Raw genomic sequence first — 72,089 nt, forward strand, 5'->3', positions numbered from 1 at the left:
TTACTATTTCTTTCACTATTTGGGCACTTTTACACAATTCATGTGAGTCTATGGAACACCTCTGTAATATATATATTTTTTTTATTCATTGTTTTGTATTTCTAATCAAGTCCTCAAAAACAGCATTTTTCTACCTCAAGATTTCGAGCTGTTTTGAGCCTGGGCTCCTAAACCACTGCGCCGGGCCGGCCCCGCCTGAACATTAACATGCAGCGGTGTCTTTATGACATCACATATAGGCACATTTTCAAGCGACTCAGTTCAGTGAGGGTGAATATTGTGAGAGGAGAATTGGAAGAATGCGCCAATATGAGAATTTTGAGACATAGATCATATTAATATAAGTTCACATAGCTAGGAAACAATGCTAAACACTCAAAAAGGCCATTTATAAGATAGTTCCCCTTTAAATAAAGTTTTCATTCATTCATTCATTCATTCTTTTCTTTGCTGGGTTCTTGCCTTATATCCGCTCCAGTTGCCGGGGTGTACAGTAGGTGGCGGTATGCGCCCTTCTGTGGTTGCGACCCGCCATTAACCCCATTGAAGAAGAAGAAGAAGAAGAAGACGAAGAAGAAGAAGAAGAAGAAGAAGAAGAAGAAGAAGAAGAAGAAGAAGAAGAAGAAGAAGAAGAAGAAGAAGAAGAAGAAGAAGAAGAAGAAGAAGAAGAAGAAGAACCCCATTGATTGAAGAAGAAGACACGCTTGGAAGCAGCTATGGACGGCGATGGAGATCTAGAGTTTCTGATAGTTAACGATTTCAGAACGTTGCCTTTTGAACAACAATTGGACATGATAGAAAATGGAAGGCCGACACCGACATTGTCTATTCAACAGTTGAACCCGAAAGCGAAAACGCCACAACACCAACGACGCTCGTTTAATAACGAGCGTCATTACAAACTGACAGAATGGCTAACCGGATCGGCGAAGCGACAGCAGCTCTTCTGCTGGCCGTGCCTCCTGTTCGTCAAGGATTCTTCGAACACATCGAAGACCAACCCATGGCTCCACACTGGGTATGTGGATTTGGCTAATATTGGCAGGTCCATTGCGTTGCACGGCAAGTCAAAAAGCCACATCACTGCGAACGTCAAACTGATCCGTTTCGGTGAAAGACACAAAAAGACACAAAGCCACCACCAGCAGGTGATCAGGAACAGGGGCATGTTGAAGAAGCTAATCACGGCTGTGTCCTACTTGGGCACTGGGCAGGACCAGGCAGCAACCAGCCTCAACAACAGAGGACAGTTTGTGGAACTAGTCAATGCCTTTGCGGAGTTTGACACTGCCATGGCAGAACAACTCGCGTGCTCCACGGTGTTCACGGCGATGTCATCTACCATCCAAGATGAACTCATTCAAAGCATTGCACAGGTCATACAAAGAGAGATAGACAGTGAAATCGGTTCTGCACCGTTTATATCCGTCCAAGTGGATGACGCCACAGACGTTTCATGTAAATGCCAGCTGTCAGTCATAGTGCGATATGTAAACGATAAGGGTGTTACATGCGAGAGGTTCTTGGGGTTTATCGACGTGAGCGCAGAGAGAAACGCAGAGGCGATCACTGCTGTTGTCATGGAAACCATAGGCAGATACAACCCATCAGCCAAACTTATCTGCCAGACATATGATGGGACGAGCTGTATGAGTGGGCAGCGAGGTGGTGTCCAGGCTCTTGTGAAAACCCAGTGTCCATATGCCCTCTTCATTCATTGTTATGCCCATACATTAAATGTGGTTTTAGCTCAGGGGGTGAGCAATATCCAAGAAGCAAAGGTGTTTTTTGCAGCCGTTGACGGCTTTCACAACTTTTTTACCCGGTCATGCAAAAGAACAGCTATGCTGACCGAGGTTGACGACAGCATTCGGGTACCAGGTGGTTGTGCGACACAGTGGAATTTCAAAAGCAAAGCGGTGCATGCTATACATGAAGGCCAGAGATCACTGGATATTGTTTTTGATAGGATCATCGCTGAGCCTGGCTGGGACCACGAGTCAATCTCCCAGAGCGGTGCTCTTAAACAAAAACTGAAGGAGTTTATGTTTGTTTTTTTACTTGGGGTTTTCCAGGCCATCTTTGGCATAACGGAACCACTGTTCCAGGCTCTACAGAGCACCTCTCTGGACAACATGAGGAATGCCTGTGTACGAGTGGAGGATACACAGAATGCTTTGAAGGCAATAAGAAGTACCACACAGTTCCAAACCATATATGACAACACTATCCAGACAGTAGGATGTGAAGACCAAAGACTGAAAAGAGACCATCACGCTGACAATGACCCAGGGCTCCAGGACCATTACAGGAGACTGTACTATGAACTGATCGATGGAATCGCACTTCACATGGGAGAGAGATTTGCAGACATGAAGAGCCTCTGCTTTTTCCGTCTCCTAGACCACAGCCTATTCCCCGCGTACTTCGAGGAGTTTCCCTGCGAGGATTTCACACAGCTGATCAAGGCCTGCCCTTTTTTTGACGAGCAGAGGATCAAAAACGAGTTACAGGTAGTCTATGCTGATGCCTCCTTCCACAAACCACCAGGTGAGCTGCTGCAATCACTTGTTAAAGACGACCTGGTCACCGCCTTACCCGAGTTATGCAAACTCCTGAAACTGGTGCTCACCATTCCCGTTACAAGTACATCAGCTGGAAGGCCATTCTCCTGTCTGAAACGCATCAAAACCTATCTACGCAATAGCTGTGGACAAGAGAGACTCGCACATTTGACGAAAATGTCGATGGAAGCGTCTGTACTGCATGAACTAAAGGCCCGCGGAGTGTTTTATGACCGAGTGATTGACTGTTTTGCCACCTGCCACCATGGAAGAGAGGAGGATTTCATTGCTCTACAAGTAGGATCGGGTGAGTGATTTATTTATTATTATTGAAAACACACACATACACACCTGTTGAGCCATCTTCGCAGTTGGTTTTCAGCAGCCCCTGCGTTGAAAGCCCTCTTCTTGTCGTTCAGCAGGGCTATATATATATATATATATATATATATATGTCTGTCGTACTGTGGACAAGTTGTAATGTCTTCACAAGACAAATTGTCCAGTGAGTCTTTTTGTTTTCCCACATTTTGTATGTATTCTTGTTCTTCCAGACGGAACCCCCAAAACAGCGACTCGGAAGAGAAAAGCGGAGGAGGTAAAGCAAACGGAACACAGATGCAGACTGAGCGCCCCGGGGATGTTGTACCACTGCTACATGTGTCTGGGGACCTTCACTCAGATGGAGGCCTGCAGGAATCACCAGCTGACACACGCACCTGGCGGCGTGACCGGAAAATGGCCCCAATCGATCCAAATGGCACCAACAAACCGGAGCCCTCTCCTCCCCTCAGTGTTACCAGGCTGTCCTGAGTCGTCAGGAACATTACAGAGGAATGGAGTCCAGACGGGTGAGTACCAGTGAGAAGCCCCCCCCTACAGGCAGCGCTTTGGAACAAAATGGCTATGTACAGTTCCAGCAAGAAAATAAAATGTTTACCCTTTTAAAAGTCACAATTCCAGTCTTTTTAAAGCTGCAGTAGGCAACTTCGGAGAAATCAGCAAGAGTGAGTTAACTTGCCCAGCGGAAATAGAGCGAGCTCTGCCTCACTGTTCAAGCCCGTGCAGGTTTCCACAGACTGCCAGAGGCACTAGCAGCCTTGAGCTGAAGGAAAAAGGAAATGCTATCCCTCCGATAGGCAGGTGGTTATGGACGTTGCGTGTATTTTTCGACGAGGAACATAGTGGTGGTCTTAGTTCTTTTTATTTTATTTTTTTAACATGGGAGGTCTATGTGGGGCTTGCATGTTTGTGTTCACATGGATTTCCTCAAACCAATATAGGTACATACTCCCTGCTATTGCCATTGACCAAGGCACTAGCCTAGCATTAGAACTGGAGTTGGTCTTGCTGAGTGTGGAAAATACTTTCACAGACGACAACAATCACAAGAATTATCGCTCGATGAGCCTTTGAAACTCTATGTGCTTTTACGGCTTCCTCCTGGTTTGGTTTAGGAAGTACTCCATGACTCGCTCCATCAGGTCATCTCTGATCTGTAGGCTATATTATTTCATGCCTGTTCTAGCAGCACACGTGTCAGTGTGATGTAAACTAATGCGGTCAGTTATGATACTGTATGTCTAGGCCAGAAATCATATACCGATTATTACAGACATTTCTATGGCAGAAAACACAAAAACATCAGGATGGATAGATAGCACTCTCTGGGTAAGAGGATCATTTTTCTTGTGTATTTTGTGTGAACTTATTTTTAGTACTTACCCGCTGCCGTTTGCCTCTTCACGCTTTGTGTTGTGGTTCAACTTCTCATTATGATCCATGATGGCCAACATTGTGTGCGCCTGCATCGACTCTTAAATGTAACCGCTTGGGACAATACTTGAGAAGGACATTATGGGAGACTTCAAGTTGTCCTGGTAAAACATAGAAAACATAATTTGACAGTAGAAATTACAAAATGTAAACGACGGCTGGAACACAGATTACAATTTGTGTGCATGATCTGTTGAAGACTGGCATTGTGGAATAATGGCTGCTTTTTGGATAATGGATTTAGCTATCAAATATGTGTAGTGGGATTTTCGATGGTTTCTCTGTAAAGGGACAGACTGACTGCATTGGCTCAAATTCACACATTGAAGTTGATTTTCTTTCCTGATATACCGGTAACAATGGAATGGATTGACCAGGCAACAGATTGATTGATTGATTGAAAACTTTATAAAATGTGAATCCCTACCCACCTTCAAAACCGCTCAAAGAGCACCTACAGGAGGCTGCAATTTGAAACTGGCCTCCGTAAATGTCCGAACACCCTCCCATCCACCCCCTCCTAATGTACATTTCCCTCCCCCTCGTATGTATATACTGTTAGGATCTCTGTTTAACAGTACTGTATATCTGTATGTCATAAATGTCATGATTAGATTAGATTTTTATATCTGTATACTAGGGCTGCAACTAATGACTAATTTGGTAGTCGACTAATCTGCCGATTATTTTTTTCGATTAGTCGAAGAATTTTTTTTTTTTTTTTTTTTTTTTTTTTTTTAAATTGCCTATCTTTGTGAAAGTGGCTTCTCAGCTCTGGTCCAGCTGAAGACAGAGCAGAGGAACAGATTGGACATTGAGCAGAGTTGCTTGTCTACCATCACCCCAGACTTTGAGACTCTTGTCAGGACCAAACAACAACATCATAACATGATGATCCCATAGCAAATTAAAATAATGACTCATGAAACATTTGAATTTGGATCTTTAAGCCACTTTAAATGAAAATGTATTTGAAGAACAATACAGCAATCACTCATAACAAGATAAATAAATTAAATAATACAAATTAAAGTGGAAGTGTACTTTAAATAACTTTTGTTTGCTGTGTGTGAGAGGAGTCCGTGTGTGTGTGTATGTGTGTGTGTCTTACTCTGATCGCTGTGTGAGTGAGAGGAGTGTGTGTACTGTGTAATTTGTGTGTGTCTTACTCTGATCGCTGTGTGAGTGAGAGGTGTGTACTGTGTAATTTGTGTATGTGTGTGTGTCTTACTCTGATCGCTGTGTGTGAGTGAGAGGAGTGTGAATGTGTGTGTGTCTTACTCTGATCGCTGTGTGTGAGAGAGAGGAGTGTGAATGTGTGTGTGTCTTACTCTGATCGCTGTGTGTGAGTGAGAGGAGTGTGTATGTGTGTGTGTCTTACTCTGATCGCTGTGTGTGAGTGAGAGGAGTGTGAATGTGTGTGTGTCTTACTCTGATCGCTGTGTGTGAGAGAGAGGAGTGTGAATGTGTGTGTGTCTTACTCTGATCGCTGTGTGTGAGTGAGAGGAGTGAGTGTGTATGTGTGTGTGTCTTACTCTGATCGCTGTGTGTGAGTGAGAGGAGTGTGTATGTGTGTGTCTTACTCTGATCGCTGTGTGTGAGTGAGAGGAGTGCGTGTGTAATGTATTGTGTGTCTAGTCTGATCATCATCTCCTGCAGGGGAACAATGTTTTCAATGTCCAAAATTTGCTATGGGATCATCATGTTATGATGTTGTCTGGAACCCTGAGAAGCCACTCTCACAAAGATAGGTAGTGCACAACATTTTTTTTTTTTTTTTTTTTTTTTTAATAATGACTAATCGACGCAACAATTTCTCGTCGACGATTTTTTATAATCGACGTCGTCGATTATGTCGACTAATCGTTGCAGCCCTACTGTATACCTGTATGTTGTGTATGTCATAAATGTCATTATGAATTGAAAATGGGGGACCCTGATGTAAACAAGACGAAAGTATTTCTCTGGTCTGCATCCCCTTAACAATTGTGTGTATTTAGTTGTACTGTACTGTACCCATTCTGCAATCTGTTAATTAAAGTTTTCAATCAATCAATCAATCAATCAAGCCTATAGAAACGGTGGCTAAACAATGAGGACACTTGTATGCTCTTCTTTGGTCATAGACCTGTTCATATGACCTGAACTACTGAGTATTTGATTTGATTTGATTTTTATTTGGAAATTACAAACGCATTATAAAAACAAATTATCATGACCGATTTGTTTTCCTGATGATATCACCTAAAGGCATGAATTAAAACACTTATTTCCAAGGTGGTCCTCGATGGAAGACATAAAAACTAGTGGTGGGACTCGATTAAAAAAAATTTATCGAATTAATTCGAGACTTTATAGTTAATTAATCTAAATTAATCACATTTGAATCGCATATCAATATTTGATGCGAAAAGCAACATTTTTCAATTCAAATGAATTTTGGTATACGAGTGAATCAATGAATATATATTATACATAAGTTTAAGCAGCAAAATCCTGTATTAGCTACTACTAGGGATGGGCGTGAGCAGGGCTTGACGTTGACACCTGCCCACCTGCCCAATGCGGGTAGAATTCGTCATTGGCGGGTAGATGCGTCATTACAAAGTTACACGTTGCATTCTCTGAGTGATGTCTCTCTCCTCCGCGGTGCAGCTGACTCTGTGGATCAACGAGAAGATGCTCACGGCTCAGGACACGTCGTACGACGAGGCGAGGAACCTGAAGCACCAGGCGTTCATGGCCGAGCTGGCCTCCAACAAGGACTGGCTCGCCAAGACAGACCAGGTCAGTGGGCTGTGTGCGTGTGTGTGTGTGTGTTAACCCTTTCACCACCACACTACAGAAGGTTAACCCTTTCACCACCACACTACAGATTTGTAACCCTTTCACTATCACACTACAGAATGTTAACCCTTTCACTGCCACACTACAGAAGGTTAACCTTTCACTACCACACTACAGAATGTTAACCCTTTCACTACCACACTACAGAAGATTAACCTTTCACTGACACACTACAGAATGTTAACCCTTTCACTACCTATATAATTGTAGTCTATTTACCATTCAGATCAAACATGGCTTGTTTCCTAGCCATTTTATTCTACCGTGTTCTATTCTTCTGTGTTCTGTTCTTCCATTGAATTCCATATGTTCTCTCTGACGTTCGTTCTCTCTCTCTCTCTCTCGCTCTCTCTCTGTATATGTCTCTGATGTCTTGGTATAGTGGGCAGGTTGAAGTATGTCTCTGATGTCTTGGTATAGTGGGCATGTTGTTAAGAAGTGTAGCTCGGTTTTCCACCTCATCTTGTGTGCAGTGGGTGCACAGTCTGTCTTCTCTTGGGAGCCAGGTCTGCCTATGGCGACCTTTCTCAATGGCTAGGCTGTGCTCGATGAGTCTGTACCTAGTCAAGGATCTTCTTAGTTTCTTCTTAGTCTCTATCTCTCTCTCTCTCTCTCTCTCTCTCTCTCTCTCTCATTCATCACGGTGGTGAAAAAAGGAGTCTGGAGCCCATTTTCACATGATCATTTTAATAATCACAATGTTGGGTTATGATCGGCGTGTGTGGGGATTTTTGGCTGGTGAAGATGCTGAGTGGCTAGTGACTTTGGAAAACCACTAGCCACAGTGGCTAGTGAGCCAAAAAGTTAACGTCAAGCCCTGGGCGTGAGTAATCGATTAATGGAAAAAAAATAGATTTTTTTATTTTTATTTTTGTACATATTTGTTTCACATGTATGTGTAAGATTATAACTGTTTGTTGGTTTCCTTAAACATATACGCGAATGAACAAAAATAAGTTAAAAAAAAAATATATATATATATATATATTTTTTTTTCCCGAGTAATACACGATCACTCGAGTATAGCATGCGATCAATCGATCTGGATTTTTCTTAAAAATGCCCATCCCTAGCTACTACACAGACCAACAGATCAATGCAATTTTTAACAAAGTGCAGCAATTTTAGGAATTTATATATATATATAGCGCAACGGACCTTTTGTAAACTCAAGCACTTTCGAGGTAAAAGTAAAACGCAGTACTTTCAAGTACATTCCGGAACAGTTTCCATTAAAAAATGGAGCCGTCCGTGTTTTCCTTTTTACCCCCTTGAATGCCCATCATCCACTTCAATGTTAGCGTTAATATCGCCTAATCTATGTTTTAAATTATGGCTATGCGTCTAATCTACCCGTCGCTTATCAATGACTCATTTTCCAGTCAACATGGTCGAAGCGGATTTTTTTTTTATCGGTTCATTTCCGTTTGATAGCATCTTGAAAAGCCCTTGTTTTCAAGGAAAATAAAAATATTCCATAATAAACGGAATATTCTAGATTAGAATACACAAAAAACATTCAAATTTTTCGGCCTATTTATGAATCGTTTTCAAATAAACGGTAGATTATCGATAGTATATGTGTACGTATGCACGCTATATAGGCGATCTGATATATTTCCTGATCGCTCGCACAGCCAAACAGCCATATCACATATAGGGGAAAAGCTTATATCTCCGTGAAAACAGGTCTGATTATCCTAAGACTGGTCAAATAGATTCCTTACCTGAGATCAGATGGTATCCAAAAAGATTATTCCAATTCCTGATCGCCATTCCAAAAATCGATCCTTTTATTGATCCAATGCTACATACTGTAAACACATATTCCACGCTGTTCTGATGCTCCACAATGAATCCGATCGGCTCGGGGTACATGCGTGAGAAGTAAAATGTCGATTCCGGATTTTTTTTTCATTCATTTTCATTGAGTCCATTCCAAAAGGGTGCATTACCATCTGGGAGACGATAGGGGTCGCTTTTTTCACATCCGAGCTCCTGATGGGGCTGGTTTCCCAACGGTAGACTCGGTTGATGAAATATGAATTCAGATCGCTAATAAAAAAAATAAAACGATAATTGTCGTGCTGGGCATTCAGGGGGTGGGCTGATAACATGTGTTATGTCGTCCGTGGCATCCAAAGTGTTAATAAAAATTGTATGAACAAACCAGACTAAGAAAAAGTTATTTGCGATGTATTATACTTTATACTTATAGCACATGCATGAGTCTGGTCTCCTTTCAAAGGTAACATTCTTACACAATAAAGAAAAATCATGCGATTTAAATGCATCAATTTCTTTTACTTTTAATTCTTTCTGTAGTTAATTAATCAAAATTAATGCGATAAAGTCCCAGCCCTAATAAAAACATAAATACATTGAATCAATGAATGAAGAAATTTATTTTTCTGTCTTGTTTACAGATAAATCAAAAACACACTTGTGTGGATTTACAAAAAGGAAAAAGAAGAAAATCTCAAATGTACCTATTCAAGCCAAAGGTAAGCTCACACACAAAATCCAAAATCAATGACAGAAAAAAAGGAATAGGCTGAAGCACATGCTTATTTTATTTTATTTTTTTACATTAGGATCTAACATCCCAACAGGCCAGCCTGTTTATGGATTGATTCAGTTTTCTTTGGTCCCATCCGACACCTTGAGTACTGCGGAGAGTTGCAACCTTCAACGTCCAGGTGCAGAAGGAGCTGAGGTGGAGGTGGAGGTGGAGACCGGAGCTACAGAGGAAGAATCTTTCACGGAAAGAAAAAGATCAGGTTTGTGCGAAACACATAAGAATTTGGTTTATTTAAAGGAAAACGCCAACGTTTTGGGAAATTAGCTTATTTGCCATCTACCCTGGAGTTAGACAAGAAGATACATACCTTTTTCTTCTCTGTGCATGCAGTAGAACTAGGCTAATGGAGGAACCTACTTCCAGTGACTGACGCTAAGCTAGGCTAACGGTGCGCGTCTTCCTAATCCTACTGCATGCACAGAGAAGAAAAAGGTATGTATCTTAACACTCTTAACATTTTGGGAACCCTGGAGTTAGACAAGAAGATGCATACCTTTTTCTTCTCTGTGCATGCAGTAGGAATAGGAAGACGTTTGGAACTAGGCTAATGGAGGAACCTACTTCCAGTGACTTATGCTAAGCTAGGCTAACGGTGCGTGTCTTCCTACTCCTACTGCATGCACAGAGAAGAAAAAGGTATGCATCTTCTTGTCTAACTCCAGGGTAGATGCCACATAAGCTAATTTCCCAAAATGTTGGAGTTTTCCTTTAACAAATAATATTTTTATTTACTCATTACATTACAAATACCTATGTCTATATTTTCACATTTGTTGCTTATTTCTATTGCAAAATTGGCCTTAATTCTAATTAAAGTCACTCAAACTGTGTGACTGTGGCAATAAAAGGTCTTGCTGATACCTGTAGACATCCTGAATGTTGCGTTTCCCTTGCTGCACGAGGGTCTTGGACAGAGAATCGCAACGGTTTGAAAGCTTGGCGTTGCTAATAAACATTTTTAATAATTTTTATAAACTGGTCAACACTGGTCAACACAGCTTTATTTCCGGCATTGAGTGCCTGATGCCCGCATCAGGTAGCTAAAGCCGTTTTGACCAGTGTTGACTTATTTAAAATGTTTATTAGCAGGCGGCTGGGTGGCGTAGCGGAGATTGCGCTCGTCACCAATGCAAGAGACTCCGGTATCGAATCCCAGTCTCAGCATTGCCTTCGGCTTGGGCCGGTCGTCGTACTGGCTCATTTGGCAGAGTCAGCGGGTGGAAGTCGATGGGTGGGGATTGGACGTTGTGGACAGCGACCCCTACAGGTCGGTTGGGAGACGCCTGCACAGCAGAGACAGGAAATGGCGGGGGTAGTGTGAGCCTCCCACACGTTGCACCTCGCCAATGAGAGTCCGCGCTGGCAGGCGAAAAGATGTGACAGGCTGCCTCCTCATTTGCCGGAGGGAACACGTGATGCAAGGCTTCTATCCTCTCTACAACCAACCAGTGGGGGGCATAGTCGAGCAACGTTCAAGACAGGGGAGGGGAGAATTGGAGGGGAGAATTAGATACACGAAATTGGGATAAAAAAAAAAACTGGATAAAAAAAAATAGAAAAAGTTTATTAGCAACACCGAGCTTTCAAACCATTGCCGTTCTCTGTCCAAGACCCTCGTGCAACTGTGATTACCTTTGAAATTTCTCTGCGATATATAACGAACGGTTCACGTCGGACCAGTTCTTCAGGGTAAATCTAGGTTGGTTTCCTATTGAGGAGCAAGGGACTGTGGATTCACTCGGCCAAACCTTGTTGGCGTGCATCACAGTCACAAAAGGGGCTACGTTTCCCTGTGTCCCAGATAAAAGGAGCACGTTCGGTGTTAGACTAAGACTCCCAAGATGCAACACTGAACGGCACAGGAAGTCCTTCATTCCGACAGCCATCAGACTTTATAACTTATCACTGTGCCTCATTGCATCACAGAGTGACAGTACAATCTGGCATAATCTTCCTGGACTTTTACCTTTTTAAATCGACATTTTACAATTAGACACTTATTACTGTACATTTTACTGTATATTTCTGTATATTTTAGAATATATACATATCGCAATGTATATCTTTTTCATTTCAACCTTTTATTTAAAATCGTAAGCATCTGAGGTTTCCCTCATTTACAGAAACGACGATTGTACAAAATGTAAACGGTACATAATAAAAACAATACTCACAGAAATGTAAACACCAGAGTAAAAAATTTAAAACATTTCAAAATAATTAAAAAAAGATCAACGATCAAAAAAAAAAGATCAAAGGTAGTCACACAATGGTCTGAGATCATACGTTTAAACATTCCAAGGGAAGGGAGAACCTCCAATTTCAGAGAGTTGAAGGAAATTCCATATCCCGGACCATATTTTCTATTGTTTTTATTCTTATTCGTGACTTTTTGTTTTTTTCACTACCTAAATGTTTACTGTTTATTACTGTGAGCGATCTGTAGTCCCGAATTTCCCTCTGGATAAATGAAGTGTTTTCTATTCTATTTATTTTCTATTCTATTCAGATCAACCCGGAGACCTCATGCTTGTCATTCAAAAAGAAGAGGCTCAGGAGGACACACTAGATCCACTAGATCCACCCGTGGAGACGTGCGTTGAGATGAAGGAGGAGCCCACAGACCAGGATGTCCGTAAGTTTCTTTCTCTTTATCTTGGTGATCTTCTCCTTCCTCTGCTCCAGCATGTTTGTCTCCATATTTCTCTCCTCTCATTCTTTCATTTGACCAAACTCTGTTCACATTTAGACTATTTGGAGCACCCCTAACGTGTGCTCTGCCCATTATTATTATTATAACGTGTGGTCTGCCCCTAACGTGTGCTCTGCCCCCTAACATGTGTTCTGCCCCTAACGTGTGGTCTGCCCCCTAACGTGTGGTCTGCCCCCTAACCCGAACCCTACTTTAGCCCAGCCATCTCGTTTGTCCAAAGAGCAAACATTCTAAATACTTCACTTATAAAACACAAGGTTACCCAGCCAATACAATCTTCTAACTTAACAGATTTGCTGGGGGGGGGGGGAATTATGGATTCCATGCATAGATCACTAGATTTATTATCTTATAATACACATTTGACGTGGGGCATTTCCTTATCATAACCTCTGATGTCAGTGTGTGAGTGAATGGGTCAAATGTGAGGAACAAATTGTAAAGCGATTTGGATAAAAGCTGCTATATGCAGCCATTTACCATTGATGGCTGGTGCAGAGACCGATACACAGACAGGAGTGCAGAGACCGACACACGGACAGGAGTGCTTGCAACACCCTCTCACCAGTGCTTTGTGTGCATGGGTGTACTCATTTTTTTTATCCACTTTTTCTCCCATCCCAATTTCGTGTTTCCAATTCTCCCCTCCCCTGTCTTGAGCGTTGCTCGACTATGCCCCCCACTGTCGGTTGTAGGGAGGATAGAAGCCTTGCATCACGTGTCCCCTCCGGTACGCGAGGAGGCAGCCTGTCGCATCTTTTCACCTGCCAGCGCGGACTCTCAGTGGCGAGGAGTAACGCGTGGGAGGCTCACACTACCCCCGCTACTTTCTGTCTCTGCTGTGCAGGCGTCCCCCAACCGACCTGTAGGAGTCGCTGTCCACAACGTCCAAATCCCCACCCATCGACTTTCCACCCTCTAACTCTGCCAATTGAGTTAGTATGACGGCTGGCCCAAGCCAGAGGCAACGCCGACACCCGGATTCGAGACCGGAGTCTCTTGCATCGGTGACGAGCGCAATCTCCGCTGCACCACCCAGCCGCACCCTACATGGGTGTACTCATAAAGTGCACAAATACATTTTAATGCCAATATAAATACTTATTCTCTCTCTCTGCCCCAGATCCGTTGCTGATCATTAAAAAAGAAGAGGCTCAGGAGCGACTAGAGACACTCATGGGTGTTTGGCTGAAGGAGGAGCCTGCAGACCACCAGGGTGTTTCCACTGGGCGTCAGGAGGAGCCTGCAGACCACCAGGGTGTTTCCACTGGGCGTCAGGAGGAGCCTGCAGACCACCAGGGTGTTTCCACTGGGCGTCAGGAGGAGCCTGCAGACCACCAGGGTGTTTCCACTGGGCGTCAGGAGGAGCCTGCAGACCACCAGGGTGTTTCCACTGGGCGTCAGGAGGAGCCTGCAGACCACCAGGGTGTTTCCACTGGGCGTCAGCAGGAGCCTGCAGACCACCAGGGTGTTTCCACTGGGCGTCAGGAGGAGCCTGCAGACCACCAGGGTGTTTCCACTGGGCGTCAGGAGGAGCCTGCAGACCACCAGGGTGTTTCCACTGGGCGTCAGGAGGAGCCTGCAGACCACCAGGGTGTTTCCACTGGGCATCAGGAGGAGCCTGCAGACCACCAGGGTGTTTCCACTGGGCGTCAGGAGGAGCCTGCAGACCACCAGGGTGTTTCCACTGGGCGTCAGGAGGAGCCTGCAGACCACCAGGACATCAGTACGTTTCTCCTTCTTGTCTTCATTCTCTCTCGCAGCACAGCTGTATGTATTTTTTTTTCTTTTTTTTACTTACATTTTTATTTTCTTTTTTTCAACAAGCTGTATGTCTTTAAAGCCCCAATCTGTGATTCTTCTTTTTACCGTAACAAAGTGAGGTATTTTCACATACATTCTTGGGAGAGGGAAAATAATAAGCAAGATGGCCATGGGTTTCATTACTCTTACTTTATAAAGGGAATAGAGTGGACTGTCTTGCACGAGCCGGGCAGACCCTCCTGTATGTGACCCGGTCCAAATACAGTTGGGAATAAATCCATAGTAAATAAAGACACCTGGCACAACAGGGTCGATAGAATAGAATAGAATAGAAGTACTTTATTAATCCCGAGGGAAATTCAGCGCCACAGAACGCTCGCAATGAACATTTAGTTGGTCAGAAATAAGAAGAGGAATAACAATAAGAATAAAATAAAAATACACAGTCAGAGATATACATTCTAAAATATGTATATACATTCTAAAATTCTGAAATATACAGTCTGACAATATACAGTAAAATGTAAATGTCCAGGAAGGTATACCTATAGTAAAATGAATAGCTTACTTGTAGCTGACTTTAGATAAATGACAAAAAAAAACATTTCTTACAAGCATTGACTGGAATATCGTGTTGTTTATATCTCACAGGTCGAACAAACCTCAACACTATTGCCATAAAATACAACGTATATTGTTTCTTTACCTTTCTGTAAACGTCTAGGAAAAAACGCGTCACAATCCGGTGATCTTTGACGCAGCTATCGCCATTGTTAGGATAAGGATTTCAGCTTCTCCTACGTTGCATTCGGAGGAAAGGAATCGATGAGAGATGATGAACTCTTTAACCTCTTGGCTTGGTTTATTTTCAGTTAGACATAGACACCTGTAGCATGCACCTGCTACTGAGAGAGGCAGGGAGGGAAGAGAACTGAACAGGTGGACACAAGTAACACAAGTTACTCGTGAGCAAGATGGCCGACGGCATGAAGTGCTGAGCTGCACTCTGCCCTATACTTCCCTTTACAATTAGTTTGATCATTGTTTGACATTTATTTTTTTCAGAAACGCTGGGAAGTTTGGAAGCATTCATAGATGAATTATTTCATAAAGACGAGATGCCGGGCCAGGCCGACAAACGCCTTCGGTTCCAGATGGGCTCCATCGAGGAAGACTCGCCTGACATCCGTGAGTCTTTATCATCTATAAATCAACAACTCAAGAAGCTTGACTTGCTTGAACAATTAACAACCGATGTTAATGAATTAAAAGCCTCCGTGGAGTTCAACAACTCTTTAATTGAAGTGTTAAAGGCTGACAACGCCTCACTCAGGATCGAGGTTAACAGCCTCACGCGTCTAACAGGTGAACTTCGGAAGGATACTAATATCATGGCAAAGGATATTCTCGATCTACAATGCAGCAGCATGAGGGACAATATCATAATACACAGACTTTCAGAAGTCCCAAATGAAACTTACCAGAAATCAGAGGGTCTTCTAAAGGAGTTCTTAGTCACAAATTTGAAAATGAAGTCGAAGGAAGCCGAAGGGATTCGCTTCTCCAGAGTGCATCGCCTGGGGAAAGCTAGAGGCGACCAGCAGAGGCCCCGTCCGATCGTGGCCAAAGTCACAGACTCCAGGATGAAGTACGCTGTCATGTCCAAGGGTAGAGCTAAAAAACACCAACTACTCCGTCAGTGATCAATTTCCATTTGAGATCATGAGTAGGAGGAGGCTGCTTTACCAGATTCTGACAGAGGCTAGAAAGAACAAGAAGAACGCCTGTCTCATCGTTGATCGACTCTACATCGATGGCAACTTGTATAGAAATCCTCGGATAACATACTGGCTGAGCGGTGGCGACGACAACATCTTCCATGATGCTCAGGAGATTCTACCGAATATCCAGAATGTTTCCCCAGCTGCTGTCAACATTGAAGCAGGAGGATTACACCAGTAGTGCGTTCTGTTTGCAGCATGGCTCCACAACCGTTGTAAACACGGTCGCATGATGATGATGTCATCAAACGTCTGAGCGTCAACATTGCCACCTAGGACGGGATGGGAATGTATGTATGTATAGGTATATACGTGTATATATTGAATGTATATTACTATTAGGGCTGGGCGATATGGAAAAAAATAACGATATGATAATGTTATCATATCACTCGATATCGATAATTATCGAAATTGTTAGAAGTTACATTTTTTATTTATTTTTTAAACAACAGGTGTATGTTTATTTTGCAGCAATTCTTTGTCGTTGCCGCCATCTTTAGTGTTACATCCCCTCACACTCCAGTTCTCAGGCTGCAGCTGGTTTAAAAGCGAAAGTAAACCGGCTTCTCTGCTGGCTGTGGCTCCAGGGGAGTTGAACAGTTCTGGCTCTGCTAGTTTATTTTCTATCTTTTGGCACTCTTTTGGTGGACAAACCACCGCACATGTGCACCGTGACTCGTGACTGGAGTCTAGCTCTGCTACAGACGGTTTCAAACTGTATTTTAAATTAGAAAGCAAAGAAGAGAAAAATAAATCTCAATTTGGTCAGTATTGTCATTTGGACAAGCAAAGCCATTACTTTAAGTTGCAGGCAAGAAAGACAAGGCTGTCCACTGTCTCTGGTTTTAAAACTGCCCTGTTGCAGGTCACGAAAAAAATAAATAAAAAAAAATCGATATTGATTATTTAAATATATCGCGATATTTATCGTTGTCGTTATATCGCCCAGCCCTAATTACTATTATAAATTCTTCTTCTTCTTCTTTTTATTTATTTATTATTATTACTATTTGCTATTTCATTATTATTTTAAACATATTTTTATTATAAACATGGATGCATGGTGATGACGTCAGCAGCACGCTGTCCTTACCAAGACTACCTGGACTGCATTCTGTGATGTTGATACTGAAGACAACTGTAGATAAGTTTCTCAAGACATTATTTTGCCTATTTTTTTTTACTTTCTTTTAATGTTTCTTCTCTTATATTATTTCTTCTCATATATTATTATTTCTATTACTATTAATATTGGTTATATTGATTAACTAATTGATTGGTTGGTTATTGATTAATAATTAATATTATTATGTTAGTTTCCTTTTCTTTCGTTTGGATTTCGTATGTCTTTTGCATTATTTGTATGCACGTATGTCTTTTGCATTATTTGTATGCACGTACTGTAGGTATGTATATGCACATATGTAGGTGTGCATGTTAGTATGTAGGTATGCATGCAGCATGTTGCGTGGGTGTGTGTGTATACTTGTGTGTACATGCATGTTGAATGTTTCTGTGTGCGTATGTGTGTGTGCCTGTGTGTACATATACCTATGTATTTCTGTATGCAACAATGTTATTGTCCATCCGATCTCTCTCTCTCCCCCTCATTTATATTATCATCTTTTGGCTAGGGAGTTGTGTTTATCGTTAGGCTACTCACCCAAAATCCTTGGGCCTATGGGGTTAAGGTTAAATGGGCTGGGTGGTTCTGTGTTGGTGGTTGTTTTGATATTGTCTGTCTGTGTCTTGTCTGTCCATCTTGTCTTGTCCTACTGTATCTTGTTATGTCTTGTCTTGTTATGTCCTGCCATGTTCAGTATAATTGATGTTACTCCTGAGATGTGGTTTATGTTGTCTTGTTCATATATTATTAATATGGGTTCTATTTTCAAGCATAGCACATTTTCTCTGTGGAACGGTGATTGTTGTTGGATTAATGATGGAACAGATTTAAACACTAAATATCAATCTGGATAGCGCAAAAGGAATTAAAATCATACATTTGAATATTAGGAGCCTTGTACATAAAATTGACCTACTTAGGGTATGGGTTGAACTGCACAAACCTCATTATCAGAAACCTGGCTTACCAACAATATATCCAATAATGAAATAAAATGAACTAACTATACTCTATACAGAGCTGACAGGGGCACAAGGGCTGGTGGTGTTGCTCTATATGTCACATCCAATCTTGTCTCTGAGATAACGGTGCCTACAGTTGAGCCTTTACATTTCATTAAGATAATTTTCCATAAGAACAAGTCCTTAACCATTGGAAACATTTATAGACCTCCTTCATCTTCCGCTGAATCATTCAACTGCATTATTTCCACCATAAATTCTATCAAAGAAAAACATGAACTTATAATACTTGGTGATTTCAATAAGAATTGGTTGGACAAATCCTGTAATAATGTTAAAAACATAATCCGAAATGTGAACCTAACTCAGCTAATTGACGAGCCTACTCGGGTCACTCCCACATGTCAAACACTACTTGACTGGATATTGGTCTCACATCCAAATAGGTTTTCTAATTCAGGGACCATGTCAGACTGCTTTAGTGACAACCACATTGTATTTTGCATCTGGAAAATTAAACTACCCAAACTTTCACCCAAATTTATAAAAATTAGGCAATACAAGAAAATGAATACTGATCAATTTATTAATGACCTGCTTTTAGTCAATTGGGACCGGTACCAAATCATTTCAAAACCTCAAGACGCCTGGAATTTCTTGCACTCAGAACTTACAAAAATGATCGATAACCATGCACCTTTCAAAACCATGAAGGTTAAGGGCATTCATCTTCCTTGGGTCACATCTGATTTAATTCATATATTCAAGCAGAGAGATAAGGCCTGGGCCTCATTTCGCAGGACAAAAGATCCTGAGGAATGGGGAAAATATAGATTGTTGAGAAATAAAAGTAAAACTATGACTAGAAATGCCAAATCTAATTACTATAAAGATTCTCTCACTCAGGATTTTAAAAATCCAATTTTTTTTTGGAAAAATATAAAAAAAAATTAACAAATGCACCAGATAAAACTCTTCGTAACAATCAGCTAAAAGTAAATAACATAATACTACACGATCCTCTTTCAGTTGCTCAAGCTTTTAACCATCATTTCTCCTCTGTCTGTACTCCAACAACACCTGATCATTTATCTGTACCATTTAATACACCACCTTGTCAGTAGCGGCGCCAGAGAATTGGCCTCGCGGGAGCTTTGGAGGGGCTGGATTGTTTATAGCAGGGGCTAATGAATTTTAATGCAACAAACAAAATAACGGCTAATATAGGCTAGGGGTCGGCTATTAGGTTTGGCCACGGGCCATATTTTCCACAAGCCGTTTCTTGGCGGGCCAGGATCAAAAACAATGGCTAATTTAATATACTGATATTGGAGAAAAAAAAACTTTTCTCTGGTCTGCATCCCCTTAACAATTGTGTGTATTGCGCCGTACTGTATTGTACCCGTTCTGCAATATGTTTTTCATTCATTCATTCATTCATTCATTCATTCATTCATTCATTCATGAACAGCAGATCAGCTGTTGCAGTCAGATCACCGCGGCGGGTGACGAACAGATCAGAATGCATGCAAACACGACTCACCATACCTTGTTTGTTGTTAAGTCCTCCAAAATCCCTGCTAATGTTTGAAACATGTCACATATCCACTCGCCGCCCTCCAATTCCAGATTGGCGTTGAATGCAGCAGCTACTTTATCTGCCAACTTGCCTCGTTGTTGTTGTTGTTGTTGTTGTCGCCACATATTATGCAGAGAGGACGTCGGCTCGGCACGCAAGAATCACAGACCTGTTGCGATAAACCCGTATTTTATGTATGGCTCCTGTTTATTAAAAGAAGCGTTATATTTCCCCGTTCTATCCAAAGATGTTTGTTTTGTTTTTTTAACTCGCACGCATCTCGAACGCGGAAGTGAAAGTGCGTTAGGGAAATAATATACATGCGGCCCGGTGGGACTATTCCATTGGTTCTCCCAGTCCACGTGACCATTTCTAGCATTTCAATTGGCTATAGTGACAGACATGCTTTTGATGACGTCCGGTAGATAGATACAGCTTCACAATAAAAGAGGTGGAGATACTCATCACGCAAACCCACGATAATGTTGCCGTCTCTCTCTGCCAAATTTCTCAGTTCTTCGCTTGATATAATTAATACAAATGTCCAATATAACGGAATTCGTAATGTATTTTATATATAAATAAAATAAAAAACATAACTGGGAGGGGGGGCTTAGAGGGGGCTAAGCCTTTTTCAGAGGGGGCTTAAGACCCTGCTAGCCCCCGCCGCCCCTGCACCTTGTCACAGCTCCTTCTACTTCAGGAAAATCACACCAATTGAAGTTCTCAATACCACTAATGATCTCAAAGTGAGCAGCAGCCCTGGGTTAGATGGCATTGAAAACAAATTTCTCAAACTAGCTTCACATATTCTGATGTATCCACTCTGTGATTTGTTTAATATGTCTCTATCTACTTATGAAATACCCTCAATTTGGAAATGCTCACGTATCACTCCGTTGCACAAAACCGGCAGTGAACTGGATCCTAACAATTACAGACCCATTTCCTTAATCTACAAACAACTTTCCGACTATCTCACCAAATACAATATTTTATCTCCTTACCAGTCTGGTTTTCGGTGCCGCAAGGCTCAACTTTAGGTCCACTTTTCATTAATGACCTTCCTTTAATTTTTTCTGAATGTAGTGTTCAACTCTACGCAGATGATACAGTTTTTTACACATCACAAACTAACTTGCCAAAAATACAGTAAATTTTACAATCAAACTTTAATGGTCTTCAATTCTGGCTTGCAGCTAACAAATTAATCCTCAATAAAACCAAAACCTATGCAATGCTCTTCGGTACTTCTCAGAATATAAAATCTAAAACAATAAATCTACCTTATAATATTACTTGTCATGATGGTTCATCACTGCGTAGAGTAGAACACTTCAAATACCTTGGTGTATGGCTTGATCAACAACTATCTTTCAAATGTCATATAGATAACATCATGAGGAAAATTTACTTTAGCATGGGTGTTCTTTACCGCAATAGAAATAGTTTTACATTTACGGTCCGAAAAAAACTAATCTCACAACTCATACTACCCATAATGGACTATGCTGATATAGTATATATGATTGCAGCCAAAACTACCCTTGTTCCGCTTAACACCATTTACAATCGTATATGCAGATTTGTTCTTGGCTGTTCATATAACACTCATCACTGTATCATGTATGAAAATCTCAACTTCCCTTCTCCCACAATAAGAAGGCAACAACATTGGTTACAGTTTATTTTTAAATGCATTTACTTTAATTATCCTCATTACCTTAAACAGTATATGGTACCTTTCACTTCTAATTATCAACTTCGTCATTGTACTCAACACTTTTTTTCTTTTCCAAAAACCTTTAAATCGGCTGGTAAAAAATCTTTTATGTTTAAAGCTCCATCCGACTGGAACAATCTACCTGTCCACATCCGTTCAACATCATCTTTTAAATTGTTTCAAAATATGTTGTCCTCTCACGGTGAGACTATCTGCCTATGCTTTGGACCCCAATAGAATAATATGAGATAGATTAACCATTGCTGGTGTTGCAGTTCATGTTCTTGTCATTGTGTTGTTGTTGCTGACATACTGTTGTATGCTTTTTATCTTTGGATTACTTTATTTTCTTGGCTGGCGTTGCTTACTCTGTTGTTTTGTTGCTTTTGTTTCTGTTTTGTTTTGTCTAGTTTTTTTGTTTGTTATTTGTTGTTTGTTGTTTTTGTTATATATTATTGTCAAATAACTCTGTATTGTCTTTGCGGACCCCCTTGAAAACTAGATGGTTTCATCTCAAGGGGTTATTCCCAATAAAGAAATTTCAAACACAGATAGAGGTAAGACTGCTGATTTGATTTCTACTAAAGTGAAATATCCCTTTAAGTTCACTGTTGCTTTTGTCTTTTTCTTTATATTTCACCAAAAAAAGATGTGCAGAGGGGAGTTGGGGTCAATGCAAAGACGGAGACGGACAACATGGAGACGGAGACGGTCAACACAGAGACGGTCAACACAGAGACGGTCAACACAGAGACGGTCAACACAGAGATGGTCAACACAGAGAAGGTCATGAGGGAAAGCGGCCCCGTACTCGAGACAGAGGAAGTTGTTGGTGAGGAGAAGTTATTTTGGCCTCCACTATATCACATATTTGTGTCTGAACCAGGGGCGGATTTAGGATTGTAGGAGATCCGGGGCTTAGCCCAGATGGGCCCCCCCCTTTTTTTTTTTTTTTTTTTTTTTTTAACTTTTTTCTTTTTTTTTGGGCAGGCAAGGGGTGGTTTGGATGGGCTCAGGCACGACCCCCTCCACGACAGATTTTTTTTGAATTTAATGAACCTGTACGTGCAATTTCCTGCAATATAGAGCCTTCAATCTTGACCAATAAAGCTGCTCTTTTCACTATAAAACTCAGTTAACCATAACGTAAAGAACTTGAACTTGAACTTGAACTTGAACTACAAGTTCAAGAACTTGAACTTGTAGTTATGGTTAGATTTATATATTGGGGGGGGATATATCATATTTTTTTATATAATCAAAAAGTGGTTCAATAGTGGGAGAGCAGAGATGCTCCGAATGCTCTTATGGCCAGGCGTCTATGATTCACTGATACAAAGTAAAATAGTGCAGTGCAATAAAATAGTTAGTAAAATAGAATAAAATAATGCAATAGTGCATTGCAATAAAATAGTTATCATCGTATTTAATCGGGAGGCCGGTAAGGAGTGCATTACAGTAGTCGAGTTGGCTTGAGATAAAGGCATGGATCTGGTTTTCAGCGTCCTTTTGATTTATAAATGGCCGTACTTTAGCTATGTTTCTAAGGTGGAAGAATTAAGTTTTTGTCAACTTGTTGATTGTGATTTAAAGCTTAGGTCTGAGTCTACCATAACACCAAGACTTAACTCACTCAAATACAGTTAGCAGCTGGATAGACCACAGATGGAAATTAGCTTCTGCTAAATCTGGTGCAAACATATTTTCATGTAACAATGATGAATTAAAAAAAAAAAAAAAAAATTTAAATAGATTCGGGGCTTTTCAGAATACATCCGGGGCTTGAGCCCAGGTAGCCACCCCCTAGCTCCGCCCCTGGTCTGAACCACTGCTTATCATTAAAAAGTCTGTAAAGTAGTATACTCTGTTGTTCTGCTAGTCAAGAAGATGTGTGCAGTGTCTCTCACCTGATCTAGACCCTCTATACCTGATCTAGACAATAATAATAACAAATTGTATTTGTATTGCACTTTTCGTTCACTAGGATCCCAAAGTGCTACAGGGTTAAAACAGTTAAACATTTTAATAATTATTCACAATAATAAAAATAAAATACAGAATAAAAGTTAAATAAAAATAGAACATAGTTAACACTTTGAGTGCCACGCCGTGTTTTCCTTTTTACCCCCTTGAATGCCACGGTCCACTCCCAATGTTAACGTTAATATCGCCTAATCTATGTTTTAAATTATGGCTATGTGTCTAATCTGCCCGTCGCTTATCAAAGAATCATTTTCCAGTCAGTGTTGTCAAGGCAGATTGGTTTTTTATCGCTTCATTTCCGTTTGAGAGCATTTTGAAAAGCACCCGTTTTCAGGTGAAAAACAACATATTCTATGATAATCGCCTTTTACTGGAATATTCCAGAACGTTGATATTTGTCGGCCTATTTATGAATCGTTTTCAAATAAACGCTAGATGATCAATAGTATACGTGCACACACTCACGTTTGAGCCGCGCGCTGATAATAGCTGCTTTCATTTCCTCATGGATTTTACAGTGAAACAGCTAGAGCACATATCACAAAAAAGCTTATATCTCCTCGAAAACGAGTCTGATTATTCTAACACTGATAACATAGATTCCTTACCTGACATCAGATGGTATCCAAATGGTATATTCCAATTCCTGATCACCATTTGAAAAAATCGATAAGTGTATAGATCTAACGTGTATACAGTAGAACTCATGATCCGCGGGGCTCAGAGGCTCCAGAATGAACTCTGGTAACTCCGGCTACATCAGTGGACTGGAAAATGTGGACTGGAATATTTTCTTTTCCCCATCAATTTTCATTGAGTCCATTCCAAAAGGGTGATTTACCATCTGGGAGACGATAGGGGGCGCTTTTTTCACATCTGATCGCCGGCGGCCCCTGGATTTCCAACAGTAGGCTCGGGTGATGCAATATGATTTCAGATCGCTAAAAAAATTATAATAATAAAATTCCGAGAAAAGCCGTGACGTGACTTTCAATGTCACTATCGTAAACCCGAGAAAAGCCGTGACGTGGCGCTCAAAGTGTTAAAATAAACAGAAAATTAAAGACAACAGCACAAGAAAAAACTAGCAATCAAAGGCCTTTTGAAACAGATAGGTTTTCAGGCCTGCTTTAAAAGACTCCAGGCTCTGTGGTGCCCTCAGCTGGATGGGGAGGCTGTTCCACAGGCGTGGTGCAGCCGAGCAGAAGGCTCGGTCACCCATGGTGCAGAGCCGGGTACTGGGGACCAGAAGGAGCAGGCTACCTGCAGATCTGAGGGTACGGGTCGAGGATTGTGGAGTGATGAGTTCCTGAAGGTAGAGGGGTGCGTGTCCGTTTATGCATTTATGGGTGAGCATCAGGATTTTGTAGTTGAGACGGGGAGCCAATGTAGTGAGTGGAGGATGGGGGTTATGTGCTTGTGTTTACGGACTCAGTATCCTGGCAGCGCTGTTTTGGATGTATTGCAGCTTTTGGATGCTCTTGCCAGGAATCCCGATGAAGAGTCCGTTACAGTAGTCCAGTCTTGAGGAGACAAAGGCATGGACAAGCTTCTCTGTGTCTGAAAGGGTTAAAGTGGGACGGAGTTTGTAGGGGTGGGGGGGGGGAAATCGACACGTAGTAGTATCGCGATACTTTGCGTGGCGATACTGTATCGATACAGGGACGCCAAGTATCGATATTTAATTATTCATTAAAAAATATATAATTTTTTTTTGTATAAGGAAGTTGCATTATTCATTTCAATACCTGTAATAGTACAGTAGTCCACACACACACACATGTGCATTCAGTTAAGTTGGATTATGACTGTAATACAAACGGTTCAGTTTGTCAGGTACATGCAACACAGATTACAGTGTTTACATCTGTCTGCTTGAGAAAATACCATGTTCTGCAATAAAAATTATTGAAGTGAGATGAACAGACTGAACTTTATTTTATTAGATAAAACATGTTGACAAAGTTTTACTTTGCAGTTGAAAAAAGGTAAGAAATAAAATTTGATCAAAAAAAATTGAAAAAAATCCGCAATACTCAGCGTATCGCGATATATTTAGTATCGTGATACTATCGTATCGTGATGCAAGTATCGCGATAGTATCGTATCGTGAGGTCTCTGGCGATTCCCACCCCTAGGAGTTTGGATATATTTTTTAGGTGATAGAATGAGGTCTTGCAGAGGTATGTGGATGTTGAAGGTCAGGTGGGGGTCAAATCGAACCCCCAGATTTGTGACTGAGGGGGGGGGGCATCTATACCATGATCTATTCTAGACTCTATATACCTGATCTAGACTCTATACCTGATCTAGACTCTACCTGATCTAGACCCACCTGATCTAGACTCTTTATACCTGATCTAGACTGTCTATACCTGATCTAGACACGTTATACTGTACCTGATCTAGACTATACCTGATGTACTGGTGTTAATTTTGTCAACTAAATTGATGACGAAAGATGTTCGTCATACAAAATAATTATAACTTTTCTTAATGCCATCGTCCCGACAGAGCAGTGTGACGGGGAGCTCTGTTATTAGCATTAGCTGAAGAGCTATTTGAAAAGCTAGTTTTAGCTTTAACGTTACCTTGGCTAAAGTTGGGACTATTCATAATCCAGCTGCAGACCTGCAAGCAAAGTACAGCAAGTTGGCAATGGAGTATTCCAAGGTAAATCACTTTTTCACCAGTAACGTTACATTCTTTCCATCTAGCTCACGCTAACTGGCTAACCTAGCTCACGCTAATGTGGCTAACTGATCGACCTCTCGCACACAATTAATGACATGTTGCGGACAGCCATACCGGTGACAATGTTTAGCTTTTAGTGCCAAATGATAAGCGTCTGAGGCGGAGTCTCAAAAGAGAATGTTGAATATTTATTGTGCATTAAAAATCACAACAGAGCCTCTGCTACTAACCAACCTAAACGGAGCCTTCTGGAAGCAAGTGCAACAACGTATAATGTCCGTGTGGAACCAATGTGCCAACAACCTTTCCGTGGGTGAAGCATAGTTGTCATTTAATGATACTAATACTAATCTATACAATCACCTGTTGTTGAATAAATACCATTACTTTCTAGTTATTACTAAAACAGTATATATAAAACAGTAGCTGTAAAAAAGAAAAGAAAAAAAAGTTGTATAATTTATATAATTTTTTTAGTACATTAACTATAAATAGACAAATGTCGTCCGTTTTCGTCGACAAAATCTAGACTAAAACAAAAAAGACAAGTTAGACAAAAACTGACTAATACTAAAATGCTCAGACATTTAGTTGACAAACTGACTAAACGAAAAATAAATGAAGATGACTAAATATGATAAACGAAAAAGGAGCACTTGACACATGACTAAGACTAAAACTAAAATGAAAATAGCTGCCAAAATTAACACTGCTGGTAAAAATACAGCGTGATTATCCAAAATGGCCGTCCGCTGCCTTCATTCAGATGCACAAGTCAAAACAATGGACTTCTTCGTCTTCTTGTTTCACCTTCCCCCACTCTCACCCGCCCGTGTGGGATCTCTTTCGGAGTGGACGCTCGTTGGCTACAACAGTGATCAATAATTTTCACCATCAGCAGTTCAGGACCGTTCATTACCGGACGTGGTCATTTGACGGAGAGGCCTGTCAAATGACGCTCGCCGGATATATTGTCATGTAACTTGAGAACCGAAGCATGCAATTGGTCGAGTGTGGTGGCGATCCAAAGGCGGCAAATTCAACTGGGTTCGCACAAGGTCCTTGAAGTGCTTAAAGTGCTTGATTTTTTACCAAAAAAATTCAAGGCCTGGAATTCCTTGAAAACAGCCCATTTTGTAACAAGGTGCTTAAAAAGTCCTTGAAATTCAAATCAACCATTCGCATTGAAAGTTTTGTTCATCCATGATAAAATTGTTCTGACTCAAGAAATAATTTTTTTTTAATTTAAAGGCCAACCTCCAGCTTAAACCCTACTGATCAATTATGGGTAGTTTACGTCATTGGTATATAATTTCATTATTTATTTTTTTCCATTTGACACCGGAAATGCCACTCTGAAAGAGTTAAAAAGGTCCATGCACGAATAACATGCACGCGCGAATCAAAAAAGCTTATCAAACGCCGACGTCACAACAGGACACAGGTGCATATTAATGAGCCGAATCTAATGTTGCTTTTCCACTAAAATAAAGTACTCAGTTTGTCTCCGTGTGGGGAGGCGGGGCTGCTGGTGATCAGCATGAGAGCTCCAGAAATGTCACGTGAAAAACTGCAGACCACTGATTGGTCAGAAGAGAGTCTGAACGAAAACAGAACGCCGCCATCTTTAATGTCTCGCGTAGGATGTCTTATGTATGTTTGCAGCACGAAACAAGTGCAATAAAAAAGGATACAGTCACTGTGTATTCTGCCTCATTTATTGATGAAACAAAACCGACATCAACACAATTTGCCACCGAGCGGAGAGTTTAGTCTGACAAAAAGATCGCTGATTAGGTACGCTTGTTGTTGGGGTTAGGGACGAGTGGTAACGTTAGTTAGCCTAATGCTAACGTTAGCAGATAGACACGAGAGGCTAGGTAACGTTAAAGCTTGTAGAATAGACACAATGAGGTAACGTTAGCGTTAGCATAATAGACACAACGAGAGTCTGGTTAATGTTGTTATTGATTGAATGAAAACTGTGTTTTACTCTGGCTTGCCAAGCTCATCATAGCCCCTTTCGTGACTGATGCACCGAGTGAATCCACAGTCACTTGCTCCTTAATAGGAAACCAACCTAGATTTACCATGAAGGACTGGTTCTGGCCGAACCGTTCGTTATACAAGTATCACAGAGACATTTCAAATGTACTCACAGTTGCACGAGGGTTTCGGACAGAGATACGGGATGGTTTGAAAGCTCTGCGTTGCTAATAAACATTTTAAATATTTTTTATAAACTGCTCAAAACGGCATTATTTCCGGCGTTGGCTGCCTGGTGTGATCACAGCGCATGCGCATCATGCACCCAACGCCGGAAATAATTCTCCGCCTCCTTGCTACTGCCTGTGACTCACAGAGCCCCCTGGTGACCAACACCTGTTGTGACGACATTACACGCGCACGTTATGAACCATTGATTAAAATATGCACGTGCGTGGTGATTGTGTTGGGCAGACAAAATGTTTTGATAAAAACGCTAAAACTGGGTCAATTTCAATACTTTTCTTTCCAATTCTTCATGAAAGTCACTGTTGGCCTAGTCCACATTGTTTATTGAACAAAAATACAACGTGGAGGTTGACCTTTAAAGTAACAAATTGTTGGAAATTGGTTTTAAGCCATACATATTGGATAAATAATTAGCATTTAAAAGTGAATTGTATCCTTTTAAATGCCCTTTTAAAATGAAAAATAGTGCTTAGGAAAGTACTTGAGTCTTTGAATTTCATTTTGCAATGTCTGTGGGAACCCTGATTCAACTTTCGAACGTTGTATTGGATGATCGGCGAAAAATGCAGACGGCAGATGAGCGCAAAGTACCGCGCTGTGAATAAATGTGTGGTGTTAATACGCATTTGTGTTAACACGTTATTTTCACAGCCCTAATAACACTTACCCTCTTCTTCTAGTCGCTGAAACTGCTGCCACCTCACAGGCACTGGCAAGAGTTTCCCGTCCGATCTCAGTGAAATCCCTGCAGAAACGTCCCTTCCTGCAACGGACGTGGGAAGAGAAGGTCTTGGTGAAGATGCTGGGGCCCGAGCGACCCGCCCTGGAGATACGGCAGCCTTCGACAGACGGCAACAAGCACATGATCTTCTCGAAGTGCTCGTACGGTAAAACATCCTGGCTCACCGGCTGCTGCCAGGACCGGGCTCTGTTCTGCTTCCCATGCCTGCTCTTCCAGGCCGTGGGCACAGACCCGGCATGGACCGCGGCGGGGATCACCGATATGCAACATTTAGCGGCAAGAATAGAGGCACATGAACGGCATGAGGGCCACATGATAAATGTGCTCAAGCTGATGCAGTTCGACAAGGGGTTGGCTTCTGCTCAGCAGGGGAAGTCAGTCGGCGTCCAGCAGCACAACGAGGCAGTGACCACGAAGCGCTGCATCTTATCCTGGATGACCGACTGCGTGCTGTTCGGCGGCACCGTCGTGTTCGCTCCGGAGACCGGCAGCAGGACGAACGCGTCTCTGAGCACGGGACCGTTTTCCGGTTTACTAGACTTTGTGGCCAAACTTGACACCATCCTGCACAACATGGAGTGTTTCTTGGGGTTCAGAGGCCGTTCCAAAGCGTCCGTGATCGACGACTGGCTGGACTGCATGCTGTCCGTGACGCGGGAACACGTCCGTGCGGAGATGGGCAGCGCCGACTTCCTGTCGTTCCAGTTTGACGAGAAGTCCGGCATCTCCGCGCGGCGCCAGCGGCTGCTCGCGTTCCGCTACGTCGACCGGTCCGACGAGTTGCAAGAGAGATTTTACGAGTTCATCCCTGTCCAGAACATGATGACGGACGAGATCGCCAAAACACTGTTGGGCCGCCTGGATGGCGTTTTGACCGACGTACGCGAGGGTCGGGGCGTCGCCCAGGCCTGCGACGGCGCTGCTGGTGGAGTGCCGGGTGAAATAAAGCGCGTTTACCCGCACACTCCTGGCGTTTACCAGGTCCACTCCAACACGTACCGGCTGGGTCCAGTAATGCAGCAGGTGACCAGCCGCATCCCATCCGTCGGTGCTTTCTTCTCCAACGTTAGCACCCTCTGCGCTTTCTTCTCCTCTCCCGCGACGGCGAGCGTGCTCCGCGCGGTGATCGCGCAACATTCCACGGGATCCGTCCCCGCACAGTGGGACTTCCAGAGCAGCGGCGTGTACATTGTGTCCGAGCACAGGGAAGATATGGCCCGTTGCCTGGAGCTCATCATGTCCAGCGGTGAGCCGCTCCTTCCTGAGACTGTGCAAGAGGCGGAAGTGTTTCAGAGACTGCTGGAGGACGAGGAGTTCGACTTCCTCCTGGATCTGTTCCACGCCGTCATGCCGCATGTGGACACTCTCTCTGGGCGGCTCCAGGACTCTGTCATGCCATATGTGGACACTCTCTCTGGACGCCTCCAGGACACGATCTCTCCTCAGGCCGTCCTGAAGAGCTTCACAGAAACGATGAGGGGGATTAAAATGTCCGTTCCCTCTCTCTATGCTAAACGCAAGATGTCTCCAGTACAGCAGGACCAAATGGATTACCAGGCTGCAGAGGTGAGTGACGTCACATGTATTGGCTTGTTGTTCATTCATGTTGCTAGTGGTATAGTGGTGGTACAGTATTGGAACATTAGTGTGAAATTGGTTATTTATAATAAAATATATACTTATGATCAAAAAGTACAGACCATCAGCTATTGTATTTGACAATTCATTTGGTAATTGCAATTTTGCTTGCATGTTACATTATATACTTTTGCTGCAGGTAATCCGCCAATTTTCAGTTGAGTAAGCATTTGGACAAATTAAATACAAGACGGCAAAATGGCTACGGTCAAGATTTGGGTATCCAAGTCGTTGTTTTTTGCGGGGCTACCGGTAGCTTGGTGCATCTGGCGAGAGCTTGTATGGAACGTGCAAGAATAAAAAAAAATTTGTCGCTATGTTTTTTTTATTTTAATTTTGTATGGTTGTGAAATTGGTATTCAATTTAGCTCTTAACTCAATCAGCGCAAGACCCGAGGATAGGATATCTTGCCGACCGTTCAGAGTATAGTCTGGTTTTCATTATTTCTTTTATTCGATAATTCTATTCATTTCTCTCACACGGACCTGGGGTTAATATGGGGAATCATCCTGAGATCGCCAAAGTGCAATACCGGCCGCATCCAGCCAGGTGGCAGTATCGAGCACCCTTTGAAACCTTATATCTTGCCCTGTGTTACGCTCAAATGTCTCCGGGCGCAGTTTTCTTTGTCAGACGAGTCGAGCGGTTATCCCGATCGCATTGAGAAGCGTCAAATTCCCCCGATATATCTGTTGTGGTGGATTATGTTGGCAACACGATGGACACCAATACTGGGACTCGCGATCAGACAATTGGAATATTATTTTTGGGGTACCTCCTAGTGAAGGTAAGGACTAAATGATACCAATCCTGCTTTGATCCAACCATGATTTCACATCGATTGCAACGTGTGTGTGTGTAACGTTACTCCACAACGTATACCGTTGGTGACGATCAAAGCATCAAAAAACGCCCCCGCCCCCCCCTTTCATGCATTCATGATGAAACATAATACCTATTATATACATTTGATTTGGAAATAGTAGCGTGTCCAGGCGAGAAATTCACATATTGCTGCATATCGTCGTTTTCTGGGATTAGACAGGATCACTCTAAAACTATACTTATATTCACCACGGTATAACACGTGAACGTATGGATGACATTTTTTATTATTTTTCACATATTGAACGATAGATAGTTGATGTCAAATGGGCCATAGTATTGTATCCATAGCTATAATATAGATATAGCCCTGCAAACACCGCCACTTATTCCTATCTCTTAGACTTAGAGCGTTGGCGTTGTAGGAACAAAATATGCTCAAGTCCGTGGCGTCCAAAGAGTTAAGTGGTATTAAAAAAAAAAGGGCCTTAAAATGTCTTAAATTGAACTTGTTGAAACCTGCACTTACCCTGATTAAGAAGAGCGGTCAGCTAAACCTGAATAACACCTGCATGTGTATCTCAGTCTGACCTAATGAAACACAAGTTCCCATAATCCCCTTTGTAATGCTGCTGTGTTGTCACTCCCCAGGTGTGTGACGTCATCGTGTCCCACGTCAAGGAGCGCTTCTCCTTCAACGGACACGTCCACACCGCCGCGTTGCTGCGCGCCGACATGTTCCCGCAGTACAGAGCGGAGTTCCCCGACGCGTCTCTCTGCGCCGTTGTCGACGCCTACCCGGTGCTGAAAGAGTCCAAGCTGCGGGCGGAACTCTCCCGCATCTACAGCGGCGAGGAGAAGGAGGAGCAGTTGCGGGCCTGCGGTGGTCGGGCCGTAGCTATGCTGAAGCACTTCACCCGAAACAACCTGCAGGGCGCGTTCTCGGAGACTGTGGCTCTGCTGAAGATCCACGTGACCACGCCCATGTGCACAGAGTCCCAGAGGCCCTTGTCCACCCGGGGCAGGATCGAGGCCTTTCTGAAGAGCCCCGCACCCGGGCGGCAGCTGAACGCCATGGTTTCCGTCAAGAGGAAACTGATTTCTGACATTAAGGACTTCACCAAAAAGGTCATAGAGAAATTTGCAGCTCTGCAAGAGAGAAAAGCAGTGTTTATTTACGTAGACCAAAGATGCACCGTTATGCTTTGCAACTGCAGTCGATATTCTCATAAAGTCTGTGTTTAGCCGCTCCTATCTCTGTACTCTCTATTACCTAGCTATTGTCCAAGCGAATGAGTGAATGAATGGGAATCGAAGAGAGAGTGAGACGTAGCCTGCATGAGAGACATTTTGAGAGGAATCGAACAAAAATGGAGAAGTGGCGGAAGTACTGCAATTATTATTTGAATGTAAAGAAATCTACTAGCCTACTCTGGGAAGGCTAATTATTATTATTTGAATGAAAATAAATTACTACTCAGGGAAGTAGCCTACTGTAGGCCTACAACTGCATTTTGTATTATGCCTAATTATTTCACAGTGGCACAGGATCATTTGCCAAGCTTTCGTTCATTTTCAAATAAAACTAATTGTATCTTATGTTAAGTTACCGGTAACCTCTTAACTGGAGCCCCCAAAAGTGGCCATTTTAGTATTCGTTTTTGAGGACTGCATACTTTTTTAGCAAACCAAAATACTATACTTTATACTTATAGCGTCATGCATGAGCCTCGTCTCTTTTGAAAGATAACATTCTGACGTTTCTGATTCAATAAAGAAAATTCACTTTTAGTGCTAATGAAATAGAGTAACATAGGTCTGAACTTGAGTTGAACTTGAACTTGTGTACCCAAGTTTTTCTGTAGTAGTTGCAATATCCAAAAGTATATTTCCAAAAAAAAATGTATGGCTGAGAAAACACCCTATGTCCATAGCCTGAAGTATTGTGTAGTACATGTCCAAATTTCATAAATAATCCATTCAGAAATGAGTGATGGAACGATGTTGGTAAAAAGTGTAAAAAAAAAAAAAAAGTTTGGTAAAAAGTGAGAAAAAAAAGTCTGCCGGTTTCCATTTTCTCATAGACTCCAATGCATTCTGCGCATTTTTTACTTCCTGTTTTTGCTTGTGACTTTTCACCTAGATCCCTGATTCATTCATCCCCATGTTGGGTATCATTGGAAAGCCACACTCATTGGTTACAACCCTGTCCAATAATTTTCGAGATCTCCAAATGATTGACGGGGCGAGAGCCTCTAGAGTGGTATTCGAAAAAATTCAAAGTCTGCTAAAGACTTTGGCGCACGCCTCACATATCGGCATTTAACTCGAACACAAATAAGGCTTTAATTTGATCTACCTATATATTGTATTTAAAAATATGCACACCCGAGCCGCTAGAGGTCGCCAAAGTGGCGTGTCACACCGGTGGGCAAATCGTCCTCAAAATGTCCCGGGCCGGGTCGTGCCAGTTAAGTTAATCTTGTCTTGTTAGAGGAAATGGCATGTTTGTAGCCTAAAATGTATTCTAGCCTACATTTAGGTCAGGACCAGGTTAGGTGGCACTCGAAAATATTTGTAACTACCCAGTACCCAAGTGGGGCCTGATTGAAAAAGTTTGGGAACCAATGATGTAGTATAAGGAGATGGGTAAAAAAGATTATGCGATGCCTTTTGTCGAGATTTAGACAAATACTAATTCCTTTTGGTTTTTATGTATGGTCAATTGTTATTTATCATGAACAATGATATGGGCTTCTAAGTTGTTGTTTACATTTTAAAAGTTTTCATTAACACTTTGAGCGCCACTCACGGCTAATCTCGGGTTTACGATAGTTACGTTGAAAGCCACGTCACGGCTTTTCTCTGATTTTTTATTTTAGCGATCTGAAATCATATTGCATCACCCGAGCCTACCGTTGGAAATACAGGGGCCGCCGGTGATCAGATGTGAAAAAAGCGCCCCTATTGTCTCCCAGATGGTAAATCACCCTTTTGGAATGGACTCAATGAAAATGGATGGGGGGAAAAAAATATTCCAGTCCACATTTTCCAGTCCACTGATGCAGCCGGAGTTACCAGAGTTCATTCTGGAGCCTCTGAGCCGCGGCGAGCATGGGTTATATACTGTACACACGTTGGATCAATATACTTATCGATTTTTTCGAATGGTGATCAGGAATTGGAATATACCATTTGGATACCATCTGATGTCAGGTAAGGAATCTATGTTATCAGTGTTAGGATAATCAGACTCGTTTTCACAGAGATATAAGGTTTTTTGTGATATGTGCTCTAGCTGTTTCACTGTAAAATCCATGAGGAAATGAAAGCAGCTATTATCAGCGCGCGGCTCGAACGTGCGTGCGTGCACATATACTATTGATCATCTAGCGTTTATTTGAAAACGATTCATAAATAGGCCGACAAATATCAACGTTCTGGAATATTCCAGTAAAAGGCGATTATCATAGAATAGGTTGTTTTTCACCTGAAAACGGGTGCTTTTCAAAATGCTCTCAAACGGAAATGAAGCGATAAAAAAACAATCTGCCTTGACAACACTGACTGGAAAATGATTCTTTGATAAGCGACGGGCAGATTAGACACATAGCCATAATTTAAAACATAGATTAGGCGATATTAACGTTAACATTGACGCCGATGGTGGCATTCAAGGGACTAAATGTGAATTAACCCACGGCACTCAAAGTGTTAAAAGAGGTATTATGCCATGTCCCCAGTGCTGTTCATTCAACTTCAATCTAAAGTTTATTTAATGTTCCTGGTCAAACTCTATTTAACACTTTCAGCGGCAGCCGTTTTATCCATCCTTGTTTAACCTTTATTTACCCAGGGTAGGTTCGCTGAGCACAAATGCTCTTTTTCTGCTACGCCCTGCTTCACATTCACACAGTTCCATTCATACCTGTGAGAGAAATCGTGGTTTTTCAATGTATGTGATGTATAGATTGGGGGGAGATGACCGCATCTAAAGGGGCCAGGTCAGAGAGGTCAGAAATGTGCATGCCTTAGCAGACGGTGATAGAAGAAGCGGTTCAGAGGCAGGAGCCAGCAGAATGTTTTGAATTCTGTCAAGAACATCAACAAGATAACGGCGGTCACAGGAGACAGAGAGCAGAGCGATGGGGGGTGGGGGGGGGGGGGGGGTTTGGCACACGGTAATGAAAGCTGTTGTCATGGCAGCGGCACATGACAACCAGAAGAGGGGAGGGCTGTCGTTGCTATGGCGAGAATATAGGAAAGTGAGTTTCTTCCAGGTGTAAGGCAGACTGAGACTAAGAACGACTGAGAAACGAATCCCACGGGAGAGGAGACACCATCAGAGACTTTGAGCTCCCTCCTCATCACGGAGAGGGGGGGGGGGGGGGGGGGGGCACATCATCATTAGCTTCGGCTAACACGAGGAGGGTTTTGGCTAACGACCAGGCCTGACCACTATTAGACTGAATAGCAGAAGGACGATAGCAAGGACGATACAATTTGATAACATCTGATCATGAGGTTCTGTTTATTTAATAAACAACGCTCTCCAAGAAAGGCATCATGCTGTCAAAGTGTTGAATTCTTACGAAGGTGGAGAATACTTATGCTGCGGATTGCACTAACGGGGAATGATAAGGATTGTACAGCCGGTATATGAGACGTCGGAGAGATAAAATTACACAACGCAGAGGGAGTGGATGGAGAGATGATAACACAAGCCAAACAGACGAAGACGTGATACTGGCCGATTGATCAGAATCTAACACCTGGGAGCTGCCCAGTACAACCACAGTCTGACACCATTGGCCACTGAGCAACTCCACTGGAGCAGTTGGGGGTTAAGTGCCTTGCTCAAGGGCACTTCCTGCCGGTTCCGGGGATCAAACCGGCGACCTTCTGGTCACAAACCCGCTTCTCTAACCATTAGGCCACCGCTGCCCCCAAATGGGCCACGCTTTAAAAGATAGGCATTTTCACTGTGCGTCATGATGTTTGGAGGGCTATATCTATATTCTATATTATAGCTATGGAGAAAATACTATACTCATTTGACAGTCACTATCTCTCGTCCAACATGTAAAAAAAAAAAAAAAAGAGTAAATTCTCTCATGTATACGTTCGCGTTTTATCCCATGGTGAATATTGTATAGTTTCAGAGTGATCCTGGCTAATTCCTGGAAGCTGCGTTATAGAGCGATATGTGAATTTTGCTAAAGGCGTTCGCGTTTCTCGCCTGGACATGCTACTGTTTCCAAATCAAAGATATATAATAGGTATTATGTTTCATCATGAATGCATCAAAGGGGGGGGGGGGGGGGGGGGGGCGTTTTTTGATGCTCTGATCGTCAGCAACGGCATTCGATTTCCAGTATTGATGTCCACGGGTCCCTGACATGAACTTGCACAAAATATGCATGCAGTGTGCTGAATGCGTTTCAAAGTGCTCGGATGGAGCGATTAACTTGGCTTGGTCTAAATTCTCCGCCCGGACCATATATAATGTAACACACAGTGTGAAATAAGGATTCAAAGGGTGGGCGATACTGCCACCTAGCAGGATTCGGCCGGTATTGCACTCTCTGGGTCTCAGAATGAGTTCCAATGGTAACACCAAGGTCCGTGAGACTAATGAATAAAAAAAATCTAATAAAAGAAAAAACGATAAATGATCGAAAACCAGACTATACTCTGGTTTTGGCGCTCAACGGTTGGCGAGATAACCCGACTATAGTTGGCCGTGAAAGTGTTAATCAAATGCTATTTTCATTCAAAACAACAAGGTTGTATGTTCGTCTCCAGCGTCACTGTCCACCCTTTTGAGCTGTTTACTGTCCCTTCAATTAAGAAGAAAAAATATTTCTACCTCTTACTATCTGATTTTGACGTTTTAATAAGTGAGTTTTATGTTTTAAAAATAACTGTCCACCCTGTTAAGTATTGAGATCAATCAATTTGAATAAATAAAAAAAAGGGTTTGAAGAATTATAGATTCCTCATCAAATATTGAAGGTCATGCTAGTAAATATGCTAACACAGACAGGCTAAAGGCTAACTTTAGCTGAAAATGTCCACCCTTATTCAACTAACAGGGTGGACATATATATAGTAATGTTGACTTATAACAATATGTGTTGCCATGTATGCAGTGTTTTCCCTATATGCATTCAACAGCAGCATTCTTTCATTTTTTTTTTTTTTTTTTTTTACAACTAGTTTATAACTAATATTTATTTGCCCCTGGTTGTCTTACACTGATAAGTTAACACATAGCAGTGGGATGAGGTGCAAAGCATTGATCCAGGTGCCATGCTGCAAAATAACATCCTGGGGGAAACACTGATATGTATATTATATTGTATATTATGTATAGGTATATTATATATAGGAAATATGTATATTTTATTGTATATTATATATAGGTATATTATATTGTATATTATTATGTATAGAATATAGGTATATTATATTGTATATTATTATATATTCGTATATTATATTGTATATTATTATTATTATGTATAGGATATAGGTTATTGCCTAAAGGAAATGCATGCATTTGTTTAAGAATGGCATCCCCACTAAGTGCAGCTGAATCACTCACAGCAGCGTTACAGAGCATGCTGTGATGCTGTCTGACCCAGAGAGAAGACAATACCTTCAGAAAGAGATCGAAAAGTGGAGAAGGGAAAGGCATAAAGACTGGTATCAATGAAGTTGGTGAGAGAGAAAAGGGCAGGGAGGAAGAACTGGAGGGAGGTAAAGAAAGCCAGAGCCAGAGAATCACAGAACAGAACACTCTCCATGATCAAAACAGCAAAGAAAAAATTCATCAATGACAAAACCGAGGAAAACAAAAACAAACCGCGTGAACTTTGGAAATTACTCAATAACCAACTAGGCTGCAGTAAAAAACTTAAAACCAGATTCTCAAACATAAACATAAAGACGGACAACACGCTCATCACAGAAAAGCTGGATGTAGCCAATTACTTAAATAGTTTCTTCACAAACATAGCCACAACACTGGTAAACAAACTACCCTCCCACTCAGGGCATTATGGGGTAGAACACATAGTAGCTTACTACAAAAACCTAGGGGTCCACAAAGACGACTTCAAACTGGAAATGGTAACAACAGATGAGGTACTCAAAAAACTGAGCGCCCTCCAACCTAACAAGGCCACTGGCCATGACAACATCCCCTCCAAATTCCTCAGAGACTCAGCAGCCGCCATCACCCCAGTCATCACACACATAATAAACCTCTCTATAAAACAGGGACACGTCCCCAAGGACTTCAAAATTGCGAGAGTGACCCCTCTGCACAAAAAAGGCAGTAAATTAGACCCAGGCAACTACCGCCCTGTTTCTATCCTTACCTCCATCTCGAAAGTCATGGAAAAAATTGTATACGAACAGGTCGAAAAATACCTTGCGGAAAAAAATCTAATCTACGAATTCCAATCTGGCTTCAGAACATCCCACTCCACTGACACATGCCTTCTCTATTTAAACGACCACATCAAACAAGAGGTGGACGCGGGCAAATACTGCGGCATGGTCATGCTGGACCTACAAAAGGCCTTCGACACTGTCAATCACACCATTCTGATTGACAAGCTAAAAGCAATTGGTTTTGATAGTCTATCAGTGAGCTGGATACAATCCTACCTGGAGGGGAGAGAGCAGATGGTGGAGGTAAACGGTACCCTATCCCCCCCCCCTCACAGTAAACTGTGGTGTTCCACAAGGAAGCATACTAGGTCCGCTACTGTTCCTAATTTATGCAAATGACATGTCGTCAGCTTGTGACTGCAACTTGTTCCTGTTTGCGGACGACTCAGCCCTGCTGGTCTCTGACAAGAACAAATTACAGGTTGAAAAAACCCTCAGCTCAGAACTAAGCAAAATCTGCATATGGCTCGCTGATAACAAACTATCATTACACATGGGCAAAACAGAGTCCATTCTCTTCGGTTCAAATAACAAACTCAGCAAGACCGACGGCTTCTCAGTTACAGTGGGTGACAATATTGTCACAAGGAAAGAAGATATTACCTACCTGGGTTCCATCCTAGAGGCAAATCTTTCCTGTGACAAAATGGCATCCAATGTAATAAAAAAAGTCAACCAACGAACTCGTTTCTTGTACCGGATCTCCTCACTGGTAAACAAGAATACCCTGAAGACTCTAGCAGGAGCACTCATTCAAGGGTACTACGACTATGCTTGCACCTCATGGTACCAAAGCACCTCAAAGGCGCTAAAAACAAAATTACAAACATCTCAAAACAAACTGGTCAGACTACTGCTTGACCTTACTCCTAGAACCCACCTCACCCCTGCCCACTTTGACAACCTAGGATGGCTTAGAGTAGACGACAGAGTACAGCAACTTGCAATGGGCCTGGTCTACAAGATACACTACACGACCAAGGTACCCATGTACATGACTAAATACTTCCCAAAGGTCAGTGAATACCACGATCACAACACCAGAGGGAGCTCCACAAATCATGTTAAACCCAGATTCGGCTCAAACAAGGGACTAAACACGTTTCGCAATTATGCCACATCAATGTGGAACGCCCTACCCAAAGCTGTAAAGGAATGTGAATCACTACCCACTTTCAAAAACACTCTCAAAAAACACCTAAGGGAGACTGCAACTCGAAACTAGCCCCTGTAAATGTCCGAACACAACCCCCGCCAATGTACAGTAAATTACCAAGTATGGTCTTGTCAATAATCCAATGTACAGTGTTTGTACAGTTGTACAGTGTCCCCCCCCCACCCCTCCTACCCCCCCCCCCCCCCCCCCCCACCACCCACCAACCACCTCCAATGTACAGTCCCCACCCACCCCTCCTACCCACCCCCCCCCCCCCCCCCCCCCCCACTCCTACCCCCCCCCCCCCCCCCCAACCACCTCCAATGTACAGTCCCACCCCCACCTACCCAATCCAATGTACAGTTTCTACGCCTAATGTATATACTCTTTTCTTTCTGGACTCTTTTTTGTATCACAAATACAGTACTGTAATTGCAAATCTGGTATGTCATAAATGTATAGATGTAGCAGTACTGTCTATCTGTATGTCATGTATGTCATATATGTTACGATGAATTGGAAATGGGGGACCCTGGTGTAAACAAGACGAAAGTCTTTCTCTGGTCTGCATCCCCTTAACAATTGTATGTATTGAGCTGTACTGCACTGTACCCATTCTGCAAATCTGTTAATAAAGTTTTCATTCATCATTCATTCACTCCTGCAACTCCAGAGATTCAGCCAGAACTTCAGCCTTCAAGGTTTTTACAAGTGTAGTAGCCCTGAAAGAATAAATGAAGACAAAGAGTGAGTTGGCTGGTCTTCAATTTGTACCCATTCTGCAATATGTTAATAAAGTTTTCAATCAATCAATCAATGATTATTTTTTTTTTAATTGGAGACACAATGCTTCTGGCCAGTTCTCTTGTGATAAACTCATCACATATAACGGCGGAAACTAGGGGTGTAAATATTTGACCCGATTTTCGATTCGATTACGATTCTTCATCAGGCAAAGATTCAATGCATCATGAAATCTCTTCATTTGACCACGACTCACGAAACGCACCAGGGGCACGCGCGCGTTTTGCGCGAGAACAGCGCGCGTGGTCGTCCACACCGGAAGTCCGACTTCCGAGCGGGCGGAAGCACACGGAGGACCGCGTGATTTCGAAACCTAGCCGCATTTCTAGCAGACGCTCTCTGATTGGCACTGTCTGACGCTCTCTGATTGGCCACTGACGCGTTTGCCCAATCGCTGTGACGAGCTGTGTCTTTGCCATTTCCACGTCAAACAGCCTGCAAATTACCTGGCGTTCTATCGCCATGCTCTAAGACAAACTCTAACCTTAACCAACTTCGAAAGAGTGCCTAAGCTTAACCGTCGAAAGAACTTGCCGTCACGCTCTAAGACAAACTCTAACCTTAACCAACTTCAAAAGAGTGCCTAAGCTTAACCTTCTCTATTTGAACGACCACATCAAACAAGAGGTGGACGCAGGCAAATACTGCGGCATGGTCATGCTGGACCTACAAAAAGCCTTCGACACTGTCAATCACTCCATTCTGATTGACAAGCTAAAAGCAATTGGTTTTTGATAGTCTATCAGTGAGCTGGATGAAATCCTACCTGGAGGGTGAGAGAACAGATGGTGGAGGTAAACGGTACCCTATCCCCCCCCCCCTCACAGTGAGCTGTGGTGTTCCACAAGGAAGCATACTAGGACCGCTACTGTTCCTAATTTATGCAAATGACATGTCGTCAGCTTGTGACTGCAACTTGTTCTTGTTCGCAGACGACTCAGCCCTGCTGGTCTCTGACAAGAACAAGTTACAGGTTGAAAAAACCCTCAGCTCGGAACTAGACAAAATCTGCATATGGCTCGCTGATAACAAACTATCATTACACATGGGCAAAACAGAGTTCATTCTCTTCGGTTCAAATAAACAAACTCAGCAAGACCGACGGCTTCTCAGTTACAGTGGGTGACAATATTGTCACAAGGAAAGATGAAATTACCTACCTGGGCTCCATCCTAGAGGCTAATCTTTCCTGCGACAAAATGGCATCCAATGTAATAAAAAAAAAGTCAAGCAACGAACTCGATTCTTGTACCGGATCTCCTCTCTGGTTGATTGATTGATTGATTGAAAACATTATTAACAGATTGCAGAATGCGTACAATACAGTACAGCTCAATACACACAATTGTTAAGGGGATGCAGACCAGAGAAAGACTTTCGTCTTGTTTACATCAGGGTCCCCCATTTTCAATTCATCTGGACCATATATGACATACATGACATACAGATAGTCAGTACTGCTGACATCTATACATTTATGACATACCAGATTTGCAAATACAGTACTGTTTTGTGATACAGAAGGAGTCAGGAAAAGGGAGTATATACATTTTGACGTAGAAACTGTACATTGGAGGAGGTTTGGGTGTGGGGGTGGGGGTGGGGTTGGGTACACTGGGATATTGACAACCATACTGGGTAATCTACATTGGAGGTGGTTGGGGTGGGGGGGGCACACTGTATATACAAGCAAAACTGTACATTGAGGGGGGTGGGGGGGGGACACTGTACAAACAAACAAAATTGTACATTGGACTATTGACAAAACCATACTAGGTAAATGACTGTACATTGGAGGGGGGTTGGGTTAGGATATTTACAGGGGCCAGTGTTGAATTGCAGTCTCCCGTAGGTGTCCCTTTGAGAGAGGTTTTGAAAGTGGGTAGTGATCCACATTCCTTTACAGCTTAGGGTAGGGCTGTGTTCCACATTGATGTGGCATAATTGCGAAACGTGTTATAGTCCCTTATTTGAGCCGAATCTGGGTTTAACATGATTTGTTGGAGCTCCCTCTGGTGTTGTGATCGTGGTATTCACATGACCTTTTGGGAAGTATTTTTGACATGTACATGGGTACCTTGGTCGTGTAGTGTATCTTGTAGACCAGGCACCATTGCAAGTTGCTGTACTCTGTCGTCTACTCTAAGCCATCCTAGGTTGTCAAAAGTGGGCAGGGGTGAGGTCAAGCAGTAGTCTGACCAGTTTGTTTTGAGATGTTTGTAATTTTGTTTTTAGCGCCTTTGAGGGTGCTTTGGTACCATGAGGTGCAAGCATAGTCGTAGTACCCCTGAATGAGTGCTCCTGCCAGAGTCTTCAGGGTATTCTTGTTTACCAGAGAGGAGATCCGGTACAAGATCCGGTAAACAAGAATACCCTGAAGACTCTGGCAGGAGCACTCATTCAAGGGTACTACGACTATGCTTGCACCTCATGGTACCAAAGCACCTCAAAGGCGCTAAAAACAAAATTACAAACATCTCAAAACTAACTGGTCAGACTACTGCTTGACCTTACTCCTAGAACCCACCTCACCCCTGCCCACTTTGACAACCTAGGATGGCTTAGAGTAGACGACAGAGTACAGCAACTTGCAATGGGCCTGGTCTACAAGATACACGACTACACGACCAAGGTACCCATGTACATGTCAAAATACTTCCCAAAGGTCAGTGAATACCACGATCACAACACCAGAGGGAGCTCCACAAATCATGTTAAACCCAGATTTAGCTCAAACAAAGGACTAAACACGTTTCGCAATTATGCCACATCAATGTGGAACGCCCTACCCACAGCTGTAAAGGAATGTGAATCACTACCCACTTTCAAAAACACTCTCAAAGAACACCTACGGGAGACTGCAATTCGAAACTGGCCCATGTAAATGTCCTAACCCAACCCCCTCCAATGTACAGTAAATGACCAAGTATGGTTTTGTCAATATTCAAATGTACAGTTTTGCTTGTACAGTTCTACAGTGTTCCCCCCACCCCCACCCACCCCTCCTACCCAACCCCCACCCCACCCACCGAACCACCTCCAATGTACAGCCCCCCCCCCCACCCACCCCTCCTACCCAACCTCCCTCAATGTACAGTTTTTACGTCAAATGTATATACTCTTTTCTAGACTCTTTTTGTATCACAAACAGTACTGTATTTGCAAATCTGGTATGTCATAAATGTATAGATGTAGCAGTAGGACTGTCTATCTGTATGTCATGTATGTCATATATGTCCTGATGAATTGAAAATGGGGGACCCTGATGTAAACAAGACGAAAGTCTTTCTCTGGTCTGCATCCCCTTAACAATTGTGTGTATTGAGCTGTACTGTACTGTACCCATTCTGCAATCTGTTAATAAAGTTTTCAATCAATCAATCAAACCAGTGTAGAAACAGGCCTCGGCCAATCAGAGAGCGTCTTGCCAGAAATGCGGCTAGGTTTCGAAATCACGCCGGAGGACCGCCGTAAAACCCAAGTAGAAGAAGAAGAGGGACGTTGTAAAATAGATTGTACAGTAGGTGGCGGTATGCGCCTCTTGTGGACGCGACCCGCCATTAAATCGAAGAAGAAGAAGAAGCACAAGGAGGAGGAACGAGGAAGGCAGACGACAGACACAGAGTTTATTCCGAGTTTGTTTCATCGACTTTCGCTTAAATAATGGGTAAGTACTAAGTACATATTTACACTGTTACAAAGATCTTACCTCGCTTTCCAGGATTGTAAAAAAGACATTGTTGTTTACTTCAGTGAGTAACTTATCTCTAAATACAGTGTTATATCATGTTCCTGATTAGCCCCTTTCGTGACTTTCGGTTTGCAAGCCTAAACCGAAAGTCACGAAAGGGGCTAGTTCCTGATGAATTGAAATGGAGGACTAATATGTAAACAAGACTGAAGTCTTTTTCTGAGGTCTGCGTCTCTTAGCAGTTGTTATTATTGAGCTGTACTGTATTGTACCCATTCTGCAATCTGTTAATAAAGTTTTCAATCAATCAATCAATGTTGTAATTTCCACATTTTGTTGTTGTTGTTTCAGAGCGAGTTGTTTCAGAGCGTGTTGTAGACAGGAGGAAGGTGTTTGCTCTTTATCTCCTGCTTCAAATGCAACAGAGGAACACGAGAAGAATTTGGGTTAACTTCAAGAGAAGGAGGCAGGCTGCGTTTCACCATCTTGTTGGTGAATTGAGAATGGATAGTGAACGCCATCGCCAATACTTCAGAATGAGTGCTGAACAGATGGACCAGGTCCTTGCCTTGGTTGGTCCTGACCTACACAGATGCAGCACGAATTACCGGGCTGCCATCGAACCCAAGCAACGGCTTGCCGTTACCCTCAGGTGTAACAATTGTTTGTATTATTCACACACACACACACACACACACACACACACACACACACACACACACACACACACACACACACACACACACACACACACACACACACAAACAAACAAAGAGACCATATTAACCCTTTAATCGCCAAGGACGCCGTAACACGTCATTCTCCGCCATGCGTAATCTGCCAATGATGCCGTAACACGTCATTGAGATCAATATTTCAAAAATCTGTGATGGCAATCATATTTCACCCACGGAGACTTGAGATCTCCTGTTGATCTCCTCTCAACTCTCCAACGGTTCAAGAGCGCCATCTGGTGGCCGATCGGCGGATCGCCCAAACAGCAAACCGGAAACAGAAAGTGGTGCTCATCCAAATTCGGTCCGACCACTCGCTATAGCACGCGGGGCGCTTATATATTAATGCCAGCCCAAGAGTGCTTCCGCGTTTCTCTGATTGGCCGCGACGCCCCACGTGACAACGCCTAGTACGCCCCGCGGCAGAGCGGCAGAGGCGCATAGGTTGCCGCGGCATTACGGGACGGGCACACTGAACGCGCACGAATTTCACGCCTGGCTCCCTCGCGGGAACGCGCGCCTGGTCAGGCACACTGGACCGACGACTTGAGCGCGCGGAAGCGCACCGAGGAAGGCACATTTACATTGGGACAGCTGTAAATGCCTAGTCTATATGCGAAGTCAGTCATTTTAGAATGATGATCAGTGTGACTGTACTCCTGAAAGAGCAGCGTGGAGCCCCAGCAGCAGCAAGAGCTCTCTCCCTCTCTCTCTCCCCCTCTCTCTCTCTCTCTCTCTCCCCCCCTCTCTCTCTCTCCCTCTCTCTCCCTCTCGCTCTCTCTCTCGCTCTCTCTCTATCTCCCCCCCCCCCCCCCCTCTCTCTGTCTCTGTCGGGACAGACAGGCAACCAGATATGACAGATAGACAAACAAACAGACAGACAGGGCGGGGTACTAACTATAGTAATATTGTTTATTTGCATTGGGAAAGATACAGACACATTAGCTGGCTGAACAACATCTATTGAAAGATGGAGAGAAAACGAGAGAGAAAGAAAGGCATAGGGAGAATAAAGAGAGAGAGAAAAAGATAGAGCTGTACTGTATTGTATACCCATTCTGCAATCTGTTAATAAAATATACACTGATATAAGCCTACTGGTTGCTGTTCAATCATAATAATCATAATTACCATAATTAGCTGTCAGGAAACAAATAAAACGTTTGTCATTATAGGTGACAAGGTGGATTGACTTAATGACTGCTATATCCTGCTATTATTATTATTATTATTATTATTATTATTATGCAACATTGTAATAGTTATAGGTATAAACAAACATACAGACAGGGGGGGGGTTGGGCGTTTATTTGCAGATACAGACACAGCTGGTTGAACAACATCTATATCTGTGGTAAGAATGCTGATATTCAATTGTATTTCTGTGACAATGCGCGTGGCGCACGCCTCCCGCGCCGCCTCGAATCCGATTGAAGAGGAGAAGATAGCTTGCCGCTCGCCCGCTTGCGGCCAGTGTGCCTACTAGCGTCCGTTAACATGGGAGCGGAAGTGAAGAGGCAGCCGCCCGTCCGTCCGTCCGTGTTCATTCGTCAGCAGTGTGCCCGTGCCGTTATGCAGCCGTAATCCCCCCTGTTTTAACATCGACGGTTAGCTCAACTCGTTCCTCAGCTTGCTGTGGAGCCTGCGGTCAGTTGGTGACAAGTTCGAATCACTTCAATTATTTTTTTTTTTTTTTTTACGTTTAATTAATTTATCATCTCTCTATATAAACGTAACTAGCGTCTGCCGTCTGTCTTTCTTTCGCCGGTTAAGTTTAGGCATTCTTTCGGAGTTGGTTAAGGTTAGAGTTTGTCTTAGAGCAGGGGTCGGCAATTAGGTTTGCCCACGGGCCAAATTTTCCCCAAGCCATTGGCCAATGATAGTGATTTTTTTTAACTCTGTCAAAAAAAACGACATACCGTAATTCCTCTAATAGTAACCGGTATTCAAATACAAGCCGGGTCTCTATTAATGGCCGGGTGCGCTCTTGAGCTAAGCAATTATAAGCCGACCTCCTAATACAAGCCGGGTTACTAATATACTGAGCTGCATACTGAGCTAGTTACTTGATTTCACTTTGAAAACGTTGAAATGACCAGTGACCACCTGTAATTGCACTGTTTACTATTTCATACAGTACTTGGTTTCAATAAATGAACCCAGTACATTTTACTGGGTTCAAACTGACACAAAATGTTGATTTATTCATTATGATCCGTTTGAAAATTAGAAATATAGGCCTCTCTCTTATACATGCCTCCTCCTAATACAAGCCTGGTACCCGCTACAGTTGAAACAAATACAAGCCGGGGTTACTATTAGAGGAATTACGGTATACATGTTTGCACTGTCTTTTTTCTATTATAAAGTGCCTCTCACACAGTGCATAACACATGAACAGATCAGTCATTTGATTTTAATGCAGGTGCTCGCATTATAAATCGAGATCAGTAGGGTGCATTTGATTTGAAGCACCACGGCTAGGGATGGGAATTGATAGGCTTTTATCGATACGATTCCATTATCGATTCTGCTTATCGATTCGATTCCCTTATCGATACCTGATTAATTTAAATACATAAATTGGAAATGCAACAGAACTAAGCTGGTTAGAATAACAACATGCAACTTGACATTTCTGATTGTCATTTATTGTTGAGCCCCCATGTCAGAAAAATACAAAAACTGTAAAATAAAACATTAACTATAGCCTACACTTAAATAAAATAATGTATTTGAGATTCTCTTAAAATTATTTATTTTTTTATTCTTAAACTAATTTAATCTATTGAATAACGGGGTCGTTATTCCTCTGACTTCTGTCTCACACACACACACACACACACACACACACACACACAGAGCTCCCTCCCCGGGCCCCTGTCCTGTAAGGTATTGGCTTGTGTTGCTACACGGACACATTTGTATGTTGCACCACGGTACGTCCTGGCTTACAGAGTACAGACTAGTAAACAAACACTCCGTCTCTTATTATATGTGAACTAAAGAGTACAAGGTTTACACAACAGCCCCCACCCGCTGTTTTATTGTATTTGTACCTGTACTCTCCGCTGTCAGCTGTTTATCTCTCTCCATGAGCTTGATTAACTAGCATTAGCTCACGTTAGCTAGCGTTAGCTCCGCGGCTAATTTTAGCTCAACCTGAACTAAATCAATGACTAGGTTCTAAAGCATTCAAGTAGTTTTCACTGCACATAGAAGTAGCCAAACAGCGGGAGCATTTCGGGAGCATATGACCAATACCCAGGCAATTTCGAGCCCTTAAGGAATCAAATAAGAGTCTGCCATGGCTACATGCTAACGCTAACGTTATTGCGCAACTGTAGGAAAAACCTGGCAGCGATAAGGGAATCGAAAGTCACGGGAGCCACACGGTTCCAGGCATCGGCCAATTAGGAACCGGTTTTCGATTCCCATCCCTAACCACGGCTGGTGTATTATACATCGAATGTATTATTATTATTATTAAAACACAACACCCATATTGCAGGCAGCCCTGCCCTGGACTTATTATTGTTTCTGCTTTGGTCCTCCAAAAATCCATGCTAATGTTTGAAACATGTTAAATGTCCACTCGCGTTGAATGCCCACCCAACTTGAACACAGTTGCTTGCTTCCTCGTGTTGCCATGTCAACACGCGAGAGTCACCGGTTGCTTATTGCGAGAGTTACCTGTTGCGATAAACCCGTATTTTAAGAATTACTCCTGTTTATTAAAAGAAGCTTTATAGGTCGTAGGCTCCTCTTGTGGCTCATCAGTTGGTAGTTCCCCGTTGCAAAGAAGTTATTCAAAGACGTTTGTTTTGTTTTTGCAAACGTTTGCTCGCCGGCATCCCAAACGCGGAAGTGAAAGTAAAATTCCATTGGTTCTCCCAGTCCACGTGACCATTTCTAGCATTTCAATTGGCTATAGTGACAGCCATAGATATGATGAATAGATAGATACAGCTTCACAAAGACACTATCTCTCGAGATAAAGCTGGGAACGAGGTTACAAAGACACTCTGGCGTCACGACGAGTGAATATTTCCTGCGAGTAAAATAAACATCATATTCTCAAAACAACCTGACGGGCCAGAAATTATTGCTGGCGGGCCCATTTCGGCCCGCGGGCCGCCTATTGCCGATCCCTGTCTTAGAGCATGGCAATAGAATGACTGTCTTGCTTTCGCCGGTTAAGTTTAGGCATTCTTTCGGAGTTGGTTAAGGTTAGAGTTTGTCTTAGAGCATGGCAATAGAATGCCTGTCTTTCTTTCGCCGGTTAAGTTTAGGCATTCTTTCGGAGTTGGTTAAGGTTAGAGTTTGTCGCAGAGCATGGCAATAGAATGCCTGTCTTTCTTTCGCCGGAGCAGCAGCCTATTTCCGCTCTGCCGCGATAAGCCGCGGTCACATGGGCGTCGTGGCCAATCAGAGAAACGCGGAAGCACTCTTGGGCTGGCATTAATATAGACGCTCCCGGGGCTCCATCTCGACACACTGGATAATCGATCGCTCGCCCTAACTCAATAAACAACGTTATTTGGACGTATATAGTATTATACAACCTGGAAATGGTTCATCTAGAAATTCTAGATCAACATCCCATAATAGGAAACTTTCTACTCCAAGCTGATCGCCCAACGGCCCGAGGAGACTGGGGTAAGTTTCAGCGTTTATTATTACCGTGTTCGATACAAACTGCTCTGATGATCATATCACCCACACTACATGAATCATCTAACGTTGGCCACGGAATTATAAACGACCCCCCCCCCCCCCCCCATCCGGTCAACATCAGATGATGAGTAGTAGTAACTTCTAGAAGCACGTACATTTGAAATTTTTTATCTGGCGCCGATCGCTATCAAACCGCATTTGATCATCAATATAATGCATTTAGGGCTATAAATCACGTTCTGCAGAATGCTGCAGAAAACGATAAAAACATATTTATACTTTAGACCGTATTTTACTATGAATATGTGAATGAAAAAGTAGAACGTTGCTACATCCTAAACGATAGATAATTGACGTTGAATGGGCCATAGTAATGTCAATTTAGCAATACAATTTAAAAAGTTATAGCCCTGCAAAGAAGGGGAACTTCTCCATAGATAAATGGAGCTGGCAGAGGATGGTATAAGGATGTACATAAGCGTGGCAGAGAAAGGGTTAAATAAATTTACATGAAAGTATTTATTACAAACGAATATATTAACCTACATTACAAATTGAACTGAACACTGTGAACTGTGTTTAAAAATAACTAGAAACAAGTACTAAATCAAACAGTTATTAAAGAACATTATAAAGTGCAAAAGGAGAACTGTGCATACAAAAAGTAGAAGAAAATACAAGTTGAAACATTGAACAGTGCAAAACAATTATTATAAAATACAAACTGTGCTTACAATTAACGCTTCCTTTTTTTTAAAAGGAATTGGTGGAAGACAGGTGAAGCAGGGTCTTCCAGCTCCTCTTGGTGGGGTGTGGGGGGGGGGTGACTGTGGAGGGGAAGCTGCAGTTGTGGCTGATGCCGCTGATGGTAGGAAGGTGTTGGGTGACGGGGGTGCTCCTGCTGTTGGTGTGGCCTTGTGATGGGATGGCCAGAGGTGGCTTGCGGTTGACCAGACAACTGTAGTTCCATGTAGTGTTGTCACGATACTGGAATTTCGACTTCGATACGATACCTTGAAAAGTATCAATACTTCGATACCATTTCGATACCAAAAAAAATTAAAATAAAAAATTATATATATATATATATATATATATATTTTTTTTTAAACAAATTTAGCTTTTGTTGCTGGTTGATTCTCCTCAGCTTCTTTCTGGTACTATAAGAGAAGATAAATATAACACTTTTAAAACCCTTTGTTTATCTTTAGATCACACATTTAAAAATAACTGTTCATCTCACTTCAATCATTTTTATTGCAGATGCAGAACATGGTATTTTCTCAAGCAGACAGATGTAAACACTGTAATCTGTGTTGCATGTACCTGACAAACTGAACTGTTTGTATTACAGTTAGTAACAGTTTCGATTTTTATTTAGAGAGAGAGATCGGAGCATTTAGTAACGTTACATTTTCAACAAGATTGCTGCTATTTAAACACTTCATGGAAACGGGGTAACGTTAACCTTATGTCGACTGTAGTATTGTATGACCTCGACATAACGTTTAAACGTTAGCGTTACTCCGTTTCCATGCAGTAATTATAACGGTGGCCAGCTAAGCTAACGGAGCTAACGGCTAGCAGTAGCTAACGTTAGCTGAAAGCTGTAACGTTACTTACAACGAATCAGCTGTTGATATTATGCGCCATCAGTAGACAACGTATCATGTATTAAACTAGAGTTAATGGTTTAATGCTTCAGTCACAGTGACGTTGAAAGAGCAGCTGTCACGAACCTCTTTCATTTCTTTATGGAGATCCGCGTTGGCACTGCTCTGAAACACCGCTTGCAAATAGCATTGGGGCACCTTTAGCTTGTCCTTCGTTGTTTACTTCAAACCCGAAGTACCTCCAAACAGCACTTCTGCTGTTTTCTTTATCCACAAGCACAAGTTGCGGAGGCTCTGCATTTGCCATCTTCAGCTAAAATGTTTGTTTACAAACTGAAGACGGCTCTGTGAGGGGGAGGGCTGGACTCTGAGGAGGCGTTGGGGCAAGCGCGCTCTGAACAGCGTGTCAACAACTTGCGGTAGAACACTCGCCAGCTGGTACCGATACTGCAGAAAGTATCGGTATTTCGGGAAATTAGTATCGAAACCATTTTAAATATTCAGTATCGATATGTATCGATACTTCGATATTTTTGACAACACTAGTTCCATGTCTGCTAGATATCCGTGAATGTGTGTGGTAACTGCAATTATCTGGTTTCGGGGAATCTGTTTAACATGGGGACTATGCTTAGGGCGAAGTAGTAAATTTCTCCCCTGTCTGCAGGGACATGTTGTGGAGTTGGTGTTTTTTCAACTGATATAATATCCAACAGCTGCTGTGTAGCTTCTGCTGTGGGCACTGTGGAGGGTCTTGATCTGCGGCGTTGTTGGGCTGGAGCCACCGCTTGTCCTGTGGGGGTGGGGCTGCCTGACCTCGAGGCGGGGGCGGGGATATCTTGTCCTCGGGTGTGTGGGATAGGTGACGTGGGGGTGGGGGTGCCAGGCCTTCCAAACACTGGGGTACCAACCAGGTCTGGATGACATTGCTCCCGCTTGCGACTGGTCATCCAGGACTGGAGGATGCAGAGTGCTTTGGGAGCTAAAAAGATTTATAAACTATTTGTTATTCGGGACCTAAATAACTACAATTTGTAAAAAAAAAAATATATATATATATATCCTCTTTTTCTCCACCTGATTCTCTGTGTTTCCCCCCAATTTAGTCGTTATGCCAATTCCCCCCCTCCCCTACCTGGTCGTTGTGCGCATGTTCCCCCTACTGGTCTGTACAAGGGAACCCTGTAGTCTACCGCATGCTTCCTCCGACACATGCGGAGACAGCCAGTGGCTCTCTTTTCACCTGGCAGCGAGGACTCTCATTGGTGAAGTGTAATGCGTGGGAGGTCACGCTGCCTTCCTCAAGTCCTGCCTCCGCTGAGCAGGCGCCCAGACCTGACCTGTAGGCGTCGCTGTCCACAACGCCAGATTACCACCCACGGCTTCCCTCCCCCTAACCCAGCCAAACGAGTTAGTATGACGACCGGCCCAAGCCCCAGGCAATGCTGACTCCGGGAGGCGTGTTGCTTATTGACAGCGGAAGAGTGCAAAAATGCTTCCGCATTCGTCACTGCACGCCAGTACGGTAATGCGCCTTTCCTTTTCCTTCACGCAGGTGCGCCGGCGTGCTCGCGAATTGGCCGCGAGGTGCTCGCGCCGCGCTCGCGCGCACATGCGCATGAGCAGGCGATCATTCCTACTGTTATTCAGCTGCGCCGAGGTACATGATTGATTGATCGCATTGATTGATCCTTTTTTATGACGTTAATTAATAATAAACACTGTTGGGACTCTTAATAATAAACACTGTTAGGACTATCTGACTCTTAATAATAAACACTGTTAGGACTATCTGACTCTTACTAATAAACACTGTTAGGACTATAAACACTGTGCGGACTATCTGACTCTTAATATAGAGGACTATCTCGATTCACGCGTCACTACTGTAACTAGAAACTCTGGGTGTCACTGTACATCAGTGTGGAACTGTACGCTGTAAGTTAACGTTATATGTTATTTCGCCCGGGGCGACGCGGTGGTTTGTCCCCGGCTTCCATGCGCCGCCGCCGGGTTGACGCAGCAGCTGCCGTGCTGCCCGTTGTAGAAGCCCTTCAATGACAGCGCTCTCATATTTTGCGAATGCATAAACTATATCTTAAATGATGGCTATGTGTCTAATATGGCTGTCGCGAAGTCATTGATAAGCGTCGCGATAATATACATGTATATTCCATAGTAAAGTACAGTTGACAGCTGCGTTAACGTTACAATGTGTTGTGTTCACAACACTGTTTAGTCTGTGACGACGCGTCGCGATAATATACATGTATATTCCATAGTAAAGTACAGTTGACAGCTGCGTTAACGTTACAATGTGTTGTGTTCACAACACTGTTTAGTCTGACAACGCGTCGCGATAATATACATGTATATTCCATAGTAAAGTACAGTTGACAGCTGCGTTAACGTTACAATGCGTTGTGTTCACTCATAGTTAAAGACAGCCGAGGTTGAGTAGTTTCTTCTGATATCACTTTCAAACTCCAAGTGATTCGTTGCAATGTACGCGGAAATGCTGCGTTTGTGTTGCAATGTACATATGCATTTGTCTGAGCGGGGCGAAAGGAAAGGCGCATTACCGTACTGGCGTGCGGTGACGAATGCGGAAGCATTTTTGCACTCTTCCGCTGTCAATAAGCAACACGCCTCCGGGAGTCGAGACCGCAGCCTCTTGCATTGGTGACGAGCGCAATCTCCGCTACGCCACCCGACCGCCCGCAATTTTTTTCATTTTTAAAAAGGATTTCCTATTTTATAGATAATTACTCTAAATTAAAAATGATTACATCAATGTAGAATATATGCATTTTTGAATACATTTAAACAAAGTAACATATATTAAATTGTTGCTACCACAGTATTTGCATGCTAACCTTCTGGGCTGCAGAAAAGGCACCAAGAATGCCATAATTTTGGCATACTTCCACTCTTTTTGAGTGCCTGCCCCTGAGCCGCTTGGTGCCGTCTTTGGCTTAGTTTTAACGTAAGCATATCGATGTTTCTTCCATCGAGCCTTGCAATCATCCGCTGTAACAGAGTAAAAAAGCAATGTTTTAGTAACCAAATAAAATAAATAACACACTCCTTTGTCCTTTGTATTTACACAGGTTCCTGGCAACAGGGGAGTCCTTCGCCAGCCTCTCCTTCAGTTACGGCCTGGGAAAGAGCACGGTGGCGGAATCCGTGCACATGACGTGCACGGCAATTGTGAGGAGGATGATGGCCACACAGTTCCCCAGCCCAACAGAGGAGAGATGGAGAGCGATTGCGTCTAGGTTTTGGGAGACGTGGAACTTTCCCAACTGTCTTGGGGCAATTGATGGGAAACATCTAACCATCCAGGTACCTAAATCATGGGCACGTTTGTACTTTAACTACAAAAGGACAATTTCAATTGTTCTCTTGGCGTTGGTGGATGCCGACTACCGGTTCATCAATGTACAGGTGGGAGACTTCGGCAGGGCAAGCGAGGGAGGGCCCTTTGCCAATTCCGATCTTGGGAAAAGGATGGCAGACAAAACCATCCATGTGCCTGCTGACACCCCTCTACCTGGACCTGGCATGCAGGGTCCAATGCCATTCTCCATGGTTGGGGATGCTGCCTGCCCACTCAAGCCCTACTTGATGCGGCCATATCCAGGACAACACCTCCCAAGACGTAGGCGCATCTTCAACTACCGTCTTTCCAGGGCAAGGATGGTGGTTGATCGTGCCTTCAGCATCCTGGCATCGAGGTGGAGGGTGGTCCACACCAAAATAAACATGAAGCCAGAAAACGCAGACCTAGTGATCCTGGCAGCCTGCGTACTGCACAACTTCCTTCTGTCCCCCACCGAGAACCAAAGGTGGCTTGATGAAGCTGAGGAAGGAGGGGAGCGCCTAGGAGGGGTCAGAAACATGGGTGGGCACATGGGAGCCGGGGATTCCTACGAAGTGCGGGAGAAACTCTGCACGTTTTTCAACGCCCCTGAAGGCAGTGTGTCCTGTCCCTGGCAGGACAAAATGATCTAGATAAATAATTGCCCACAAAGCTGCAAAGAGGACTTTAAAGATCACGACAAGTGGTTGATGTAAATAGTTTGTAAAAGGGGCATTAAACAGCTCACAGGCAATTTTCCGTTATTTAACTTTATATATATTTATATATATATATATATATATATATTAGGTATTTCTACATTGTTGTGTTCTACATTTAAGATGTTTAATAAATACTTATCTACAAACAATGTTTGTTTTAGTTATTTCTATGTAGGCTATGTTATGAGCATATTATTACTAATCTATTATGTTAATAACAATAACCATTATCCTTACATATGGTGGAGTCAGGTACATCTGGTGACTTTTTTGTTAATCGCTTGAAACATCCGTTGTCCCAGATATGAACAGTGTGTGAACAGCAGTGTTCAGGTCAAATGGGCTGGCTGAACAGCAAAAATGAGCCAGTACTTTTAAGTAAATTTAGATGCCAAATTTATTTTATAATGTACCGTACTTTTCGCACTATAAGCCGCACCTGAATATAAGCCGCAGCAGCTAAATTTAATGATGTGTACATATATAAGCCGCACTGGACTATAAGCTGCAGGTGTTTTAATGTTTAATTACCATAATGTAATTAGCATTGGGACACAATATTGTCGGACAAATAACAAGAATTAACTCATTTACAAGTTGTATTATGTTTAGCAAATAAGGGAACAGATAAATAACATTATGCAGTCAAAAAAGCAATATTTCGATTTTTACATTTTCGGGTTTGGTCACGTCGAGTCACATAAGCCGCACCGTTATATAAGCCGCAGGGTTGAAAAATGGGGGGGGGGGAAGGCGTGGCTTAAAGTCAGAAAATTACGGTAATTGTTATATTAAGGAGATGTTTTTAAATGAAAGGCAATTACATTCTGTTATCAGAAAATAATCTCACTGTGTAGCATTCTGTAGTTAGACTGATCCATTATGGACAATGTTTTGCTTGTGACTGTTTTGAGGTATATTCATATTTAAAAGAGTTTTTAATGACACCAAACATGAAAATAACTGATAAAAGGTATTGTTTTAGGTTAAGACAATATTTAAACTTTTAAAAGATCGCCCATCTACCTAGGGTTAAACATTAAGGTAAAATGGGCCGGTGGCTTAAAAAGTACCCCCCCCCCACACGAATAATCAAAGTATTTATTTTAAATATCAACATTATAGTTGAAATAGTCTATCCTTTTTTTTTTTTTTTACTTTTTTTTTTTGCGTTTATCGCTTTCCTGGTCAAGCATGACCGACAGTTGTAGGGTGAAACGGGAGAGAGAGCAGGGGGAGACATTCGGCAAATGACGGCGAGTCCGGGAATCGAACTCGGAGTCAACCAGATCCGTGACGCAGCACGGAGTTCCGCGACGCAGCGCGGTAACATGGTGTGCTACTGGAGCACCCCGAAATAGTCTATCCTTTACTGGTAAGTTTATTTCTCATTGGTTTATCACCCCTTATTATTTACAGGTGACATTTGATTCGCCAGGCCACTCTACAGTTATGTCTGCATTCATTGGTTGTTTGCACATCATCCTGCGAGGGCTTTCTCTGCAGTAGAATCTGCTTGGTCACACTTGGTCATTTGAGACGATGGTGTTCACGCAGAGATGGCTCTGAGCAGGGCCGGACTGGGACAAAAAAATCGCCCCTGGCATTTCTGGCCCAGACCGGCCCTGCGGCCCACCACAATCGGTCTAACACCACCCACCAGTACACCATCCTTGTGGGCTCCTTAAATATGTGTACCTACTGTACTATTCCCCCAAACCACTACAAAGCTGGGTAGTAAGTGCCATGGACAAGTGGACCAGTGCAAGTGGACAAGTACTCACTCGCTCTTGGCTGAATCTTGTTTTGGGTGGTGATGTAAAAACACCTGCATCATAGCAGGCTCAGGACGGGCAAAGTAGTCTTATAGCCTGTTCATCCCTGTCTCTCTCCTCCACAACCTGGCATGACCAGACATAAGGAGAGAGAGAGATGATTACAATTAACTGGTACATTCAGGTCCAGAATTGTTGGAATTCCCTGACAAAGATGTGCAAAAAGCTGTAAAGGGGAACTATCTTATAAATGGCCTTTTTCAGTGTTTAGCATTGTTTCCTAGCTATGTGGACTTATATTAATATGATCTATGTCTCTAATTCTCATATTGGCGCATTCTTCCAATTCTCCTCACAATATTCACCCTCACTGAACTGAGTCATCTGAAAATGTGCTGATTTGTGATGTCTGCATAATAATGTGGCTGTGTAGCATCAGGCCCCTGCACCCCATGATGTCAGAGAGACTCAGCTGCATGATAATGTGGCTGTGTAGCATCAGGCCCCTGCACCCCATGATGTCAGAGAGACTCAGCTGCATGATAATGTGGCTGTGTAGCATCAGGCCCCTGCACCCCATGATGTCAGAGAGACTCAGCTGCATGATAATGTGGCTGTGTAGCATCAGGCCCCTTCACCCCAGGCCACATCAGCTCAAAACGGCTTAAGATCTTGAGGTAGAAAAATGCTGTTTTTGAGTACTTGATTAGAAATACAAAACAATGAATTAAATTCTTTTTTAAATTACAGAGGTGTTCCATAAACTCACAGGAATTGTGTAAAAGTGCCCAAATAGTGAAAGAAATAGTGAAATAGTTCCCCTTTAAACAATACCATACTGGTAATGAGCAAATAGTTCTATTCAATTAATGCATGGAGCTGTTCCATCTTATTTCATTTGATACTAACTACTCAGTTCATACAGATTTCAAGTATTCAAATATCAATGATTAATATTGCATAAGGTTTACACAGTTAATATATCACCTTTTTGTTTTATATTCATGTTCAGAGAGGAGTAATAGTTAGATCTTATGTGATTTATATGGCAATTAAATCAATGGTGTGCTTGTTTGTTTGGAGAGTTTGACCTACAGTTAATGTGCCTACCGCACGTGAAGGTGCATGCTCAATGGACGGCACAAAAACAATGTGTAGGTGGAGACTAGAGCTACCACAGATAGTAATAAGTTATAAGAGTATGTAATCCATACCATATATCATAATCCTATTATACAACGGCATGCAAATTTCTCGATTCTGATTGGCTGAAACAGTCCATTTACACGTATGTATAGGGACCATTCCACGCTCCTGGTTCCAGGACCCGCCCACAACCGAATCACATCACTCCGCCCTTCGACTTTGTAGAGGGAGGCGCGGAAAGCGGAGAGGGGAGGAGAGGGGACAATAATCTTTACAAATGGATATGTTGATAGCGTCATAACGACTAAATATAAACAGATTCTGTCACGGCGAATGTCTTAGGCCCCGTTTAGACGGAAACGCTAGCAGGTGAATCCGCAAAAATATTTTTACGGATGTGCCTTTCGTTTATACGGAAACAGCGTTTTTACGGGGTGAAACCGCAAAAAAGTGAGACTACCTTCCAGGGTGGAATTCCTAGAAACGCAAAAGCTTTGCGCTTTCGTCTAAACTGTCAAACCGTATAAATCTGTTAAAACGATGACGAAAGGTTTGTCACGGCTCTGGTCGCGCGTACTGCTTACGTCACAGGTAGCAGGTATGCGCCAGTAGCCGAGACGTAAACAAAGCAAGTATGTCTGACTTATATCAACGGAGATCACCTGAAGGCTACATTGGCAGTACTTTTAACCCTTTCACTGCCACACGACAGAAGGTTACCCCTTTACTATCACACAACCGGCTGTCGTGTGGCAGTGAAAGGGTTAAATACACAAGAATCTGTCCCGCCGCGGCGTGAGTGGACCCACTGTCTGTGAGTGACTCTGCTTTGGTGCAATCACATTCCCCATCCACAGTCTGCGAATCAGAGGCAGAGTAGGGCGGGTCTTCACAGCACGTCATGTGACATATGCGCCAATCGTGTGACAGCGGGTCTCCGTCGTTACAGCGTCGTCTGCACGGAGAATTCCACTCCAAAACGCTCGTCTAAACGTAAAATTAAAAGTGAAACCGCAAGATTACTTTTGCGGTTTCTGTTCACAAAACGCTCGTCTAAACGGGGCCTTAGTCTCTTACACAATGTTGGATTGTGTAATCTATGGGTCATGAATCATTGTGGAACAAAAGAAAAATCGTGAATTGATTGATTGATTAATTTGCAATTTTATTTTAAATTTCTTCTTCCTTCCCCCTGACTGCAGCGCTCACTCTCACACTGTCCGACGCTGGCGTACCCACCCACCCCCACACACACACACACACACACACACACACACACACTGTGACGGGGTTCTCTCTCGTCTCCCCTCCAAAGTCACACAAACGATGGCGTAGTCGAAAAAATGGTCTTGGTGTTGTTTTTATTTCCCAGCCTTCCAAGTGCAGAGGTGACATTACATAACAAGTGACTTAATCTAAATAAATAACTAAACTATACCCTACCTCTGCAGTCTTATCAGATGCGTTCCACAATAACGGCATCTGATAGACAAAACACTTACTGGGTGGCGCTTCCCTAGTTACCCACTTTGCAACCGTTATCTGGTGAAGCACCACCACAGAGACAAACAGACTAACAATACACATACGGCACTTCCCTCAGTCACCTACAGTGTAACTGGTGCAGGGCAAGAACCTCGAACCTTGGGCACGCAGCCCTCATGACACCTGCACTCCTCCCCCTCCACAGGTGCCACACATAATTAATTAACACAAAACTACACAGGTGCTACACATAAAATGGATTGCCGTTTCCTACACACTATATAAAAACAACCTCCCATACCAAATATATACATATACACAACCCAATAAATAAATACATATACACAACACAACAAATAAATATATATACACAACACCATAAATAAATATATGTATGAATGGATATATGAATGTATGTATAAATGCATGTATGCTTAGATTAATGGATATGTATGCATGTTTGATTATGTATGAATGTATACGATGAGTGAAATGTTGTGTGTATGTGTGCGTGCGTGCTGCCCCGGCGTCAGTGACAGACCCACTCTGTCACACACACACACACACACACACACACACACACACACACTCCTGTCTGCAACGGCGGGGGAGAGTCTTGCTCTGACACACACACCTGACTGTAGAAGCAGCTGAGTGCTGCGCTGTTCTAAGTGAGCATTGAGTTGATTGATTGATTGATTGCTAATTTTATTACTGTACGCTTGGTTTACAACTGGTTAAGTTTAGGCCCTCTACAGTAGGTTTAAAAAAATAAATAAAAAAATAGGGCGAAGAAAACTTTTTTCCTATAGGGCAAAGAAAACGTTTTAATTTGTTTCACCTACTTTCTATAGAAGCATCTAAGAATGAAGTTCTATAGAAAGTAGGTCTGCATCCCCTTAACAATTGTGTGTATTGAGCCGTACTGTATTGTACCCATTCTGCATCTGGTAATACAATTTTCAATCAATCATTCCAATAACAACCACTAACGTCATAATTAAAAACTAAAGAAAAGTTGAATGTGTTAGTTGGTTGGATGTCTTAGTTGAAAGGCAGTTGGATGTGTTACTTGGTTGGATGTCTTAGTTGAAAGGCAGTTGGATGTGTTAGTTGGTTGGATGCCTTAGTTGAAAGACAGTTGGATGTGTTAGTTGGTTGGATGTCTTAGTTGAAAGACAGTTGGATGTGTTAGTTGAAAGGCAGTTGGATGTGTTAGTTGGTTGGATGCACTTCCGAGCTGCGTCCACATGGAGGCAATTTCTCTTTTTTGTTGTTGTGGGAACTACTTTTTCTGGCGGATGGTTTTTTCAATAAATCTTCGATTAATGTGTGTTTATTGTATAGCAATAAGGTTGGATGAATGTGGCAGTTGTATAAAAGCATTACACCACTTGCAGTCGTGATTTGTGAACAATAAGCCATGCCTAGGGGGGTCTAACGACCACCCCTAGGCATGGTTTATTGTTCACAAACCACTCCTGCGCGTGATGTAATGCTTAAATAGTTACCTCTCCCTGAACCTCTCTCTCCCTGAACCTCATTCTCCTCTATCTGCCTGAAACACCCTGCCACCAGACTGTGCCTGACCACTTGGTCCACTAGGGGGCACCATATGTCTGTTTTCTGACTAAAGGTTGTATAATTGGAGTGATCACAAGATACACATTAGACAGTGGTTCTCAACCTTTTTACACCAAGTACCACCTGAGAACGTAGCTGGCTCTCCAAGTACCACCATATGACCGACGTTAAAATACAGTCTATTCAGCTATGCACAGTTCACGCAGGAGGCAAATGTATTCCTAATAACATTATTTAGTTAACTTTCAGACACAGCCACAATGTACAAAGGGGTAGCACTAGAACTAGCAAACTCTTCCACACAATTATCATACAATGCAAGGGGCATTGAGAACATAATAACTATATAACATTCTCACATAGCAAGTGAGAAAATTAAGAACAACTATTTCAGCAAATGTACTTAATTCAAACACTCTCTCTCTCTCTCTCTCTCTCTCTCTCTCTCTCACATATACACACTCTCACACACACAGTAAGAACATTAATAACAGAATAATAACCATCATTATCACACAGCAAAATTTATGAGAACATTATGAACAAAATAACAACTGTACAGTATTTCATCAACACTCTCTCTCACACACAACAGCAATACTTCTCACTCTCACTCAGGGGCGTCGTTTTGGTATGGCAATGTATGGCACTCGCCATACCTTGACAAATAAAAAATTAAAATAAAAAAATGTATATATATATATATATATAATTTTTTTATAATTACAATTTTTTTATGTTGATTTAGAATTCGAATGTCAACATTATGAACAAAGCTTCGAACTATTCGGTACAGCCGAACAATTTGATATTGTCAATTATCTCACTTTTACTAGACCGACTTTTACTGTGACTAACTGTAATATGCCCAAAAAAAGGAAAATGGACATACAGACGTTTTTTAATCAAAGGGCAGCAGAGACAAGTGATACAGGGACACAGGTAAGGTCTTACAATGGCTTAGTGATTATTACACTGCAGTTCAGCATTCAGTAAGGTAGTTTTTGTGAACGTGTTTTTGATACTACATTCTGTTGAACACACACCTCAAACCTGTACCTAAGGAAAACTCTCACTCTCTCTCTCACACACAGCATGTTGTTGTCCATTGACAACTCACATAAGCAGGGCCGGACTGGGGAAATAATTCAGGCTGCGAAATATAGTGTGAAATATAACCCCAGTCAGGCCACCTTTTAAGAGGGGGGTCTGGGGGTCCCCCACCAGAAATTATTTTGTTACAAAGATTTAATTTCCTTCATTCTGGTGCAGGAATTTGAGAATTTCTACCCGTTAAATGCCAGTGTTTGTGATGGGCATCACAAATTATTGCAAAAAAAACACTAAAAGGTAAATATCTTCAATATATCAAATGCAAAGTGAATTTTTCTGGGGGGGGGTTATTACAGCCTAGCATAATGTCAATGATTAGCAACACTGATTTCGATGGATTTTTTGTTTTTTTGTAATGTCAGATTGAAAAAAATACTCTGGGGGTCTGGGGGCCATTGAGGCGTGGTGCTCTGGCCTTCTGCGGGCTTGGGGTTCTCGTGGGCCGGGGACCTGGCAGTTGGGGCGGGGGCGGGTGGGGGCTCTGGGGGCTCAGCCCCACGCGTAGCGGACCTGGGATATGTGGGTGTCCTGTTTCTCTGGGTGGATGGCGAGAGGGGGAGGTCCCTCTTATGGTGGTCTGAGCTACTGAACCTAGCCTAATGTGTGTGTGTGTGTGTGTGTGTGTGTGTGTGTGTGTGTGTGTGTGTGTGTGTGTGTGTGTGTGTGTGTGTGTGTGTGTGTGTGTGTGTGTGTGTGTGTGTGTGTGTGTGTGTGTGTGTGTGTGTGTGTGTGTGTGTGTGTGTGTGTGTGTGTGTGTGTGTGTGTGTGTGTGTGTGTGTGTGCGTGCGGACCCGGTGTGGACATATGGAAGCGGCTGAAGGTTCCCATGTCAGTACTGGGGGACCTCGTCTTCTGGGGGGGGTCTGGTGCCCGGTCTGCGCTACATTCAATGTGTTGGGATTGAAGGCAGTCCTGGTCCTCGAACGGCTCGACCACCTTATGGTGGGCAAGCATGTTTTGGTCAGGACGGACAACACGACGTCAGCGTCGTATATTGTCAGACAGGGTGGAGTGCGCTCCCCCCGTCTGCACCGGGTGGCGGTCGGGCTCTGGCTATGGGCGTTCTCCATCTGCTCTGCCTGAGGGCTCTCCACATCCCCGGCAGGGTGAATGTGGGTGCAGGTGTGATGTCGCGGGGCGGTCCTCACCCTGACGAGTGGGGACTACGTCCAGACATAGTCGGGCAGGTCTGGGACCGATTCCGTGGCCGTCCGGGATTCTGTACGCTTTCCCCCCCTTACACCTGATAGCTCAGCTGTTGGGGCGGGTACGTCGGGAGCGCGGGACTTGGTCCTGGTCGTGCCGGGGCTCAGCTGTGTGGTCCCCCGCCCTGATTCAGCTCTGTGTGGCCCCGCCGTGGCCTGTTCCGTGGTCACCGCGGGCCCTCTCTCAGGCACACGGAACTCTGTTCTCCCTTCCTGTTCTGGGGCAGCCTCTAGGCTTGGCTGCTGACAGTGTGAATCTGGTGGCGATGCGTCTTGACTATTCTGTGGTTGACGCTATCCGGTACACGGGCGCTCCGTCTACCGCGGCTTATGCTGGGTTCTGGTTCTGTCTCCCAGGCGGTTCTGAGGTCTGGGACCTCCCCTGCGTCCCGCCTCTCGGTGGGTTAGCAGGGGTGTGTGGGTGTGTGCCACGGGGTGTTGTGTCACACGTGGTCCCGCCTGTACTCTGCATTTTTAGGGGTATCTGGTTCCCTCTTTTTTGCACTTTGGTGGAGTTGACTGCCGCCCCCCCCCCCCCCTTCACTAGGACGGGCGGGTGGACGGGACTCCCCTCCCCCTGGTAGTAGGGCTTGCGGGTCTTCAGGGGGTACACTTGTCGGGCCACGCGTCTGCTCTGCCCCATATCTCATTATGTCGAAGAGCGAGACACGATTGCCAGTAATGCTATATAACGAAAGGTTATCCTATAACCTAGTTATATGAATACTGGCTGAGCGTCTTGCTCTTAGCGCCCTGAGGTCCCTTGGTTGGATTTTCAATGTTGGAAACTTTTTTTCCGAGGAAGGGGGAGTGTGACCATGTCCGGCGTCTTATAGGAGGACGCCGGGGCGTGGCCTGGTCAGGTGCATGGGTGCATTTGTTTTGTTCATGAGCACAGTAGGTGCTGGAGATAAGAGATATCTCATTATGGCGAAGAATGAGACGCTCAGCCAGTATTCATATAACTAGGTTATAGGATAACCCTTCGTTCACAAGAGTGTGGATGTTATTCTAGTAGGCCATTGGTTTCAAATTAGTCGCTTTAGTTTTGTATATTGTATATTTTGTATATAATCACACACTTGTCCTCATACATCTAACAACTATCCTCATACATCTAACAACACACAATTATCCTCATACATCTATAACAGCACACAATTATCTTCATACATTTATGACATACAGATATACAGTACTGTTTCATCCAGACATTATGACATACAAGATATACAAATATACAGTACTGTTTAAGAGAAAGAGATCATAAAAAATATATACATTAGAGGGGGAAGAAACTGTACTTTGGAGGTGGGTGCTTTGATTGATTGATTGATTGATTGATTGATTGATTGATTGATTGATTGAAAACTTTATTAACAGATTGCAGAATGGGTACAATTCAGTACGGCTCAATACACACAATTGTTAAGGGGATGCAGACCAGAGAAAGACTTTCGTCTTGTTTACATCAGGGTCCCCCATTGGGGGGGGGGGGGGGGGTTGGACATTTACCGGGGCCAGTTTGGAATTGCAGCCACCCGTAGGTGCTCTTTGAGAGCGGTTTTGAAGGAGGGCAGGGATACATTATTTTCCGGCTGTGGGTAGGCCCGGCCGTTCCACATTGTTGTGGCATAATTGCGAAACGTACTTACGTACTGTACCTATTTACTAATGCATATTTGGTAACATCAAGTTATTCTCTAGATATCCTTTTAACAACTGTAATCATGGGTTTTATAGGTTTTCATTGATTGATTGATTGATTGAATTGATTGATTGATTGAAAACTTTTAACAGATTGCAGAATGGGTACAATACAGTACAGCTCAATACACACAATTGTTAAGGGGATGCAGACCAGAGAAAGACTTTCGTCTTGTTTACATCAGGGTCCCCCATTTTCAATTCATCAGGACATATATGACATACATGACATACAGATAGTCAGTACTGCTACATCTATACATTTATGACATACCAGATTTGCAAATACAGTACTGTTTGTGATACAGAAGGAGTCAAGAAAAGGGAGTATATACATTTGACGTGGAAACTGTACATTGGAGGAGGTTGGGTGGGGGGGGTTGGGTACGTTGGGATATTGACAACCATACTGGGTAATTTACATTGGAGGTGGTTGGGGCCGGGGGGGGGGGGGGGCACACTGTATAAACAAGCAAAACTGTACATTGAGGGGGGGGGGGGGGGGGGGGGGGGGGGAGACACACTGTACAAACAAACAAAATTGTACATTGGACTATTGACAAAACCATACTAGGTAAATGACTGTACATTGGAGGGGGTTGGGTTAGGATATTTACAGGGGCCAGTGTTGAATTGCAGTCTCCCGTAGGTGTCCCTTGAGAGAGGTTTTGAAAGTGGGTAGTGATCCACATTCCTTTACAGCTTTGGGTAGGGCATTCCACATTGATGTGGCATAATTGCGAAACGTGTTTAGTCCCTTATTTGAGCCGAATCTGGGTTTAACATGATTTGTGGAGCTCCCTCTGGTGTTGTGATCGTGGTATTCACTGACCTTTGGGAAGTATTTTGACATGTACATGGGTACCTTGCTCGTGTAGTGTATCTTGTAGACCAGGCCCATTGCAAGTTGCTGTACTCTGTCGTCTACTCTAAGCCATCCTAGGTTGTCAAAGTGGGCAGGGGTGAGGTGGGTTCTAGGAGTAAGGTCAAGCAGTAGTCTGACCAGTTTGTTTTGAGATGTTTGTAATTTTGTTTTTAGCGCCTTTGAGGTGCTTTGGTACCATGAGGTGCAAGCATAGTCGTAGTACGCATTATCATTTCATAATGAGGGAGAGAGAGAAGTGTAAATGAAAGGCGTCACACGATTGGGCGCAGATGTCACATGACCAGAAACGTCAGTGGCCAATCAGAGAGCGTCTCTGAAAAATACCTTGCGGAAAAAAATCTAATCTACGAATTCCAATCTGGCTTCAGAACATCCCACTCCACTGACACATGCCTTCTCTATTTAAACGACCACATCAAACAAGAGGTGGACGCGGGCAAATACTGCGGCATGGTCATGCTGGACCTACAAAAGGCCTTCGACACTGTCAATCACACCATTCTGATTGACAAGCTAAAAGCAATTGGTTTTGATAGTCTATCAGTGAGCTGGATGCAATCCTACCTGGAGGGGAGAGAGCAGATGGTGGAGGTAAACGGTACCCTATCCCCCCCCCTCACAGTAAACTGTGGTGTTCCACAAGGAAGCATACTAGGTCCGCTACTGTTCCTAATTTATGCAAATGACATGTCGTCAGCTTGTGACTGCAACTTGTTCCTGTTTGCGGACGACTCAGCCCTGCTGGTCTCTGACAAGAACAAATTACAGGTTGAAAAAACCCTCAGCTCAGAACTAAGCAAAATCTGCATATGGCTCGCTGATAACAAACTATCATTACACATGGGCAAAACAGAGTCCATTCTCTTCGGTTCAAATAACAAACTCAGCAAGACCGACGGCTTCTCAGTTACAGTGGGTGACAATATTGTCACAAGGAAAGAAGATATTACCTACCTGGGTTCCATCCTAGAGGCAAATCTTTCCTGTGACAAAATGGCATCCAATGTAATAAAAAAAGTCAACCAACGAACTCGTTTCTTGTACCGGATCTCCTCACTGGTAAACAAGAATACCCTGAAGACTCTAGCAGGAGCACTCATTCAAGGGTACTACGACTATGCTTGCACCTCATGGTACCAAAGCACCTCAAAGGCGCTAAAAACAAAATTACAAACATCTCAAAACAAACTGGTCAGACTACTGCTTGACCTTACTCCTAGAACCCACCTCACCCCTGCCCACTTTGACAACCTAGGATGGCTTAGAGTAGACGACAGAGTACAGCAACTTGCAATGGGCCTGGTCTACAAGATACACTACACGACCAAGGTACCCATGTACATGACTAAATACTTCCCAAAGGTCAGTGAATACCACGATCACAACACCAGAGGGAGCTCCACAAATCATGTTAAACCCAGATTCGGCTCAAACAAGGGACTGAACACGTTTCGCAATTATGCCACATCAATGTGGAACGCCCTACCCAAAGCTGTAAAGGAATGTGAATCACTACCCACTTTCAAAAACACTCTCAAAAAACACCTAAGGGAGACTGCAACTCGAAGCTGGCCCCTGTAAATGTCCGAACACAACCCCCGCCAATGTACAGTAAATTACCAAGTATGGTCTTGTCAATAATCCAATGTACAGTGTTGTTTGTACAGTTGTACAGTGTCCCCCACCCACCCCTCCTACCCACCCCCCCCCCACCCACCCACCCAACCACCTCCAATGTACAGTCCCCACCCACCCCTCCTACCCAACCCCCCCCCCCCCCCCCCCCCACTCCTACCCAACCCCCCCCCCCCCCCACTCCTACCCACCCCCCCCCCCCCCCCCCAACCACCTCCAATGTACAGTCCCACCCCCACCTACCCAATCCAATGTACAGTTTCTACGCCTAATGTATATACTCTTTTCTTTCTGGACTCTTTTTGTATCACAAATACAGTACTGTAATTGCAAATCTGGTATGTCATAAATGTATAGATGTAGCAGTACTGTCTATCTGTATGTCATGTATGTCATATATGTTACGATGAATTGGAAATGGGGGACCCTGGTGTAAACAAGACGAAAGTCTTTCTCTGGTCTGCATCCCCTTAACAATTGTATGTATTGAGCTGTACTGCACTGTACCCATTCTGCAATCTGTTAATAAAGTTTTCATTCATTCATTCATTCACTCCGCAAAATGAGGCTACGAAAGAAAATAACGCTCCCACCCGTCACGTGTTCAGAGTTCACTCTACAACCAGGAAGCACCTCCCACCCACACGATCAGAGCAGAGCCGTATCAGAGTTCACTCTCCCGCCTCCCGGAGAAAACAAAACGTTGTCTTTGTAGAATAAAATGGCGCAGCAAGGAGTTGCTCTGGACTGGTGGGACCAGTACTGCCGTCCTCTCCGTGTGGATGTACTGAAGAATCCGGTAACTATTCCCGGCTGTGGACACAGCTACTGTATGGGCCGTATTAACTGCTGGGATCACGATGATCACATGTCATCATGTCCCCAGTGCAGCGAGACTTTTACTCCGGGGACCGGGGCCTGTTGTGAAGAAAAACAACATGCTGTCTGAAGTGATAGAACCACTAATGAAGACTGATTGAGTGATTGATTGAAAACTTTATTAACAGATTGCAGAATGGGTACAATACAGTACAGCTCAATAGATACACACAATTGTTAAGGGGATGCAGACCAGAGAAAGACTTTCGTCTTGTTTACATCAGGGTCCCCCATTTTCAATTAATCAGGACATATATGACATACATGACATACAGATAGACAGTACTGCTACATCTATACATTTATGACATACCAGATTTGGGAGTATATACATTTGACGTAAAAACTACATTGGAGGAGGTTGGGGGGGGGGGGGAACACTGTACAACTGTACAAGCAAAACTACATTGGAATAGGTCATTTACTGTAAATTTGGGGGGGGGAACACTGTACAAACAAGCAAAACTGTGCTGTACAGTGCGATATATATGTCGCACGTGCGACACTGACGGCACTGGTGCGATGGCCCGCTATCCACTTGGTACTTGTAGTCTTGTGCGATTAAATACAATGTCCCTTCTGCGTAAAACTCCATATATCAAACACCAAATCCCATAATCCCTAGCGAACAATATCCCCGCGAGTTGCGAGCAGTGACTCATATCCGCTCGGCTCAGCTCACAACACAGCAGGTGAGCAGGACTCGTCTCAGCAGCGTTTGGAACGCGGACATTGAAACAGAGCTAGTGGATAGTGTTGTCGCGACCCAAAACAAATCCCTGCTGTTTTATTCGGCAATGGGTCAAATGCATATAACATGCTTTGCAATCCTCGCGTCATAAAGTCCAAAATGAACGTTACGTTAGCATGAGCTAACAACAAGCTGTTCATAGCCATATTTATATAGAGAGAACAGCAGACGGGCAGAGTGAGGAGGAGGGGGCAGACATTCTCCCTTCTCTGTGTGTGTGTGTGTGCGTTTGGAAAGATCACATGAAGTCAGACGAGTATATTATATTGATAGTAAATGTACTGAGGGTGGACAGATAATGTTGATATTTAAACATAAAAAATACAATACAAAATAAATGTATTCATGATCATGCAACATAAAACGGTTGCGTGTTGCGAGTTCCAAAACATTTAACTTAAAGTGTAAAGCTCAATATATCAAAACGTGGCACTTTACAGTGAACAGGAGGTCTATGTGTATTAAAAACAATAGATTGTTTTTCCTTTAAAAGTCTGGAAGAGGTCAAAAATAAAAATGTCAAATGATATTTCCGTTGCCTTTTTTGAGTTGATCTAAATGTTACTGATTGTGTTAAATGGGCTTACCGGTATGTTATGATATCGTCTCATATCGATTGCAGGCACCTGCATCGTATCATATCGTGGCATATATCAGCAAATATCGTATTGTTGTCCAAAGAATCTATATTGTATCTTATCGTGATGAAACTGGTGATTCCCACCCCTAGTAGAGTCCATACACCCAACACCAAATCCCATAATTCCTTACACGTAACGTGTCTGGCTGTGTGATGTCAACTTGTCAGCATAAAATGACAGCCAAACATGGCACTGCAACTAAATAACACAAATACAATAGGCACATTTGTGACTGTTACAAATATAACACATTTTATACTTGTGCTACAAGATTTTGGCCTGTGCTACAAAACGATCAACCTCTGTAGCACCAGTGCTATGTGCAAAAAAAGTTAACGTACAGCCCCGTCATTGGAATATTGACAACCATACTTTTTGGTCATTTTATGGCCAGAGCTACTGTGTGAACATGTGGTCTCTGACTGTAAACTGAACTTTCATTGTGGCCACGGTGAAATAAACGTTTCTATTATTAATAATGACTCAGAATGATTAATGTAAACGGCTCATCGTTTTGTACTTTAATATTTCCCATTACAGACAGGACCCCAAGCTGCTCCTCCTGATCACTGTTATGCTGGACCTGCAGACGTGGCCTGTGATGTCTGCACTGGGAGAAAGCGGAAAGCCCTCGAGGGCTGCCAGGACTGTCTGTTCTCTTTCTGTGAATCTCACCTCCAGTCTCATAATACTGTAGCTCATTTCAAGAAACACAAGCTGGTCAAACTCAAAGCCTCCACACGGCTTCAGGAGAACACCTGCTCTCGTCATGACAGGATTCTGGATGTTTTCTGTCGTACTGATCAGCAGTGTATCTGTTATTTGTGTTCCATGGGTGAACATGAAGGCCATGATACAGTCTCAGCTGCAGCAGAAAGGACGGAGAGACAGAAAGAGCTCGGCACAAGTCAGCAGAAAGTCCACCAGAGAGTCCAGGAGAGAGAGAAGCAACTCAAAGAGGCCCAACAGGCTGTTGATTCTCTCAATCGCTCTGCTGATAAAGCAGTGGGGGACAGTGAGAGAATGTTCACTGAGCTGATACGCTCCTTGGAGACGAGGCGCTCTGAGCTGAAGAAGGTCATCAGAGCCCAACAGAGGACCACCGTGACTCAGGCTGAAGAACTGCAGAAGAGACTGGAGCAGGAGATAGCGGACCTGAGGAGGAGAGAGACTGAGCTGGAGCAGCTCTCACACACAGAGGACCACATCCACTTTCTACAGAGTTACCCCCCCCTCTCCAGTCCCAGTGTGTCTACAGACTCACCCAGCATCGGTGTCCTTCCTCTCCTGTACTTTGCAGATGTGACTGAGGTCGTGTCTGAGCTGAGAGACAAACTAGAGGACGTTCTGAAAGATGCAGTGAATGCAGTTATTAATGTTTTACTGCCACCAGAGCCCAAGACCAGAGCTGACTTCTTACAATATTCCTCTCAGATCACACTGGACCCAAACACAGCAAACACACAGCTGTCTTTATCTGAGGGGAACAGAAAAGCAACATATACGCATCAAAAGCAGTCATATCC

At 43.2% G+C, this 72,089-nt stretch overlaps 3 protein-coding genes across 3 annotated transcripts in view; all 3 read left to right on the forward strand.

Moving 5' to 3' along the window:
- Window positions 1-674: 674 nt before the first annotated feature.
- On the forward strand, window positions 675-33,264 carry LOC311225892 (uncharacterized protein). Its single transcript, XM_084311284.1, has 11 exons — window positions 675-2,871; window positions 3,119-3,415; window positions 6,996-7,127; window positions 9,614-9,691; window positions 9,782-9,967; window positions 12,278-12,403; window positions 13,605-14,207; window positions 15,311-15,433; window positions 22,069-22,251; window positions 29,012-30,639; window positions 32,189-33,264. The coding sequence occupies exons 1-11, from the start codon at window positions 717-719 to the stop codon at window positions 32,780-32,782; spliced, it is 6,105 nt and encodes a 2,034-aa protein (XP_084167410.1). The 5' UTR covers window positions 675-716; the 3' UTR covers window positions 32,783-33,264.
- An 11,285-nt stretch (window positions 33,265-44,549) lies between these two features.
- LOC311225193 (uncharacterized protein) lies at window positions 44,550-55,857 on the forward strand. Its single transcript, XM_084310402.1, has 3 exons — window positions 44,550-44,625; window positions 45,001-45,301; window positions 54,784-55,857. Exons 1-3 carry the CDS (start codon window positions 44,622-44,624, stop codon window positions 55,685-55,687), a joined length of 1,209 nt encoding a protein of 402 aa, XP_084166528.1. The 5' UTR covers window positions 44,550-44,621; the 3' UTR covers window positions 55,688-55,857.
- Window positions 55,858-68,961: 13,104 nt separating this feature from the next.
- The window catches only part of LOC311225002 (tripartite motif-containing protein 16-like), a 4,037-nt gene continuing 909 nt past the window's right edge, over window positions 68,962-72,089 (forward strand). Inside the window, exons 1-2 of the mRNA XM_084310191.1 lie at window positions 68,962-69,091; window positions 71,104-72,089. The exon at window positions 71,104-72,089 is cut by the window's right edge and continues 909 nt beyond it. Coding sequence (XP_084166317.1) covers window positions 69,014-69,091; window positions 71,104-72,089 — 1,064 coding nt within the window. The 5' untranslated portion in view covers window positions 68,962-69,013. The remainder of the gene's footprint in view (window positions 69,092-71,103) is intronic.

The sequence above is a fragment of the Notolepis coatsorum genome, assembly GCF_963971535.1.
Source record: "Notolepis coatsorum genome assembly, chromosome: 3".
In the NCBI taxonomy this organism is placed as follows: domain Eukaryota; kingdom Metazoa; phylum Chordata; class Actinopteri; order Aulopiformes; family Paralepididae; genus Notolepis; species Notolepis coatsorum.

Coding starts and splice junctions, on each gene's coding strand:
- LOC311225892 (XM_084311284.1), top strand. CDS start 717: ATGGACGGCGATGGAGATCTAGAGTTTCTGATAGTTAACGATTTCAGA. Junction 2,872..3,118: donor TGCTCTACAAGTAGGATCGG/GTGAGTGATTTA, acceptor TTGTTCTTCCAG/ACGGAACCCCCAAAACAGCG. Junction 7,128..9,613: donor GGCTCGCCAAGACAGACCAG/GTCAGTGGGCTG, acceptor TCTTGTTTACAG/ATAAATCAAAAACACACTTG.
- LOC311225193 (XM_084310402.1), top strand. Junction 45,302..54,783: donor CGGCTTGCCGTTACCCTCAG/GTGTAACAATTG, acceptor GTATTTACACAG/GTTCCTGGCAACAGGGGAGT.